This window comes from Ammospiza caudacuta, chromosome 24, assembly GCF_027887145.1.
Source record: "Ammospiza caudacuta isolate bAmmCau1 chromosome 24, bAmmCau1.pri, whole genome shotgun sequence".
Lineage (NCBI taxonomy): Eukaryota > Metazoa > Chordata > Aves > Passeriformes > Passerellidae > Ammospiza > Ammospiza caudacuta.
The window spans coordinates 8371973-8434606 of NC_080616.1; the positions used below are offsets into that span (position 1 = coordinate 8371973).

General features: G+C 53.3%; 1 protein-coding gene across 3 annotated transcripts; it reads left to right on the forward strand.

Moving 5' to 3' along the window:
* Nucleotides 1–22211: 22211 nt before the first annotated feature.
* Nucleotides 22212–43969, forward strand: CTTNBP2NL (CTTNBP2 N-terminal like). 3 transcript variants are annotated; one of them, XM_058819330.1, is made up of 5 exons: nt 22212–22242; nt 27268–27375; nt 36649–36879; nt 39143–39250; nt 39979–43969. In XM_058819330.1, the coding sequence occupies exons 2-5, from the start codon at nt 27277–27279 to the stop codon at nt 41425–41427; spliced, it is 1887 nt and encodes a 628-aa protein (XP_058675313.1). In that variant the 5' UTR covers nt 22212–22242; nt 27268–27276; the 3' UTR covers nt 41428–43969. The 3 variants fall into 3 exon arrangements, with proteins under 3 accessions (XP_058675313.1, XP_058675314.1, XP_058675315.1); XM_058819331.1 differs by lacking the exon at nt 22212–22242 and adding an exon at nt 22244–22350; XM_058819332.1 differs by lacking the exon at nt 22212–22242 and adding an exon at nt 23069–23167.
* The last annotated feature ends 18665 nt before the right edge of the window (nt 43970–62634 follow it).

Here is a 62634-nt window from a genome sequence, read left to right on the forward strand (position 1 = left end):
TTTGTGGCTCAGCTCTCTGTCCGAGCCAGCTGACTGTGATTGGCCATTAATTACAAACAACCCCATGATCCAATCCCAGATGCACCTGTTGCATTCCACAGCAGCAGATAACCATTGTTTGCATTTTGCTCCTGAGGCCTCTCAGCTTCTCAGGAGGAACAATCCTAAGGAAAGGATTTTCCATAAAACAGGAAAACCCCTCCTGCTCCCCTCGTGCCCCCAGGGCAGGGTTGGTGTGCCTGGGGTCAGGGGCTGAACACAGAAAGCAAAGCAGGACAAACACAGCTCTCTGTGCCTCCCCACAGCTGCCCTGGCACTGTGGGATGCTGATATTAAACTCATATTAAATTCAAACCAGCTCAGCAGCGTGCAGAGTGCTTGATGCAGCCATAACTCCTGATATTTATGTTGTGGCAGGAAAGCAGAGGACACAGCCAGGAGCTCCAGGGCCTCAAGAGCTGGATCCATAAGGAAAATGCTCTGCCTTGTTATAAAGCAGTGGACGTTGAGTCCAAAATTCCATTTCACCTGTCCAGTGTTGTTGCTGAATAATTTTATCCTTGGAAAATCAGTTTTTCTCTTCCACCTCACACTGGCTCCCAGTAGCATCATTTTAATGATAATTTATGTGTTGTTCTAGCAGTGGAGCAGTAACTGGAAAAAACCCAACCTGGGGATTTGTGTTAGGGGTGCCAGGGTTTGATAAAGCCCCTTTTGGCCTCTGCCATTATGCTGGGGTCTGTGCCCCTGCTGGCAGCTGTGTTTTACTGGTTTAGCACCCTTTGCCCCGGGCAGATGTTGATAAAACATTTTTGCAAGAGCCAGGCCCTCAGCTGGGATGCAAAGGGAGGACAGAGCTTGCATTGGATCTATTTATATTTTTGTTAATCGGATCTCACTTTATCTGAGCACTTTCTACCCAAAGCCAAAAGGAGTGTGCTCTAGCTGGGGCTGTCCCAGGCACTTTGGCTGCAGCAGAGAGACACCAGCAGGAAAAAAGGGGCTGCTCACACAAAATCCATTGCATGGGAAAGGAAGGAAACATTTCAAAGCACCAAACCCCCTGCACTGATGAAACTTGTTTTTCTATTTGCTTCTCTTTTGTTTTACCAAGGGAAATTTATGAGATGTCAGAGCTTGTTAATGTTGTTGATGCTGGAGTAGCAACAAGCACCCTGGGCTGAAAGGCTCCAAAAAAACATAAAAAATAACCAAGCAGAGGAGGTGTTTGCCCAAGGCCAAACTCGTTAGGTGCAATCCCTGCTCTGTGGGGCTGGGGATGCCCTGGGGGGGCAGGAGGGGCTGTGCCCAGGCAGTGATGGGCACAGGGGCTGTGCCCAGGCTGGGCTGGCACTGGAATGGCCCAGCAGAGCCAGAGGGAAGGTGCTTCTGTTCCCAGAGTGGAGATGGAAAGGAGAGCAAGAGGGAGAAACAGCACGAGCCAGGCTGGGAGCCTTGATGGGAGTTGTGTACATGATCAGAGTCGCTCTCAACACGAAAATATCGTCGTTAATTCTCCCAGTGTTCCAGCAGGGCAGCAGCAGGAGCTGCTCCTTGGGGCTGATTTTCCCCGTCTGATCCAGGCTGGGGATGCAGACCTGGGATGTCACAGCTGCCCTAACTCCCTGTGCTGGGAGGGCAGGGGGTGCTGAGGGTCTGGGGTACCCCAGGCTGTTCCAAACCATGGGACAGTGACAGCCCTGGGGATGGGACACCCCACTGCTCACAGGACAGGCTGGTGACACCCTGGCACCCCAAAATCAGGGCAGTAACACCCTGGCACCCCAAAGGGCAGGGCAGTGACACCCTGGCACCCCAAAGGGCAGGGCAGTGACACCCTGGCACCCAAAGTCAGGGCAGTGACACCCTGGCACCCCAAAGGGCAGGGCAGTGACACCCTGGCACCCCAAAGGGCAGGATGGTGACACCCTGGCACCCCAAAGGGCAGGATGGTGACACCCTGGCACCCAAAGTCAGGGCAGTGACACCCTGGCACCCCAAAGGGCAGGATGGTGACACCCTGGCACCCCAAAGGGCAGGGCAGTGACACCCTGGCACCCAAAGTCAGGGCAGTGACACCCTGGCACCCCAAAGGGCAGGGCAGTGACACCCTGGCACCCCAAAGGGCAGGATGGTGACACCCTGGCACCCCAAAGGGCAGGATGGTGACACCCTGGCACCCAAAGTCAGGGCAGTGACACCCTGGCACCCCAAAGGGCAGGATGGTGACACCCTGGCACCCCAAAGGGCAGGGCAGTGACACCCTGGCACCCAAAGTCAGGGCAGTGACACCCTGGCACCCCAAAGGGCAGGGCAGTGACACCCTGGCACCCCAAAGGGCAGGATGGTGACACCCTGGCACCCAAAGTCAGGGCAGTCACTGTCCCTTCCCTCCATGGGCTGGGGGTGTTTAACCCAGAGCGTGCTCCTGTAACTGCCCCAGGAGGGGAAGGTTTTCCTCAGAGCTGATGAGCAGTATTGATCTGAGGATAATTAAAAGCCTCACATTAAAGGAGCCCAGGCTGCATAATTAAAAGCCTTGCTCTAAGAAAGTCCAGCCTGCAGCAATGAGGATGAGCCAGGCTGCCTGGGGGAAAGCTGTGCAAGCAGCACCCGTGAGACACAAAATGTCAAATTTCTCCTTGCCATTAAATTACCTGATTAATTTAGCCTCTGTTTGGTGTGTGGCTGAGCCCCATTTCTGTGGATGCGTTCATTATTCACCAAGACTGACCTGAATATTTTAAGCAAACAGTTTTTGTCCTGTTCTTTGGTGCTGCTGGGCTCTCCAGGTCCCTGCACAAACCCAGAGCACAGGAGGAGAGGAGAGATGCTGCCTGCAGGCTGGGAATGTCTGCAGGACTTGATCACTCTCTTCTGCAGGGGTACAAGGACAGCACCTGAACTGTGTGTAATTAACTGCACAGTGGGCTGTTAATAGGCAAATGAAGAAACCAAAGAGGGGCTTGCAAGAGAATCAACTTTCTTTTCAGTGCCTTTCAGTTCTGGTGTTGCCGTGCTATGAGAGACTGTGTTAGGCACAGCAGCTATGGGGTGATGGGCTGCAGAAAACAGATATTTTCATATATTCACTGTCACATTATGGCCACAGCCCTTGAAAATGCAAAGTTATGGGTTTGGGGTATAGGCTTCATTCCAATCACTTATTTTTAAATGAAACTAAATATTGCAGCCAGCAAAGTCTTTTGCATAAAGTGTACAAAGTTTCTGTTCTATTTATTTAGCTGTGATTACTCAAAACATCATCATTCTTTAAGTGCATACATTTGTATATGTTTTGAGGGGGAAACGTGAATAAAGCTAATTGTTGTTGTGCTTCATTAAAGCATGTTTCCAGCTCTGGTTATTTATCAACAAAGCCTCCCTGAGTGTAAATCTCTGCATTTCCCTGCTGCAGGTTCCTGGGGAGCTGAACCAGCCCAGCCCTGGCTGTGGCACCAGTGCAGGTCAGTGTCCCTCCAGGGACGGCGTTGGCATTTAAATGCTTTGCACCTCTGTCTTTGAACAGAAATATTTTGTACATTTCTCTGGACAGAAGAGGCTCACGGGGTTATTTTGGGAACAGTTTTGCAGGCTGGTTTCAAATTCAGCAGCGCACTGAAGGGCTGCGAGCCATGACTTTGCCTCAAGCCTGAATTAAATGCATTTGTAGTTCACAAACACAGGCAAGTGCGTGTCCTGGTGTCACTCAGAAGTGACAGTGACACTTCTCCAGGGTCAGTGATGGGCCCAGGGTCCCATCCTCCCATAGGACAGCCAGGGACAAAGGCACTGCTCCTGTCACAACTCTGAAATTCTTCAGTGCATTGTTTACTGTGATATTTCAATGTTCTGCCCATGAAGGGTTGGTTCTTGGCCTCTGTTTTCAGTGAAATTCTCAGCACATTGTTCACTGTGATATTTCAATGTCCTGCCCAGGCAGTTTGGTCCCTGTCTCTGTTTTCAGTGAAATTCTCAGCACATTGTTTACTGTGATATTTCAATGTCCTGCCCATGAGGGGTTGTCTCCTGTCCTGTTTTCAGTGAAATTCTCAGCACATTGTTTACTGTGATATTTCAATGTCCTGCCCATGAAGGGTTGTCTCCTGTCCTGTTTTCAGTGAAATTCACAGCACATTGGTTACTGTGATATTTCCATGTCCTGCCCATGAAGGGTTGATTCCTACACTCCATTTTCAGTGAAATTCTCAGCACATTGTTCACTGTGATATTTCAATGTCCTGCCCATGCAGTTTGGTCCCTGTCTCTGTTTTCAGTGCCATTCTCAGCACATTGTTCACTGTGGTATTTCAATGTTCTGCCCATGAAGGGTTGTCTCCTGTCCTGTTTTCAGTGAAATTCTCAGCACATTGGTTACTGTGATATTTCCATGTCCTGCCCATGAAGGGTTGATTCCTACACTCCATTTTCAGTGAAATTCTCAGCACATTGTTCACTGTGGTATTTCAACGTCCTGCCCATGCAGTTTGGTCGCTGTCCCTGCTTTCCCTGGTTCCTGTGCTGCTGCTCCCCATGGCATTGGGGTCTGGAGCCCCCCAGGCTCTCCCCCTGTCCCCTGGGCAGATTTCCCGCCCTCGCCCTCTTCCATTGCCCAGCCTGTCCCAGCAGAAATGCAGAACATGCCAATGCCAGCTCCTCCATGCACGTCCTGCACACCTCTGTGGGCCCAGCCGACCATCGCAGCCTGAAATCCAAATTAATTAAACCTTGTTTACCATTCGGAATTAGTGAGCTAATGAATATCATACCTCCGAGGCATCCATCTTGGTCAGATATATTGTGTCTCACAGCTGTTGTTTTCATCTAGATTAGGTTTGCTCCAGGTTTTATGAAGAAGTCTGCAAAGTAATAAACCCTGCACTTATTTGACTCAAAAAAAAATTATAAAATTTTTATTAGCTTCCAAGGAATTAGGTTTTCTAGTTTTTGCCTGGCAATAAAAGTTGATTTGTTCTCTATCTGCCTGATCGAGTAGTTGGGTGCTGGCTATTACTTAAAGCTAATGACTTTTTAAAAGACATTAGGGTTGTCTCCTGTGAGCAAACAGACTGGCTTTGTGGAACTGCACACTGATTACTCTGTTATAAATGTGGTCACACCTCTGCTATTAAATTTTACCTGCATAAACAATCCCAATATGTAGAAATGCTGCTATACAGTTATTTATTCCCATTTTATTAAGGTAATTTTTTCAGCAATTGTGGCGCTTTCAAATCTGCCATGGCTTATTTAGTGCCAAGTGACAGAACATCCAGTGTGCCACGGGGAAGCATCACTTCCAGCCCTGTCTCTGTGGGCACCTGGATTTATTTACTGCTGAGGGTGATGACAGGGAGCAGACAGACAGGAGACAGCAGTCTGTCCTCCCAGATATCTTCACAGCCTCTCCCAGGGCAGGCTCTGCTGCCCAGCTTTTCTTTTTCTTTTTTCTTTTCTTTTCTTTTCTTTTCTTTTCTTTTCTTTTCTTTTCTTTTCTTTTCTTTTCTTTTCTTTTCTTTTCTTTTCTTTTCTTTTCTTTTCTTTTCTTTTCTTTTCTTTTCTTTTCTTTTCTTTTCTTTTCTTTTCTTTTCTTTTCTTTTCTTTTCTTTTTTCTTTTTTCTTGCTTTTCCTTTCCTGTGCTCCTGATGGGGCTCCAAGAGAGCTGGGAGGAACTTTTTGTGAGGGCTTGGAGTGACAGGACAGGGGGGAACGGCTTAAACTGAAAGGGAGAAGGTTTGGATCAGATATTAGGGAGAAATTCTTCCCTGTGAGAGCTCTGAGTCTGGCACAGGTGCCCAGTGAAACTGGGGCTGTCCTGGGTCCCTGGCAGTGCCCAAGGCCAGGCTGGGCAGGGCTGGGAGCACCTGGGGCACTGCACAGGGACAAGGCAGCCTCCTGCTGCAATCCTGACAGAGCCCCTGCTCAGGGCAATGCGCGTTTCAGGGGGCTCCCCTCATTGCCACGCTGCCTTAAAGAGCTGGCATGTTTATATCCTGAATGATATAAATGGTATGATCCATTTCAGGCAGGCTCTGGTGCGTGATCCAGCTGCACGCAGCTGTGTGGCACACAGACACTGCACTGAGGGTCCCTGGTGAGTGATCCAGCTGCACACAGCTGCCTGGCACACAGACACTGCACTGAGGGTCCCTGGTGAGTGATCCAGCTGCACACAGCTGCCTGGCACACAGACACTGCACTGAGGGTCCCTGAGCAGTCTCTGGTGCATGATCCAGCTGCACACAGCTGCCTGGCACACAGACACCCTGCACTGAGGGTCCCTGAGCAGGTCTCTGGCAGGTTCTGGTGGGTGATCCAGCTGCACACAGCTGCCTGGCACACAGACACCCTGCACTGAGTCTCCCCGAGCACATGAGGGCCAGCCCAGGCTGGAGCTGGCTCTGTTGCTTAGCACTCGTTGCCACGCTACAGAGCCAGGAGCTGCAGGGCACGGTCCCTCCTCCCCTGGGCTCTGGAGCCCTGGTATTGCCTGCGCTGGGGCAGACCAGCCGGTTTCAGCGTGCAGAGGAGCCAGAGTGAGAAATGCACACAGAAATTCAGTCCTGGTGCTTCCCAGAGCTGGCAGGGGCAGAAGGGGAGGCGGGAGAGGAGCGAGCTGTGTCAGGGATGTGCTTAACCATGGCTGCGACCTTGCTGCTGCTCCTCTTTGCCTTTGAGCTCCCCGTAAATCAGACACTTATCTCCGCTTATGGCTTATTTATGGCTCCATCTGACTGCAGGTGCCAGCCCCAGTGAGCGTCCCAGGGAACCAGGGGGCAGAGAACGGGAGCAGAACGGCCTTGCTGGGCACCTGCAGCTCCACACAAACGTTACCCAGCCATCTGCTCACACCAGCTGAACTGCTGTCCCTCCGTGCCTTAGAGCAGGCTGCACAGCCTGGCAGCATCACTGCTCAGAGCTGGGCAGGGCTGAGCTCCCTTTGTGCCCTGAGCAGGGTCCCTGAGTCACCCTGGGCAAGGCTGGGGTGGATCTGAGCCCCTGGGCTGGATCTGGGCTGGATCTGCAGCCTCTGGGATGGATCTGAGCCCCTGGGCTGGACCTGCATCCTCTGGGATGGATCTGCAGCCTCTGGGGTGGATCTGCATCCTCTGGGATGGATCTGCAGCCTCTGGGATGGATCTGCATCCTCTGGGATGGATCTGCAGCCCCTGGGATGGATCTGCAGCCTCTGGGGTGGATCTGCATCCTCTGGGGTGGATCTGCATCCTCTGGGGTGGATCTGCAGCCTCTGGGATGGATCTGCATCCTCTGGGATGGATCTGCAGCCTGTGGGCTGGGTCTGCAGCCTCTAACCCCAGATCCTTGGGGCTAGGGCAGGGGGATGAGCTGCTGCAGCCTGATCAAAGCTGATCCCATCCTGTCCCTGTCCCTGTCCCTGTCCCTGTCCCTGTCCCTGCCCTGGGTGCTCAGGGTCCGCCAGATGAGCGATTTATCCCACAGCCTGTGGGAAACCACAGGAAAACAAACTTTCATCTAAACACTAAAGCTTCACTTTTATGATCATTATGATCTTCAACTCCCTTACCTGTTCCTGCATTCATTTCCATCCAGCATAATGAGGGTCACATTTGCAGAGAGTGATTTAATTACAGGAACTTCTGCAAAGCAAGGAGTCTTTTTATCTTTAATCCAGACTGTTAGCAATTCCCCACATACTTATGTTCATTTTGAGAATCAATAAAGCACAAACATGTCTAATTACCCTAAAATATTTTGCAAAATCAGAAGTCAGATTAGATTTTGCTTAAGCATCAAATGGAAATTTTAATGTCCACCAGAATCGATATGTTACCCCCGGGTCCTAAGATTTTCCTTACATGCTTGATCATACATTATAATGAAGGTTTATAATAACATTAAAACCTTCTTGAATGCATTTTCTGTATAATTTACTTTTTTCCCCGCTTTCTATCGCACAGAGGTCCAAATATCATTACTCAGAAAAATAATGTACAGCTGCTTTTCTTGTCCTGTTCCCTGAATTTACTCGCTGATGAGCATCAGCCTGAAACATTTTGATGATTTAATTAAGGCCTTACTAAAAATACTCCAACCGCATTGTAATTCTTCCAAAAAGGGGGAGAGCTGCATGGCTGCCCTTTCTGTCCTGCACAGGGAGCAAAGCTGGGCAGGAATTACCTCCCTGCCCTTGGCAGTCCTGCCAGATGAGAGCAATTTCCAGCCAGCTCTGTGATTCTGCAGCCCCCTTTGCTCGGGCTCTCTGTCCGAGCCAGCTGACTGTGATTGGCCATTAATTAGAAACAACCACATGGCCCAATCCCAGATGCTCCTGTTGCATCCCACAGCAGCAGATAACCATTGTTTGCATTTTGCTCCTGAGGCCTCGCAGCTTCTCAGGAGGAACAATCCCAAGGAAAGGGTTTTGCACAGAAGATGTGTGTGACAGTGTCCCTGCCCGTGGCTTCGTGAGATGAGCTCCAAGGTCCCTTCCCAGCCGGCACTCGGTGTTTGGGGGTCCTGTCCCCTCCCCAGCCCTGAGCAAGGGGTGCCTCTGTCCCCGCTGTCCCCTCACAGGCAGGGGATGAGGGACACGCTGCCACCTCCGCACCTCGCTGCTTTAAATAAATCCCGCCTGGAATGCAGAATTGCAATTTCCCCCTTCTGTTTTTAAAAAGGGGCAGGATCAAGCTGTCTCAAGCTGTACCTGCAGAGCCTGGCCTGCCAAGCATGCAGCAGCAAGCTCTTATTCCTCCCAATTAAAAACCACACCAACGTTTGTAGAGCGCTGCCGTTGCCCGTAGCCATCCCTGGCTGTGCTTTGCGTGTGGATGGGAACCCAACAGCCCTGTGCAGACAGATGGAGAACGGCTTTCCTGCCTCATCTGCTGTGCCCAGGGATGTGGGAGCACTGAAGGCTTTGAGCCCCTTCTCAGAAACCCAGGCTGCTAAGGGAGAGCCTTTGCCTTGCTCTCCGTGGGTTTTCCAAGCCCTGAGAGCTCGGGAGATAACTCAGGGCTGGTCTGGTTTCTGCAGAGTGCGGGTCACCCTCATTTCCACATCCCTCCTTCCCCTTAATTGCTTCATTCTCTCCCAGCCCCTCGGCCTGTTAAACCCAGTGGTTCTGCTCTGCACATCACAGGCTGATCCCGCTCTTGAAAAGAGTCAGTTGAATTCTTTTTGCTGCTTTTGTATTGCAGATTTATGCAAAATTTATAAACAAAAAAGTCCCAAGCAGAAATCTCATTTTTTTTAATTCTAAAAATATTCAGAACAAGACTTGTGGAACATCAGAAATAATGATTCAATGATTCAATCCAGATAGATTTCAACAGCAAGGAAAAACAAAAGGACTTCTTGAGAATGGCAGACAGAGAAATGACTAGATTACATATAAAATAAGAGTGTGTTAGACTTCCTAACTTGTTAGACTTCCTGCCACAGATCTATGAAATGGGGTGGAAAGAGGCAGCGAGTGCAAACCAAAGCTCTCCTCTCAAATGAAGCCACCGGGAGGTGCCCATGGCTGTGCCCATGGCTGTGCCCACGGCTGTGCCCACGGCTGTGCCCACGTGCCCAGGGGCTGGAGGCAGGGCTGGGGAGCCAGGGTGACCCAGGAGCCCACCTGGGAGCACACCTGGGAGCACACAGGTGAGCCAGGAGAGGCAGTTCCATGGAACAGACACAGGTTCAGGTTTCTCCTCCCTGTTCCAGGTGTGATTCAGCCAAGGACACCTGGGGAAGTGCCCAGGCCAGGCTGGAGGGCTGGAGCACCGTGGGCAGTGCAGGTGTCCCTGGGCAGTGCAGGTGTCCCCGGGCAGGGCTGGAGCACCCTGGGCAGTGCAGGTGTCCCTGGGCTGTGCAGGTGTCCCCGGGCAGTGCAGGTGTCCCCGGGCAGGGCTGGAGCACCCTGGGCAGTGCAGGTGTCCCTGGGCTGTGCAGGTGTCCCTGGGCAGGGCTGGAGCACCATGGGCAGTGCAGGTGTCCCCGGGCAGTGCAGGTGTCCCTGGGCTGTGCAGGTGTCCCCGGGCAGTGCAGGTGTCCCTGGGCTGTGCAGGTGTCCCTGGGCAGTGCAGGTGTCCCCGGGCAGTGCAGGTGTCCCCGGGCAGGGCTGGAGCACCGTGGGCAGTGCAGGTGTCCCTGGGCAGTGCAGGTGTCCCTGCCATGGCCCTGGGTGGGCTCTGAGCTCCCAAACCCCTCTGGGGCTCCCTGATCCCCACCAGGACCCTGAGCAGAGCCGTGAACAGACCCCACTTGGATCCCACTGCTTTGGGGATTGCAGGATGTTCCCTTTATGGCAAATTTACACTTGGGGCAGTGCTGGACCCTCCTGGGGACTCAGCAGGTCCCTGATGGAGCTTTCAGAGGCCCCAGGCTCCATCGATTCCAGGCCCATCTCCACCTTCCAGGGCTGCAGCACGTTTGGAACCTGGCCTGAGCATCTCCAGCCTGAGCTTATCTTGGCAGAGTTTCACTGGAGATGTGGGGCCAAACCCTCGGCTGAGATAAATCACTGACACCAGTGGCACTGCGCTGATTTGCACCAGTCACGGAGCTTAAATTAAACTTTAATTGAAAACTGAAGCTGTCATTAATTTTCAATGGATGGCTCTTGCAAGAATGCAGCCAGATCTCCACCAGCTCAGTCCCCAACAAAGGAACAAAGCGATGCAGATTGGCACAGCCATGCCTTCACCTTTCCCTGCACAGCCCCTGTGATCCTTTCTCTCAGAGATCAGTTTCCATGCGCATCTCCTCAGTTACCCTCACCCCCTCCTGCACAGGAATTCACTTGCTGGGGCCTGGGCTGAATCCTGGATTCTATAGGGTTCCATCCTCCATTGAGTGTTGCCCTAGAAATGCAAGCAAAAGCAGGAATTTACAGGTTAAGGTGTGTGTGCACGTGTGTGTGTGCTCATCTGCAGGGCCACACACACAAACAGTGATGGATGCAGCAGGACATTGCTTTAAACAGGATAATAAATTAATTTTGACTTAGGCATGAAGATTATGGAATACCCTGAGCTGAGAGGGACCCACAAGGAGGATCCAGCCCAGCTCCTGGCCATGCACAGGACACATGAAAACGCTCCTGTGCCTGGGAGAGCCATCCAAGCCCCAAAGGAGCTCTGGGAGCTCTGTCCAAGCTCTATAGGAGCTCTGGCATTGCTGTCCAAGCCCCAAAGGAGCTCTGGGTGTTCTATCCAAGCCCTATAGGAGCTCTAGGACCTCTGTCCAAACCCTGCAGGAGCTCTGGGAGGCACAATCCAAGTCCTGCAGGAGCTCAAGGAGCCCTTCCAAGCCCCAGAGGAGCTCTGGGTGTCCTGTCCAAGCCCTGTGGAGCTCTGGCATTGCTGTCCAAGCCCTGTGGAGCTCTGGGTGTCCTGTCCAAGCCCTGTGGAGCTCTGGCACTGCTGTCCTAGCCCTGCAGCCCCGGGCATTGCCCTTGCTGAGAGCCTGCTCGTGCTGCAGCCGTGCCCAGCAGCCCAGCAGGGCGGGCAGCATGACTGATGGCAGCACTGATCTAATTTCCCGATCGGTTAATCCCAAATTAAAGCCCTCGTGGTGAGACCCAGCCCCGTGTGGAGCACGGTCTGAGGCAGAGCCCGGCTCCTGATGGATGGAGCGGGGGCCATCAGCAGGGAGCCCTCGTTGGGCAGCACCTCTGCTCCTGCAAATGAAGAAAAATCCTTTGGGCAGAGCTAATGGGGCATGGAGAGCTCAGCCACGGCTCCAGAGTGGGTGATTTCAGGGAGATTTGGCTCCGTGCTGCTGCAGGGCACAGGGACTGTGCTGGTGAGGCTCTGCAGTGACACAGGGACGGAGCTGAGCTGGGGTTTCAGGAGGGGAAGGGGTTTTTGCTCTGCAATAACACAGGGACGGAGCTGTGGGAAGGGGTTTCAGGAGGGGAAGGGGTTTTTGCTCTGCAATAACACAGGGACGGAGCTGTGGGAAGGGGTTTCAGGAGGGGAAGGGGTTTTTGCTCTGCAATAACACAGGGACGGAGCTGTGGGAAGGGGTTTTTGCTCTACAATAACACAGGGACAGAGCTGTGGGAAGGGGTTTTTGCTCTGCAATAACACAGGGACAGAGCTGTGGGAAGGGGTTTTTGCTCTGCAATAACACAGGGACGGAGCTGTGGGAAGGGGTTTTTGCTCTGCAATAACACAGGGACAGAGCTGTGGGAAGGGGTTTTTGCTCTACAATAACACAGGGACAGAGCTGTGGGAAGGGGTTTTTGCCCTCTAAGTCTGGGCAGCTTGTTGGTTATCCCTGCAGCTGGTTGGGAGCAGCAGTGGTGGGGATGGATTGTGCTGTGAGGCCAAGGGCATTGATTTCCAGCTTGAAATCAGTGCTAACTTGGAAAACACTTTCCTAATTTGGCAATTTTGGGCAAAACAGATGGAACAGCTGGGAGAAACAAAGAAAAGCGGCAAATAAAGCAAGCAGGGGTTCAGGTGGAGCATTTATCCTCCCCTCCTGCTCCAAGGGGTGTTTGGGGCTCTCAGGCCAGCCCTTGCAGGCACACCCAGCTTCCAAAAGAAGGAAAAAAGGACAAAACAGGGGAGGATGGAAGTGGAAGAAGAAGCTGTTGCTCTCTGTATGTTTGCAAGAGGAAAAGAGAACTGATTTTTCCAGCAGGTAGGGATAGGAGAAAAAAAAAATTCAAATTGATCAAAAAATTAAATATTCATAGGACATTATTCATCAAGATTCATCTTGCCAAGTGGGTGAAATGAGGCAAGGGAAGAAATTAGCTTGCTTGAGAGTGTCAAAGTGATTATGTGATTAAATTGCAATTTATAATTTCTCCTTCAAAATGTTGCTCCTTGATTTGTATTTCTGCCCCCTCTCTATTTTCCCAAGCCTCCCTTTACGTGTGTGTGACCAGAGAACGGCCAGGGCTGGTCTGGAAAGGCTCAGGCACCTCCTGCCCACCCTGTGCAGGGCCAGGGCATCCCCAGCCAGCATTTCCCACTGTTTATTTTCCTTTTCATGGCCATCCCCACAGATCCACAGCTTTATTTATTCATTCCTCTCTGCTCCTCAGCCTCTCAGGCTGCTGCACTGTATAATCCACCCCCTGCTGGATCTGTGAGCAGGTTTGGTGCAGAAAATCCCGTTTTGGTGCTCGTTTCTGTAATCCCCCAGCGCTGGGGATGCTGCAGCTCTCACTCACACAACCTTTGCTCAGCACATCCCAGCTGTGCCCAGCACAGCAGCCAAAGCAGGACACAAACCTGTTCTGATATTTCACCCTCATTTCACAGCTCTCACTGTTGTTCCTACCCCAGAAAGGGGAGCTGTTTCCTCCTGCTCCCAATGAGGATTCACTGGCATATGGAAAGAACAGCCACTATTAATTCCTGGCTTGTTTATGAACAGCACAAGGCTTGCACAGGTTAATTAGCTGAAGTAGGCTTTTCTTCAAGTGAACGAGCAGGCGCGGGGTTTATGGCTCTGCCACCCAGTTTATTTGTTCACTTTCTGTTTTATTTGGAAATGCGCTCGCACAAGGATAAATAAAATCAGCCGTGACGAGGATTCTGTCTGCAGCAAACACCTGAGCCCTGCCAGGGAGGAACCCACAGCACTCCTGGAGCTCTCAGAGCAGGAGATGGGCTCGTGTCCAGAGTGCGGCAGAGAGCGCTGGGGACAGGAAAATGGCTGGGGAAATGACAGTGTGGGGTGGTGTGCCCGTGCTCACAGGGTTCTTGGACGAGGGAAGAGACGAGGATCTGACTCCGTGTTTCAGAAGGTTTGATTTATTATTTTATGATATATATTATATTAAAACTATACTAAAAGAATAGAAGAAAAGATTTCATCAGAAGGCTGGCTAAGCTAAGAATAGAAAGGACTGATAACAAAGGTTTGTGGCTCGGCTCTCTGTCCGAGCCAGCTGACTGTGATTGGCCATTAATTAGAAACAACCACACGAGACCAATCCCAGATGCACCTGTTGCATTCCACAGCAGCAGATAACCATTGTTTGCATTTTGTTCCTGAGGTCTCTCAGCTTCTCAGGAGGAAAAACCCCAAGGAAAGGATTTTCCATAAAAGATGTCTGTGACAGGGTGGAGGACAGGAAAACTGGGGAAAACTCAGCCCAGTTAAACTGCTTTAAATTCCTTTAGCTGGTGGTTTCTGCTTCACTTGCAGGACATCACTATAATCGCTTGGCATTGGCGAGCCATTACTCAGGGCTTGTGGGCCGGGCAGGAGAGGCTGTGACTGTCTCACAAAGCTGATGAGCCACACTGATCAGAGGGATAAGGACTGGGCTGTGCACGGCCCAGGTTCTGTATTTGCCTGTTGTCGGGGCTGTGTTTGCAGCCCAAACTGGCAGTGAGTCATGGGCATGCCGAGTGTTTTCATGTCACTTGTCACAGAGCACAGTTCAGCATCTGCATCCCCTTCCCGAACAAAACCAGCAGCAGATAGAAAATGAACTTGGGCTGCTTTGGATGTCCCTCCATCGAAGGTGCAATGGGAGGCACAGCCAGGATGTCCCTGAGCTGATGGCAGAGGCAGCCTGGGAGTTGTGGCACAGTGTGGCCACTCTGGAATGCCAATGAGCCACTCTGATGTTGTGTTGATTAATTATTTGTGTAATGGGAGCCCTTTGCTGCCCCAGATGGGAACAGGGCACGGGGGGCTCTGAGGGGTCCCTGCCCAGGGCACCCCACAGTGCAGGTGGAGCCTGGGGGTTACACCTGGAGCAGCCCCGTGCGTTGCTCTTCACTGAATCCCAGTGTTTGATGGGGCTGAGGGGAGCAGCAGCATTGGGACCCTCAAGGGATGCAGACAAGATCCTCACCTGCTCCCCAGGGTCACGCTCAGAAATGCTGCTTGCACTAAACAGCGGGAATGAGGCAGTAGGAAATTAAATATGCTTATTAGAGCTAAAAATAGCAGCTCTGCTTTTTGGTGATGCATGAAAAAAAGCCCCTTGTACCAGAAAAATGCTTTGGGCCTCTGCCAGGCAACAGATGCGAGGAACCTCTCGCTGGTGCTGCTGCCCCCAGACCTGGGCTCCCATTTTCAGCAGCAGATCAATGCAGGCTCTTCTGCCCACCGAGGACAAGGCAGGCTGGGCTGCCCAGCGGGCAGGCAGGTGTGAGCAAGGCTGGGTTAAATATGAACTCCTGCCAGACAAAGGGTCATTCATCTCCATCACTCAGGCGCTGGGGATGGAGGATGCCCGGGGTCGGGAGGGTGGCACTGACAGGGTGGGTCCCTCGCTGGCCTGGCACTGCCAGCCTGGGAGAATTCCCTCTGCTGAGCAAGCCAGGAGCCAGAGGCTTCCCTGAGTCACGCTGATGATAGGGCCGTGGATCCATCCGTGGGCAGAGGTGAATTCATGATGCTGGACAAGAATCTGCTGTCTGAGAGCTCATTTTGCAAACTGGTATTAATTAACATTGGCAACGCCCTTGCCCTTGCACTGCCAGCTCTGCCATCCTGGTACTCGGGGTGGGGAAACTGAGGCAGGCAGGGAGGACACCTCCCTTCCGTGCCCTCCAAGGAGCCACAGAGCCCGTGACAGCCCAGGTGCGCTGCAATAACTCAGAGTGCGCTGCAATGATTCAGAGTGCACTGCAATAACTCAGAGTGCGCTGCAATAACTCAGAGTGCGCTGCAATAACTCAGAGTGCACTGCTCCTGGAGAGCAGGCTCACCCCGACTGCCACAGAGCTGCTCCTCTGCCAGCAGCTGCTTCCCTTGGCATGCAGCTGTGAGCCCTCCCTGTCTGAGCACAGGAGCTGCAGCAGTGCAGCAGCAGCAGTGCAGCATTAGCAGCAGCACAGGAGCAGCAGCAGCATTAGCAGCAGCAGCACAGCAGCAGCAGCACAGCAGCAGCAGCAGTGCAGCAGCACAGCTCCGTTCCGGGCTCAAGGTGCAATGCTGCACCCCTGTGGGAGCCTTGGACATCAAACCTGGACACTGCCTGGACACACTGAGCTACAACAGCCCCATTTCAGTGCCCCAGGCGCTAGAAGAAGGGGAGAAAAGGGAGTTCTGGATGTGCAACCTCTTTCTCGGGGCCCTGAAGTGATGCCGTTCCCCGAGGGATGGAGACAGCTGAGTTTCTCCAGCTTGCAGGGATCCTGGAATTGTACTGTGGGGATAACAAGCTGTTGACATTGCCACTTCTTGCAGGCAGGTTAATCCTCTGAACGTGAGGATTTCATCTGGAAGTAGGTATATTTGATCATACAAGGGGTGGAAAAATTAAACAGGAGCCCCATGAAAGTAGGAAATTATGTAAATCACCTTATACACGAGGCTGATGAGGCTGATGAAGTTTATGGTTGCTGTTTCACCTCCCATTGCCTGAATGCAAATTCTGAAGTAATCTACTAAATGTGAGCAAGCCTGACATGCATGACAGCATCAGGCCAGCTCCCCTGTGTGCTGTGGGGCTGAAGTGCCTCTCCCCACATGGGCACCTGGGTCCTTGCAGGAGCTCCTGAGGACATTGAACACCCCCACATCCCCAGCAGCCTCTCCTCTTGCTGAGTACACTGAATTTTGGGGACCCAAATCGAGCCTGGGCAATTCCTGTGCTCGTGGTTCGGTGTGGGGCCGCTAGGGCCGGTGCCAGCTCCACCCTGTGCCAGCTGGGCAGGGGCACGGAGGCTCTGGGCCACCCCTGTGCCCTGCCCAGCCCAGCCTGGTCACGCTGGGACAGCGCCAGGGCAAGCACCATCAGTGAATGTGTTTGGAGCATCACGACTGTGAGCAGCACAGAGCAAGCCGTGCTCACGAGCTGCCCCCAGCACTCTGCAGCGCTGTTTAATCGCGTATGAAATCACAGCAAGCTCAGAGCCACCTTACACAAGTTATCTGTAAGTGAAGTCCTGATGCAGACACGGCTCTTATTATTCCTCCTGACTTGCCTCATTGCCCATGGCCTTTAAAGTGCTGCTTTCACATCTTCCTCCTTCTTATCTTCCATTCCCCCTCTGCCAGCTCAGCAACAATCCAGGCAGGACCCAAGCCCTGGGTGGCTCCTGCTCCTCTCTCAGCTGTGTTTGATATCTGACATGTTCCTTGGGAAAACAGGACTTGCTCTGAGACTTCTGGGGTAACAGATTTTCCAGGAAAGGGACAGGAGGAGCTTGGTGCATTAAATAGCCAAGAAATGCCCCATGGTTGTGTTTTCTTTAATCTGCAGCATCTCTGCCTCCTGTGCCCAGTTCTGAGGAATTCCCATTGTGACAGCACTTCAGAGAAAACTACCTCAGGGCACACTCAGTTTTGTTTAGTAGGCACTGGTGAATGAACCCAGAATTTCTGGCCATGTTAGGATTTTCCTGGTTAGGAGGGTGGGTGCAGCAGGTGCTGAGGAGTGGAAGCTGCAGAGCCCTGTGGCCGTTTCCTCTCTGGCCCATTGATCCCCATTAGGAAAGCCCTGGGTGCCCCTGAGAGAAACCCTCACATTAATGTGGCACATTAACGAGCAGCAGGGCTGGCACACAAGCAACCAGCACGGGCCAAGGAATGCAGAAAATGCTGGAGGACTCTGTCATTGCTGGCACGCTCAGTGTGCAGAGGCTGGGGATGGACGCAGGGAGGGCCAGATCCCTGTGGGCAGAGCACACGGACAAAGGTGCAAGCTGGACAATGTGAGGGAGGACATGTCACAAAGGTTGGATAATGTGGATAATGGGAGTGAGCACACGGCACAAAGGTTGGATAATGTGGATAATGGGAGTGAGCACACGGCACAAAGGTGCAAGCTGGACAATGTGGATAACGGGAGTGAGGACAATGTGGAGAGCAAAGAGCTGAATCTGGGGAGGGCAGGGAAGTGCTTCACCCCCAAACACCCTGTGCCATCCTGTCAGGGCACAGAGCAGCTGCTACCAAGGGTGCAGAAATTAGAAATTACACTGCATAGGGTACAGAGGAAGACAGCAGAAAACTGCTTTACCTTCTATGGGGACTGCCTAAAAATGAGAAATACTGCCTGCTCCTGGAATTCAGTGTATTCAGGGAGAGCTCTGCACCTCTGGAGAGGAGGAGCAGACCTTGCAGCAACGGCCCTGGGCTCCTTGCCCTGTGCCTGACTCGCTGTGGGAGCACAGGGAAGTTCTGCACTCACATCATCCACATTATCCAGCTTGCACCTTTGTGCCGTGTCCTTACTCACATTATCCAGCTTGCACCTTTGTGCCGTGTCCTCACTCACATTGTCCACATTATCCAGCTTGCACCTTTGTGCCATGTCCTCACTCACATTATCCAGCTTGCACCTTTGTGCCATGTCCTCACTCACATTATCCAGCTTGCACCTTTGTGCCGTGTCCTCACTCACATTGTCCACATTATCCAGCTTGCACCTTTGTGCCATGTCCTCACTCACATTATCCAGCTTGCACCTTTGTGCCGTGTCCTCACTCACATTATCCAGCTTGCACCTTTGTGCCGTGTCCTCACTCACAAAAGGGGCTGGGCCAGTGCATCCCACCATGGCCATTTCCAAGCTTACCCACTCTGAGCTTCTGTGAATGCAGGCAGTGTCCTCAGGGGTTCTTATATCTAAATATAACACATAAATGTATATGATGTGCACCTATAAATATAAAGAGACAAATTTAATTTCCTCTCAGCAGGCATTTCCATTTATCAAAATATCAACAAAATTTCTTCTAGTTTTTTTCATTAAAATTATTATTTATTAGATTGAAGTTGCACCAAAGCAGTCATTTCAAAACAACAAAGAATCAGCTTCCCAAATGAGAACTCTCCCTCTTGTGTCATAAAAAACACTTTTCTGTATTATTTTTGGAGAAGTGATGGCTGTTAAATCTTACATAATGTAACACAAGCCCTCCTGAAGTGCTGAGGAAGCCAATTCAGACGGTGCTAGAGTGCCAAGGAATGGAAGGGAAACACTTAGCAATTGAAATCACAAATTGCCTGATTGGAAAAAGGGTTTTCCCAAGTCCTCGGAGTTGGAGCTGCTCCCTGGCTGCTCGCACACTCACCGCAGCACCCACAGAGGCACTGAGAGCAGAGGGGAGTGAGGAGCCGCAGCGTGGCTCTGGGGCTCAGAGTCACCGTCCCGAGGGGCTGGTGCCTGGGAGCAGCAGCAGGGTCACTGCGCTGTCCTGCAGCCACGGTATTTTATGGAAAATCCTTTCCTTGGGATTTTTCCTCCTGAGGAGCTGTGAGGCCTCAGGAACAAAATGCAGACAATGGTTATCTGCTGCTGTGCAATGCAACAGGTGCATCTGGGATTGGTCTCATGGGGTTGTTTGTAATTAATGGCCAATCACAGTCAGCTGGCCCGGACAGAGAGCTGAGCCACAAACCTTTGTTATCATTCTTTCTTTTTCTATTCTAAGCCAGCCTTCTGATGAAATCCTTTCTTCTATTCCTTTAGTATAGCTTTAATGTAATATATATCATAAAACAATAAATCAGCCTTCTGAAACATGGAGTCAACATTCTCCATGTCTCTTCCCTCATCCTGGGACCCCTGCAAACACCATCCCTCACTGACAATGCTGAGAGAATTCTGCCCTTTTCCTGCACACTCATTTTAGAAGACTGAGGGGGTTTTTTCTTATATACCATGTATTTGTATGAAATGCTTTATTCCCATTTCCCTTTGGTATAATGGGATTTTTCCTTTGGGTACCTCCCAAGGGAGGGCCTTTACTCAAGGGACAATGCTGATAGAATTCCACCCTTTTCCTGCACACTCATTTTAGAAAACTGAGAGATTTTTTTGGTTGTATACTATATATTTTTATGAAATGCTTTATTCCCATTTCCCTTTGGTATAACGGGATTTTTCTCAGTAAGCAACAAAACAAAAAAGGAATTTAGAGCAAGTTTCCAGCATTCACTAGTTTAAAAGCAAACAACATCCCAAGACTTAAAATCAAGAGTGCATTTTGAAAAGCAAGGCAAGGCAGTAACTTCTAGTTTAAAAAGCCCTACAAGCTTTATGAAGCTATTTTACGTGGTTCCAGAGTTTCAGGAAGGAAGGGGAAAACACTCAGTCAAACCCAGAATATATTTTTATAGCCGCAAATTTTCTAAAATGAGACTATAGATCTTGTGTTAATATGGGGAGCCTTCAGAAATACACACCCACATGCCAGCACAAACAACACACAGCTCCCGAGATGGATGTCATGCAATATTTAAAAAGAAAAAATGCATAATTCCCAGGGAGGCAGGGCTGGCTCTTTTCCCAGATGGATTCTCATTCCAACAGCATCAAGAACATGACAGATGTGCTTCTTCCTAATTGTTTGTGTTTGTGGTTTATCTCTCCTGCCTGTGATACTTCAGGAGGAATCTCTCTCTCACCACCTCGTTCCCTCTGGGAGGTTTTGGTGGTTGATGCTCCCCAGCAGGACAGGAGCCTGCTCAGTGCTGCTGAGGGTTCTACGCTGGTGCCTCCCTGGCTTCCCAAAGAGCTGAGAACTCCAGCTCTCATAGGACCTGCAGGACCTCCTGCTCCCATCCACAGGACCTGCAGCTCTGATCCCACAGGACCTGCAGGACCTCCTGCTCCCATCCACAGGACCTGCAGCCCCCGGAGCCGCTCGCCCTTCCCTGGCACTCGGGTCACAGTTCCATAACAGGCACAGGGATCCAGAACCTCCTGCACACACCTGTGCTTGTCCTCATGACAGAATGTCATTCAAGGGACCCCAAAGCTCATCTCCTTCCACCCCTGCCACGGGCAGGGACACTTCCCACTATCCCAGGTTGCTCCAAGCCCCGTCCAACCTGGCCTTGGACACTGCCAGGCTGGCACAGACCGTTGGCAGGGTCATCCACTCGCTGGTCATTCCTGCTGCAAACATCCCTGCCTTCCTCTGGGCAGGCTGTGCCAGCACCTCTACAGCATGTTAAAAATTGCAAAGTGACCAAACAGCCTGGAGAGAGATGCCTTCCAGACTTGGAAAGCCTCTCCTGTCCTGTGCAGATGATTTATTGCCGCCTCAATGCAGACCAGTGGGCACTGAATATCTTCTTTATCTTTTAATGTATTTTTTCTGTATGGACTCAGGTATTAAACTTTTTTACGCCTCTCAATAGCATTGATTTTAAAGGCAGCAGTTGTTTATTTGCCACCCCGAGACCACCTAGGAGGTTTAAGGCTCTCAATCCCTTCAGATGTTTGCTCTGGGTTCACCAGGTGTCCTCAGCAAGCCCCAGAACAGAGACGCTTTTGGTGCCAGATGTTCCCGGGTGAGCCTCGTGCATCCACGGCCTCTCCAGGCTCGGTTCATCTCCGGGCAATCAGCCCCGGCAAAGCCCTTCCTGCACAAAGCTCTCCTTTCTCCCGAGTTCCAGGAGCGGGGCTGGGCAGCACCGGGAATGTTCGCACCAGGATGACCCCATACACGGGAACGCACGGGAACACGTGGGAAAAACGCGCGGGAATAAACGCGCGGGAATAAACGCGCGGGAATTAACGCGCGGGAATAAACGCGCGGGAACGCACCCGCTCCCTTCTATCCCGAGCTGTGAGCGGTTTGGGGGGCGCTTTGTGAACTCGGGAAAACAGCTCCGAGCGGCGGGGCTGGGTCTGAGCGGGAGCTGCGGACGCGCGGGGGCACCGGAGCGCCGCCGGAGCGGCACCGGGAGCGCGGCAGCCCCGGCACCGGGACGGGAACGGAGCGCGCGGCCCCGGCACCGGCAACGGAGCGCTACCGGCACCGGAGCGCCGCCGGAACCGCACCGGGGAAGGGCAGCCCCGCCGACGACACGGCACCGGAGCGCGGGGCTGCGCCCGGGCTGCACGGCTGGGCGGGGCTGGGCACACCTGGGCACACCTGGGCTGGGCACGGCGGGGCTGCACATCCTGTCCGCCTGTCCCCGCCCGGTTCGCACAGCCCGTCCCGCCCGGCAGCGGCCCCGGCCCCGCCCCGGCCCCGCCCCGGCCCCGCCCCGGCCCGGCCCCGGCCCCGCCCCGGCCCCGCCCGACACAGCCACGGCCGGGGGCGGGGCCCGGGCGGTGCCGCGGCCCCGCCCCGCCGGAAGTGACGCGCCAATCACGGCCGCCCGCTCCTTCTGCCGCGAACAAAAGGGATTTTCACGCGCGGCCCCGCCCTCCGCGCCGCCTCATTGGTTGTGCCCGCCCCCGCCCCGCCCTCCCCGCGGCGGATTGGCCCTCGGACGCGGCTGCGGCGGCGCTGATTGGCGGGTGGGCCGTCGGTCACGGAGGGGCGGGGCGGCCGATGGGGAGCGGAGCGGCGGCGGCGACGGCGGCGCGGGGCCGGGCAGGTCGGTGCGGCGGGGCGGGCGCGGTCCCGCTCTCGGCTCGGTCCGGCTCGGTCCGGTCCGGCCCGGCCCGTCCTGGCGCGGCGCTGCCCCTGCGGGGGGCGGAGGCAGGTGCGGGGCGGCCCGGCCCGCGGGGGCTGAGAGGGGCGGCGGCGGCGGGGCCGAGCCCCGCTGCGGGCGGGGGCGGCTGCGGCCGGGACTGGGCGGCCGCAGGCGGCGGGGAAGGGGAGGCAGCGGGGGAACGGGAGAGCGGGGCGCGGGGGCCGGGGGGCGTCACCGGGATCCGGGCGTCGCTGCCCGGTCCGGCCGGGCCCGCGCACCGAGCGGCGATGGAGCCGGTTGTTGTTCCCCGCGCCCGCCCTCCTTCGCCGCGGGCTCCGCTGCGGCGCTTCCCTTTGTTCGCCGCGCTTGTACCGGGCCGGTGCAGCGCGGGAGCCACCGAGCCCGGCCCCTGCCACCCCCCCGTGCGGTCCCCGGGCGGTGCCGGTCCCGGACGGTGCCGGGTCCCCGGGCGGTGCCGCTCCCGGAGAATACAGCACCGGCCGTGCCGCCGGCGGTGTCCCGGGCTGACCCGCGCTGCCCACCCGTGCCCGTGCCGGTCCCGGGCTGACCCGCCGTTCTCACCGGGGCCGGTGCCGGTGCCGGTGCCGGTGCCGGTGCTGGTCCCGGCGGTGTCCCGGGCTGACCCGCGCTGCCCGCCGTGCCGGACCGGGGCCGGTCCCGCGCTGACCCGCCGTTCTCACCGGCGCCGGGAGCGGCAGGGCGGGCGCGGCTCCCCGGCCCGGGGTGAAGGTCAGCAGCCCGCGATGGTTTCGGTTCTGCACGGGGGCTTCAAGGACCCACACAAAATCCATGCTGGAATTTTGCTAATTTGCTTCCTTCTGAGAATTACTACAAAACCTAATGCGATGAGGATGGATTTTTGTGGGTAATGCCCTTTTTCCTTTTGGGCTGAGATACAAAGGTGAAGGAAATAGAAACAGTTCTCATTTTATCCTGGATCTCCACAGGAGTGATGCAATGCCAGGTAGCACTGTGGATACACAACTATTAGGTCTATGTTAGCATTTTTCATTACATGAACATATGTAATTATTGAAACGACTCAAACACCACTCGATACACACAGAAACAATTTTGGGAACTTGTCTGTCAGGACTTCTCCAACTGGTCATTGAGGTTCTGCCATTAATGTGATGACATGACTGCCCGTGCTGGCTTCTGGAAAATGCTGGTTCCTCTTCAGGAACACAGGAAAGACAATTAAGCTGATTCAGAATATTCGGCACTGTGGCATTGTTGCGTTGGTGTAGGTTTAGGAAATACCCTCTCTCAGAGGAGGAAGGAGCAACAAGCTTGGTTCTTCATGATGTTCTTTTTTAAAAGTGGAAGAGTTTTGAGCCAAGGGCTCGCAGAGGATCCCGAAGGTGCCTCGCCACGCCTCGGGCTGTGCTTGGGGTCTTGCCTGGGGCTCCCCTTGGGCTCCTGCCCCTGCCTCCAGCCCTGGCGGTCGGTGTATGAGGTTCCCCTGCCCTGGCACCATCCTCTGGGTGGGTTCTGCCCGTCTGTGTGTGTGTGTGAGAGCAGTGAACTGTGCCCTGGCACGGTTTCAGGATCACCCGCCGTGGCTGAGAGGGAGCTGCCAGCCTATCTGAGAGTCCCTCAAGTGGCACATGCCACAGATAACTCCCCCGCTCCGGTGGTGTGCAGACACTTAAACTGCTCTCCGTGATTATTTTCAGTGAAATACCGGGAAATAGCTTTCTTAGAAAGGTGTTATCTCCGTGGAGGGTGGGCATGGCTCTGCCAAGGGGGCTCCAGCGGTCCGAAGCTGAAAGCAAGCTCACCTTCAGGCAAGCAGAAAGTGATTATCTTTGTTTATGCTCTAAACTCTGCCTTATTGTCCAAAAATGGTGGTGTATCTCGGACTCGGGGAAAATATTTATGTAATGGGTCTAAACAACAAGGTCTTTGTGGTTTGTGATCTGTGTGAGTGCACTCAGTGTATTTCCCTGGATGTAAAGGGGTGCCGTGCCCTGGCAGTCGCTGGATCTTGTTTCTGATGCCTCTTGGTTAAGGGTTTGGAAACAGAGGGTCAGGTTCCCCAGCTGAAGTGCCCAGATCCCTTTGGTGGAATGAGACACTTGGCAAGGGGGAGAACTGTGTAATTTAATAGAGTTGGTGTGATCTTTTGATAAAACATGGGACAAGATAAGGCACAGGCGTGTGTAGCTTGAAAGAGCCTTGGAAAGGTCAGCTCAGGAGCCTGGAGGGCTGGGAAGGGATTTGGATTTGGATAGGGGAAAAGGAGCTCAAGTACATGCTTATTAGCTCTCTGATCCAGAGATGCTTCTTGTTTCTGTAAGACAGTAACAGCAAATGAATAGAGCTTTTTATCCCCCGAATTTCAGCTCCCGAGTGCAGAGTGGCCCTTGAAGGGAATGTTTGGGATTGTGGTCCTTTCAGCTTAACAGCCATCTGCCTGGGGTGCTCTGAAGGTTCCCTGAGGTCACTGGAGAGTACAGGTACATTTTGGGGGGTTTTTAGAGCAGTGCCTTTATTTGTTGCATCTGCTCCCAGTCTGTTCCCGCAGCAGTGTGAAGTGCAAACAAAGCAGGTGGAGATCTCCTGCAGCAGGCTGCACATGAGGAAGCTGAGGCTGTGCCACTGACATACCTGTAATGTCACCTCTTGTTGTTGGATAAATGATTGCTGTGCACGCTGGCTCCTGCTCTTTATTTCTCTTAGGTATTTTTACATGTATATTTTAGGACAGGGCTTGTTTATGTTGTTAAGCACATTACAGACTACAGAGGCGTGGTAAGAATAGCCTGGCTTATTCCTACAACACTGGCAAGTACGAGTCACAATGGGAGTAGTTAGAATATAGAGCAGAAATTATTGCTGCCCTGACTAATGGCTTTACAATACCAAACTGCAGCTGGTAGCTGTCCTTGCTGCAAGACTGAACTGTTTGGTAGCTCTTGGGGAGATGCAGCTGCACGTTTCCACATCATCTCTTTTTTAGGGAAAAGCATGGATGCAGTCATGGTGAAAGTCCATGTCCAACACTTACTGTCCTGGGGTGACAGAATTATATGATACACTTTGTTCTAAGATGTCCTTTTCCTTCAGGTTTATAATGTCCCAGTGCCACTGTCACCTGGTGAGTGCCTGGCAATAAAAGGTATTTCCCACTGGTATTGGTGCAGTTTTAGAACCCGTGAATTCAGTCTCAGCAAGGACTGAGATGGTTTTGAAATCAAGTCGTGCACCTCCTAAGAAATGTTTGGATATTCCACATCTACAGGCTGCCCAGGGACATGCTGCAGCTTTGACATGAGCACCAACACAAACATGGTAAATATCAAAGGCTAGAGCCAGGCTATGTCTTTTCTCACTCTGTGTGGCTACTTCTTGACGTTTTAGCATTTCTTTGCTGCTTCCGTCTTTCTGAGATGGAAGTTGTAAATCACACTCCTTGCGCGGGGTCTCAGCAGAGCCCCAAGCCGTGTCCAGAGGGAGGGAGATGGTCAGGCTGGCACCTGGGCATCTCTGCCGAGGTCCATGCGCTGACCAGAGGTGACCAGCGCTGCCCTGGCCCACAGAAATGGGGTTTTAGCCAGTACATTGGTCTCCTAAGTTGTGCCTTTATGGTGAGTTTTGATCAGGGTTTTTTGACCTGGTGACAAACACGAGCAGATTTCCCAAACGTTCCACTCGTGGGTTTTCCTCTTGCCTCTGTGACTGGCTCTGCAGCAGGGACGGGGCTGTGGTGTCCAGCTCAGTCGGGTTGGAGCAGGTCCCTGCCCTGGTGTTACCCTGAGCAGCCCCTGCCCAGGGAGGGGAGCCAGCAGAGCTGTGGGAAACGCTGCTGCCTGCTGGAATTTCGTGGGTGTGGGTGTGATGGGACGCTTCCCTGCCTAGCAGAGGGGCACAGAGTAATCTCTGATTCCTCTTGCTGTGTGATGACTGCAGAACTTTCTGTTCCCAGCCGCTGGAAAACTGCTCTGGCACAAACAAGACAGAACTTGCTTTTGTGTGTAACTCTCCAAGGCACAGTTATGCAAATCAGCTGTAAAGGAGCAGTGACTTCAGACAAGCTAGACTTCAGCTGAGTGTTTCAGCTGGATGGATTCTCCAGCAGGGCTAATTTAACCCCTTATCACTTGCCGCTGGAGTTTGATATCTCTGATTATTTTCTTCATGCGGCAGCATTTTCTGTTTGACACGGAGTGTGGTGAAAGATGGACATGACTTGGACTCAGAAAAGTGTATTTGATGGTTGTGCAAAGCACAAGACTGCATCAATGGGTATATTTTCATCAGAGACAAGGATTTAGTCTGAAATTATTTCTACTTTTAACAAAATAATGTAACAAAAAGGCTTATTATGGGACAGTGTTAAATGTATCAGCAAAGATGGAGGAGAATATGAAGCCTCTTTATGTGCGGTTCAGATGATGGCTCTCTTATGCAGGCAGTAAGATGATATTTAATAAATGATGCCGGTATTGAACAGTTTGAAAGAACAGTAATGAAGTGTGTATTTTCCGTGGCATTGATTTTTGTGGAGGGTTTGGGTCAGCTCCATCAGCATGGCTAATGGCATTCCCAGGAGCAGATCCAGCCCTGCTGAGCTCCTGTGGGTGGCCACGCTGGCCCTGGTTCATCTCAGCTCCTCACTGGTGTTTGCAGCTGTGGGAGGCAGATGTGTGACCACTGTGACTTCTCAATATCCTTGTTTTTCCCCTCCCCTGTTAACTTTGGCTGCTGTCCTGTGCTGTCAGCCCACACATTCTGCCATCGCCATATGGGAGTGCGTGTGTCCCTGTCCCCTGGGAGGAGGTGACAAATGCATCTTCTGCAACTGGTGCTGGGAGATGAGAGAAAATTACCCCCCCTCAGGGCAATCTGCAGCCCCGAGAGCTGGGAGCTGAGCTTAAATGAGATTACATGTCACAGCTTCAAATACTGATCTTAATGTCCAAAGAAATGCCTACTAAACTGGGTTTCGTTATTTTTCAGGTTTTCAGGATGAATCTGGAAAAACTCAGCAAACCAGAGCTACTGACGCTGTTTAGCATTCTCGAGGGAGAATTAGAAGCAAGAGATCTTGTCATAGAGGCTTTAAAGGTAGGTTTTAAGTATCAGGATAAGAAACAAACATGACAGCAGTACCACTGTGAGTTCTGCAGAGAGCTGTATCCAAGGTGAAGTTCATTACTGGTTCAGAATCCCACTGAATATCAGCAGGATTACATAGGAAATGCTGTAGGTAATTTTTGTCTCAGAAGCTGTCTGCAGGAAGCATTTTGGTATTGAAATACAGTGTTATGTGTGTTTTCATCCTTTCTGATAAAGAACCATGTGTTTCTGCTGTGCAAAAGGTCCACCACAATTCCTTTCTAGGTTTTTTCTCCTTTAGCAGGGAGGGCTGCTCAAAGCAGGAACTCTTCTCCCCAAGAGGGATCACAGATGAGTCTTCTAGTGACAATAACGTCACACTGAGTAAGAACCATCCCTGGCTTTGTGTTGGCTAAGCCTCCATAAGCTGGCACTGCTGAGAGCAGCAGCCCTGAGTGCTCAGCTCCTTACCCTTCCCTTTGCTGGCAGGAGCATCAGTGTAACCCTCCAGCGAGGCAGATGCCAGCTAAAACTGCTCCCAAAGGCACTTCCAGTCCCTGGCAGTGCAGCTGGGGCCGTGGGACAAGGCAGGGGCAGCTGCAGCTGTGATGTGAGCTCTGCTGGCCTGCACCAGGGAGTGTGGCTCTCTGCTCTGTGCTGATATTGAGCTGGACATTATTTCAGAGAATACATGGTGCATGTGCAGTTCTGCTGCTCCCTGAAGGATGCCTGCTTGGCACTCAGCCTCAGCAAAGTGAAGGAAACAGTGGCGTAAATGATGGCAGGAATTAGTTGTGCCAGGGTTGAGTCTTGAAAGTTTTTTCAAGCTGAGCTGTCACTGCTCACAATGTATGAAACTTGCAGTTATTTCAGAAGAGGAATGGCAGCTTGCAGGCCTGAGAGCTGCAGGGACCTGCTTTTCCAGCAGAAGCTTCTCCAGCTTGATTCCAAGCATCTTTCAGGGGAGTGGAGGCATATCCTTCTCCAGGACAGTTGGGATGCTTGTTTGTTGTTAGCTGCTTTTGCATTTAGATAATCCTTTTATTTTGGAGGAATATTGTTACCCTTTCAAAACTATTGGTCAGGTGGAAGGTTTGATTTCTGTTCCAATACTCGCTTGCAAGTCTCTGCTGTGTCCTGAGATCCATCTTTTCACTGTTGTGTGTTCAGAAAGTGTTACCCAAACAAGCCTCCCTTCAGTATTTCAGTGTGAGATGTGTACAGTGGAGCACAGAGAGCAATGGGAAGAAATGCAGCAGCTCCATTCCAGAGGCTCTTTATTGCCTACCTTCCAGTAGTGTAAAGCAATTATCCTTCCTGTTGAAATTTAACCTGCAGTTCCCTCTTGTGTGCGGAGATTAATGCACTAAGAATACCCTTTGACATAATTTGTCAAGTACTCATAGCTGAGAAGAAATTAAATGAAATTGTAACCTATGCTTGATAATTACGGAGTATAAAACACTGATCTAATGAAAGGTTAGGGCTGTTTTCCCCTTCCTCTGTCAGGGATGTGCTGCAGTGTTTCAGGGTTGTGGGGACAGCTGGGGCTGCTGGGAAAGGGCAATGGAAGCTTCAAATGCCTTGGTACCTGCTGAGGGTGATCTCAGGGAAGAGCTGCCAGCCCTGGGGTCTGCAGCACTGTGAGATGCCAGAGGTGCCAGCTGTGCTGTGCTGGAGGTGCCAGCTGTGCTCTCCTTGGTGCCAGCTGTGCTCTCCTTGGCTCCAGCTGTGCTGGAGGTGCCAGCTGTGCTGTGCTGGAGGTGCCAGCTGTGCTCTCCTTGCCTCCAGAGCTGTCCCCAGCTGTGCTGCTCCTTGGCTCCAGCTGTGCTGGAGGTGCCAGCTGTGCTGGGCTGTAGGTGCCAGCTGTGCTCTGCTTGGTGCCAGCTGTGCTCTGCTTGGTGCCAGCTGTGCTCTCCTTGGTGCCAGCTGTGCTCTCCTTGGCTCCAGCTGTGCTGTAGGTGCCAGCTGTGCTCTCCTTGCCTCCACAGCTGTCCCCAGTGGTGCTGCAGCCCGGGCTGGCCCTGCTGGCAGCAGCTCTGCAAGGAAAACTCTACATGTGAACTCTACATGTGAAACTGCTTCATCTGGGCAGAGGCTCAGCAGCAGAGCCCTGGCAGCTCTGCTTTCTCCATTTATTTGGAGTATACAGCCAGAGGAGCGCTGGCCTCGCGCTGTTTTTGTCGTTGTTTGCTGATAGTGGCTGTGGTAACAGCTTTACCGTGCCACCCTGGCCCAGAGGCTTTGGTGTGACTAATTAAAGGAAACCTTGCTGATCTGTTTGCTCACGTTTTGATGCACGGAAGTGCTGCCCTGAATAAAAACAACTTCTGAGTTAAAGATCTGCACTCCTGAGAGCAAATTTAGTTTGACTTGTACAAATTGGATAAATGGAGCAGCGGTTTGCAGCAGAGAGCGGGACCTGGGGCCGGGGCAGCTGCTGCTCCTCACACTGGACCTGTCTGACGTGGTCCCACCGCTCTCAGGTCCCCAGGGCCATGGACAGGCCCCTGTCCTGCCCTGGCAGCTGCATTGCTTTGGAACAGCAATAGTTCTGTGTCAAATGTGGGTATATTTTGGGAGCAGGTGGAGTTCAATCCTCTGAACTTTCCTAGGGGGTTGCATAACCCTGGGCCACAGCAGTGATTTTTCTCCAGCAGTTGTGTTAAACACATAGATGTCAGCGGCTGCAAATCAGGATTTTATCTGCCTGTTTGCTTCCCTCACAGTGACAAAAACACATTTCCCTTCATGGGCTAGTTTTACTTCTGCTTCAGATTTCAGTGATTCTCAGCTCTGGTTGTTTGAGCCCAGTCCTGTGGTACGGTATAGGAAAGGACAGGCACTTGCAGAGGAAGAGTACCTTAGTTTGTAAACATGTCATCTGGTTGTAGCACAGTCTGCAATAATTGATATTCCTGCACGCTTAGAGACAAGCATTTTGCATCTGGCATTTAGCAGAGAGAATCCATGCGTGCAGATGACACAGCTTAAAATAGTTTTCCTCTCCCTGATGGTATCAGGCACTTGTTGGCTGGCACTGGCCCCGTTGCTGTGTGTCAGAATGGAGCTGCTGAGCAGACACTGCTTGTTGAGCTCACTCCTTTTTTCCCCTCTCCCCAAATCCTGCCCCTTTCCTCCTTGCTGTCTGACAAACTGACTGTATTCACAATATTCTTTCCCAGTGCTTCAGTTTGCTTCCTCTGTTTTAAAAGTTCTTTGGGAAAAAAAAAAACAAAACTTTTTTTTTTTTTTGCCTGAAAGTAGCTTCCTGTCCACTACATAAATTTCAATGTTCTCCTTGGAACAGATTTTAAGCCTGACTTCTTATTGTGCTCCTTTTCCTGTAGTTATAATTGTGTTTATATCATCCAGAAAACCCAGATGCTGTCAGAGAGTTGCATAATCCTGAGTTGGGCTCCCAGTCCTCCTTGCAGTGCAGGAAGGGTTGCAGGAGCCACAGGTTTGCCTTCTGAAATAGCACACCACGCCTGGGAACAATTCAATATTTAAATGGATCCCTATCGCTGTGTTAGAGCACTCTGTTCCCTCCCCCCTGCTTTCCATACATTAGAACTGAGGTTCTGTTTACTTTCAGAAAGCAGGAAGCAGCTTCCTGGCTTGTTCCTTTATGTTAATAAGGCCTCAGGCAATTTACGCTGGAATAGAAACTATTTTGTGTTAATGACTGGGAGCTGGTATTCATCTCTTTGCTCCTGAGTGCAGTGATGCACTATAAAGCAGTATTAATGAAAAACTAGGTGTTGTTTGTTAGTGGATTTAGAAACTAGATTTACAGCGCAGTTTGAAAAACTTAATCCTGCCTCTTGTTTAAATAAAAAGAAAAGTTCAGTAATACAAAACCTTCCTGCTGTTAAATCTTTCACAGATGGGGCAAATTGGGCTTGTGCATCACTTAGAGAGCAGCTTCCATGGAGCAGAGTTCCCTTGGGTGCTGTTTATGGAATGCAGGCATTCCTTACAGCCTTTATTGCAAGCCTGGGGAGGTTTTTGTTTGTCTCTTGCTGGAAGCAGCTCAGTTTGCCAGTCTTAAAAAGCTGATTCTGCTCACCTCCAGAGTGCCAGCGTGTGCTGGGCAGGAGCAGAGAGCTGTGGCAGTGGTTCCCTGCTGGAAGGGCTCCTGCTCTGGGTTCCAGCAGTCTGGGGTGCTGTTCCCTGGTTTGGGGTGCTGTTCCCTGGGTTTGGGGTGCTGTTCCCGGGTTTGGGGTGCTGTTCCCTGGTTTGGGGTGCTGTTCCCTGGTTTGGGGTGCCCACAGCCCATCCTGAGCACAGGGCACCCCTGCAGCACCACCCCAGGGCGCTGGGGCAGGCACAGCCAGCCTGGCACCAAGCTCCCAGCAAAGGAAGCTGCAGCTCTGTGCTGCTGGACATTTCCTGAGGAAGCTTATTCTGTTTTTCAAAGCTGATAACAGCACAGATAACAGGTCTTACTTGGGCAGATGTGGATGGCTCTCGTTTATCAGGTCTGCTCACTCGAGGTAATGATGGCAATTAGGGCAGATGCTGCATTTGGGCAATTCACTGGTGTCTCTGTGCCTGCATTGCTGCATTTGGGCAATTCACTGGTGTCTCTGTGCCTGCCATTGCTGCATTGCATTGCATTCACTGGTGTCTCTGTGCCTGGCATTGCTGCATTGCATTGCATTGCACTCACTGGTGGCTCATCCTGCCATTGCTGCATTGCATTGCATTGCATTCACTGGTGTCTCTGTGCCTGCCATTGCTGCATTGCATTGCATTGCACTCACTGGTGGCTCATCCTGGCATTGCTGCATTGCATTGCATTGCATTCACTGGTGGCTCTGTGCCTGCATTGCTGCATTGCATTGCATTGCACTCACTGGTGGCTCATCCTGGCATTGCTGCCAGTCCCACTCCAGCATTTTGGCATTTACTTTTGGGCAAACCAGAGGTCCCCAGCCCCATTTCCCTCCTCTCTCAGGGCTTGCTGTGACCTCAGCCTGCCTTTATTCCCGACTTCTGTCTCTGGGGAGAGAAGCTAATAAGGAAGTTCAAGGCTGTGAGGAGCTATTTAAAGCTTATTCCACTCTCTGCTGCATGAAGGAGGAACTTCTGTGCAAATTATCACTGGAGAACTGCAAACTCAGTAGCTGGAGTTAATTAAGAGTGTGTTTGTTGTGTACCAAGGGTTAAAACCTGAACTCTGAAATTACAGGGAGGAGAAATGCTCTACTTGATGTCCAAAAAAACACTTGAAACAGGTCCTGGAAATTCCCTGTTTGATGTTCCAGTAAAACAAGTTGTAAAGATTACTGAACAGAGAGAGAATATTCTGTCACATAAACAAGGAATCAGTAGAAAGAAATATTTTATTTTTTAAAAAATACAGAAATAGGTTGTGGGAAACATCCCAAAACAGCCTCGAAATCCCAAGAGGAAACAGTAGCTTTTTCCTAACAAAGCAAAGCCTTTGCTTTGCCTGCCTGCACAGGAAACATCTTTTCAGTTGGGTCAGATGTTACTTCTGCCCCATAAAATCAGAATTATCTCTTCCCAGACAGACTAGCAGTGGTCCTTTGCCCAAACTGGAGCTCAAAGCCAGCCAGTTTCACATGGAACCCCCTCTGCTTATGGTAATTTTTCCAGTCTCCTGGAAGTTTATTTTTAAGGGTAGTTCACATGTAGAGTTCCTTCTGTTTTCTAAAAGCGCCCCAAGCTTATACGTTATCTTTGTTTCCTGTTGGGAGAGGTCAATTTGATAATCTTGAAAATTGCTGAATAATCCATTTAATTGTTTCTGGAATTTGAGTATTTTGTTGGGAAGTCCACAGTTCTGCATGTTGGAGATGATAGAGATGGAGGTACTAAATCAGAAGATGTAATTGCACAGAATTGCATCTTCTTTCACAGCCCCATTGCTGATGCTGGAGGTATTTGTGTCATCTCTGGTGTTCAGATTAAGTTTTCCACTCCTTAACTAACACTGCCTTTTGTAACCTTATTTCCTTTTTGTTTAACCTTGATTTTCTGTGGATTTGTGTTTTCTGTGCTGAGATCTGAGATCTAGGTTGATTTTTTTCACTTTGGGCTCACTAACAGAGTGTTCCTCCATCAAGTTCCTTCTGTTCTGAAAGCTGAACTGCTCTTTAAGGTGGAGTCCAGCTCAGACAGGCCACGATCAGAAGGGTTGAGGATTTTGATGTGAGCTCCAGTGGCAGCAGCTGGGCTGCAGAGCTGTCTCAGGGAGGGGCACAATCCTCTGTGACGTTTCCACACCTGCATAAGGTAACCCTGGGGACTGTGGCACTGTAAATGCATTTTCCACGAGGTGGCCCAGGGGCTGCTCTGCAGGACAGAGGTGTCCAGGCTGGAAAATCCCAGTTTGCATTCCCAGCGCCAGAGCACTGGGTTTGTTTGTGCAAACGGGGTGTGCTCGGTGGAGGGTGACCTGGTTAAGACTTTCTCCAGTCTAGACAACTTTAATTAAATGTTTATGCTCTGCTGGCTACTGAAGAAGAATAGCTGGACTTGAGAAAGCCCTTAATGTTATGATAGTCTCATCTGTTTGTCATGCTAGTTCAGGAAAATACTTAATTGCTCAGAGTAGCAAGGAAGAACTTCTTGTTCTTTCCCAAACAGGAAATAAACCACCCCACTGAATTCGGAGCGGGTGGTTTATTCAGAGTTCAGAGCCTGTGAGGAGCAGAGGAAAATGTGGCTTTGGTTACACCTTCAGCACTGCAAAAATCACCTTGATCTCAGATTTTGGAGCTCTTATTTGGTAGAATAAGACTGCCCTGCACAAAGGCAGGGTTTGTGTGCGCAGCTGAAGCACTGGTGCCCTTCTGAAGGGTCCCTGCCGTGTTCCTGGGTGGAATGGCAGCACTGGGATGGGGTGGCATTAAACGCATCTGTCAAAGCAGTGAGGCCAGCTGGATGGAGATCCCAGTTCATATTTACAGACTTATTAATGCTTGAGTCACTTAGAAACTCCCTCCACACTTATATGGAGCTTTCACTGAGTCACTTTTATAAACACTTCAGAAAAACAGAAGATTCCCTGTTCCTAAAAAAAACCCCAAACCTGTAGTTTTTCCTGTGATTCATTAAACCAGGGCTGCCCCATTATCCAGGGCTGCTCTCCCATTTCCAGGGCTGCTCTTTTCCTTCCTCTCCTTTTTATTATTGTGCAAAGTTAGAACAATATCTGAAGCTGTGATCAAAGTGCCCACAGCTCCTGACGGATATTGCTGATAGAGAGGGAGGGGTGTCTGTGAGGGTGAGCTGTTCCTCTGTGTGTGTTTACTGCAGGGTTAAAATCCAGCTCCAAACTGGACTCACAGGGTGAATGTCTATAATCTGGTCATGGAGAAGATATTTTGGGTTGGGTTTTTTATGCCTCTTGTCAAGGTAATGCAAACACTTTTCCTTTTAAGAGCAAAAATGAATTTTTTTAGTTTATTTCGTGTTAATCACATGGCTGCATTTCAGAATGCAGGTGGGACCAGCAAATCTCACCAGCTCTTTGAGTGAAGCCAAGTTGTGTTATTTAACTCTCAGTGTTATTTAACTCTCAGTGTGGCTGTGCCAGCTGCTGTGGGGATGCTCCATGATTCTGGGACTCCTGCTCGAGGGAAGCATTTGTGGTTTTGATGCTGGGCCATGGCAAAAGAGCCATTCCAAGAGGCACTGGCTTCTGAGCTGTCTTTCATTTGAGTCAGGCCCATCTTTCCTGTCTGAATGCCGTCCCTGTGCAGCCCCATCAGCAGTGGGTGATTTCTGACGTTTGCCGCTGCTGTTCATGAGGGTTTCATGCGAGGCTGGCACGGCTGGCACTCAGAGCTCTGTTCAGCTGGATGCCATGCCCAGCTGCAGCAGAGCCTGGGGCTCGTTCAGCGCCCTGCACCAGCTCCAGAGCTGCTGTGCTTGCCTGGCCGTGGGAGATGTGCTGGCTGTGCTCTGCAGCCGGGAGCAGAAGGTGGAGCACACCTGGGGAGGTGCAGACAGCGTTGGTTTGGAGCAGGTGCCCCAGGGAAAACGTGTGTGCTGTGGCAGGAAAGGGCATGGAGGGTCAGAGCCCTTGAGCAGGTCACTCATGCTAAGGTCTGTTCTGCATTAAACACACTTCAATCAGGTCCTGGGGCTCCCTGCTGCATTTCAGTGGCGCAGAGGGAACCCCATCTTCCTCACTGGGGACACACCAGTGCAGAACAGAGGAGCCGTGTGCAGCCTGCAGGAAAGAGAAGCTGTGGCCTGTCCTGGTAGCAGTGCTCACAGAGAATCAGAGGACCCCGGCTGCAGTCTCATATCCAGGTGTTGTTTCTGGCAGGTGCCTCAGCCCTGCTGGGCGTGGCTGGTGCTGTCAGTGACACACCACTGTGGGGAATGGAGCTCTGTCACAGCTTTTCACAAATGCTCAGGGTTCAGCCCAGAACCACTTCACTGGAAATCAGTGATTAGATTTCTCTGAGCCAGGGTGCCTCTGAAGGCTCTTTTGAATCTACATCTGGTTTTCTGTGTCTTTTGTTGCATAAATATTTGGTTTCTTATCATGGTGGTGAACACACAGATAATACTTTCATATCTGAGATTTTGCTTCATTTTTAGACCTTTGCAGTCATCATTGAATAGAATAAGCCTATGGGTATCCTGACAAACAGATTTCCATGGAATGGCTGATTCATGGAATGATTGGGGTTGGAAGAGAGCTCTGAGCTCTTCGAGTCCAGCCATTAAGCACTGCAAATGCAGAGCCTGGGATGTGTGAGTTGTCTTAATTCCTACAAGCACCAAAGGAAACCTCATCGTTCCTGTCTTGAGAAACTAAACTCTGTTTAGTCTGGATGGGAGCATTAGAGATTTTATTAACAATTCACAGACTGATGGCTCTTGCGAGAGTGAAACTTTAATTGCTCAACATGAAATTCTTTGATGGTGACACAGCCAAGGAAAGCACACAACTGCTTCTTTCACTGATGCGACAATAAATGATTAAATCTTTTGTTGAGCAAGAGTTGGTACTTACCTTCTTTCCTTTCACAGCTGTGGAATGCAAGCCGTGGCCCTGGCAGGTAGCTGTGGTATGAGGATGTTTGTAGACTGGATATATTTGTGGAGGTGATGTGTTTTTAAGCAAGATTTGTCTTTATTGCCTTTATTTGTAGCAGATAACAGGATATGAATCAGACTGTGTTAAATTCTCTTTAAATGGAAAACTGGGGAAAAGGAATATTAACTACAAAGCCCTGTTTCTTTAGCTATTTGAGTATATTAAAATGCAAATTTGTTTTTGTGTTGCAGGCCCAGCACAGGGACACATTCATCGAGGAACGCTATGGGAAATACAACATCAGTGATCCACTGATGGCTCTGCAGAGAGACTTTGAGGCGCTGAAAGAGGGGAACCATGGTGAAAAGCAGCCAGTATGCTCCAATCCTTTGTCTATTTTGAAAGTGGTGATGAAACACTGCAAGAATATGCAGGAGAGAATGTTATCCCAACTGGCTGCTGCAGAAAGCAGGCACAGAAAGGTAGGTGTTGCCTCAATTAGGATGTGCAGAGGTTACAGCTGCATTTTAATAACAAGTTAACTTCAGCAAAAACACCTGAGTTCCTGAGGCTTGGTAACTGGAAGGACTTTGCACCTTTGTTTAAACTTCTCACTCCAGAGGATGCAGCTGGTGAGCTAATTAGTTGTAATTCCAGAATTTGAAATGCTTTTGTTGGGACACACCAAAGAGGATCCAGCTTACAGCTGGGTGGTGTAATGCTTCCCAAAATGCAGGAAAGGCTTTCTGGAAGTTGGAATTCTCAGCAGAGCTGTCACTGTTCTGCCTGGGACTTGTTCTCTGTGGTTATTGAAGAGCTGCTGCCAGGGGAAGGCACTCCCTGTGCTTCCCTAAGGAATATGGACTGACCAAAAGTATTTTTCTTGCCATTTGGCCTCTTTAATGAAGCACCTGTTATTCTTCACACATACCTTTAATGTATATTGACACCAATAAAGTGTTTGGTCATGTGTCAGACCATGCTACCACAAAAATTGATGTCACTAGAAGTAAAAACAAGGCTGGGTTTCACTTTTCAACCAAATATCCAACTAAGTCATAGAGTAAAATCAGATATTGTATCACCTTTTCCTCTTCCTGTCTTCTTCAAGTATACAAGGATGTATACTTGATAATATTTAAGCATTATTTGGAAGCTTAAATTTCAGGAAGACTGAGGAGCTGCTAAATTCATGGTGAGCGTGTGTTGGGAGAGCTTAGTTCTGGTGATGGGATAAGCAGAGCCTCTTGGGAAGTTTGTATTCTGGCTTTTTTGTTAATAGCATTTCAATTATTCATGTAAATCAGTGTTAAAGCTGAAGGAGCTCCTTCACTGGGCCCTCATGGGAAGCAGTTTCACTTCAAGAGCTCATCTTGTTCTTAAGTGGAAGAGCAAATTAATGTTCTTTAAAATAAACTTTGCACTGGAGCCCTCAGATCGCTGTGAGGCAGGGGGAGCGGCCAGTTGGGAATTGCTGCAGAGCCACACAGGGCCTGTCCTGCTCTGGAGCCCTGGGTCTGCTCTTGCTGCACCTCTGCTCCTGCTGGCCCTGGAGCGATGGCCCTGCCAGGAAATTCTGACTTGCAGGGGACAGGAGGCACAAACTGGAACACAGGAATTTCCAGCCGAATACGAGGAAAAACTGACTGACTTTGAGGGTGACAGAACCCTGGAACGGGCTGTGGAGGGCTTGCGGATTCTCCTTCCCTGCCAGCGTTCAGAACCCTCCTGGGCTGATCTGTGCAACCCTGTCCAGGGCAAGGGGGTGCACTGGGTGATGCCCAGAGATCCTTCCAGCCCTTCTGGAATGAGGGCACCATTCATGGCATGAACCTGCCAAGGATATTGCACAGACTGGGGGAAAAGCATGCAATTTAGACATTTAATAGTAAAATACGTCCAGTGTGAGGTTTCCATAACATCTTTCCCAAACTGACTCAGTTTGACCAGATAATAACAGACATTGGACTTGTCCAAAAGCTGCTTCTCTGTGACTTGAGTTGAGCTCAGGTGTCTGGAGCTGCAGTGGTGGCTGTCCCATGGAGCTGCTGTGGTGGCTCTTCTGTGTCACTGGAGCTCCTGTGTCCCTCTGGAGCTGCCCAGGTGTCTGTCCTGTGTCACTCTGGAGCTGCCCAGGTGTCTGTCCTGTGTCACTGGAGCTCCCGTGTCCCTCTGGAGCTGCCCAGGTGTCTGTCCTGTGTCACTCTGGCTCTCCTGTGTCCCTCTGGAGCTGCCCAGGTGTCTGTCCTGTGTCACTCTGGCTCTCCTGTGTCCCTCTGGAGCTGCCCAGGTGTCTGTCCTGTGTCACTCTGGCTCTCCCGTGTCCCTCTGGAGCTGCCCAGGTGTCTGTCCTGCGTCACTCTGGCTCTCCCGTGTCCCTCTGGAGCTGCCCAGGTGTCTGTCCTGTGTCACTGGAGCTCCTGTGTCCCTCTGGAGCTGCCCAGGTGTCTGTCCTGTGTCACTCTGGCTCTCCCGTGTCCCTTTGGAGCTGCCCAGGTGTCTGTCCTGCGTCACTCTGGCTCTCCCGTGTCCCTCTGGAGCTGCCCAGGTGTCTGTCCTGTGTCACTCTGGCTCTCCCGTGTCCCTCTGGAGCTGCCCAGGTGTCTGTCCTGTGTCACTCTGGCTCTCCCGTGTCCCTCTGGAGCTGCCCAGGTGTCTGTCCCCTGTGCCCCCGGAGCTGTGCACAGCTCTGCTCCCTGCCTGCCTGCTGGGGCCCTGTCCCTGACGGCTGCTGTGTTTGGGCAGGTGATCCTGGACCTGGAGGAGGAGCGGCAGCGGCACGCGCAGGACACGGCCGAGGGGGACGATGTCACCTACATGCTGGAGAAGGAGCGGGAGCGGCTCACCCAGCAGGTACCAGCACAGGGCAGGCTGGGCTGGAGAGCAGCGGGAGCTCCCTCTGCGAGGCGCTCCAAGCTGTTATCACCCTGACATGGAAAACAGCCCTGCCCCACTGCTCGGCGTGCTTTGGTAGCTGAGCAGTGCTGGAAGGTATTAATAGGCAATCAAATGCTTTGAAACCTTACTTCAGCCTGAAATCCGAGGAGTTGGGAAGAATAGGATTGCATTTACAGTTGATAGCTCCCTGCAGTACTCAAAATGCAGAATAAGTTATGGAAGATCTCCTGGGGGTGTTGTTCAGAGATGCTAATAAATATTTAAGCCACTGTTTTCTGTTACTCAAGCCTGTACCCTTTGTTAAGCATACATAACACATCAGCATTTTAAAGCCTAAATGCCTTTAAAAGGCAAACTGACAAAGTGGTAAATGAGGTGGAAGGAAGCTTTGCTTGTTCTGTCAGTGCATGGCAGACTGGGTGTGTGTCTCACTAAAGGCCAGTCGAATTTCACACAGGATAAAACTACTAGGAAGTAATAATTGTTACTGTCTGCAGGCTGAGTTGTGCCAGACTATTTTGCTGATTTCTGGTGCAATAACCTCTTTCTTATCCATTGTCATTTTTTCCTGTGTAATTTCTCCAAGATGCACAGTAAACCTGCTCCCTTTTGGGGTGTTTCTCTTCATTTGCTTTCAGGAGGTTTTATGGTACCCTTAAAATCTCTTTTGTTCTTACCTTCAGGTGGAGTTTGAAAAGTCCCAAGTGAAGAAGTTTGAGAAAGAGCAGAAGAAGCTGTCGAGCCAGTTGGAGGAGGAAAGGGCACGCCACAAGCAACTGTCTTCCATGCTTGTTGTGGAGTGCAAGAAAGCCACTGCCAAAGCAGCTGAAGAGGGCCAGAAGACAGCAGAGCTGAGCTTGAAATTGGAAAAGGAGAAGAGTAAGGTGAGTAAACTGGAAGAGGAGCTGGCAGCCAAGAGGAAGCGGGGCTTGCAGATGGAAGCACAAGTAGAAAAGCAGCTCTCAGAGTTTGACATTGAAAGAGAGCAGCTGAAGGCTAAGCTGAACAGAGAAGAAAACCGTACAAAAGCACTCAAAGAAGAGGTGGAATGTCTGAAGAAAGCCCTGAAGGAGCTGGAGGCTTCCTGCCAGGAGCACAGTCCCCCCAAGGCCGTGCATCCCAGCCCCTCGGTGACGTCCAGGGGGGTCACAACTGACAGTCCCCCAGTGAAGTCAGTGTCCTGCCAGACCGAGGGCCTGCAGGCAGAGCGAGCAGCCCCTGCCAGCGCCAGCAGAGCTGCCCACGCCGTGTTTGCCAGCCCCTCTGCCCCCGCTCACTCCTATGCAAAGTCCAACGGGCATTGTGACACGGACGGGCAGGTGGCTGGGGACACGAATGCTGCAGAGAGCCCAGCTCACAGGGAGAAGCCTGCCGCAGCCCCAGAGGGTGCCGTGGAGAATGGGAGCTCCCCTGCAAGAACAGAGTCCCCGGTGCACCAGCTGCCCTCTGCTGGGGCGTCCCTGTCCCCCAGCAGCACAGCTGCCTCCTCCCTCACCCCGTCTCCCTGCTCCTCCCCAGTGCTGGCCAAGCGCCTGGGGGGAGCCTCTGCCGGCAGCCCTGGCTACCAGTCCTCCTACCAGGTGGGCATCAACCAGCGCTTCCACGCGGCCAGGCACAAGTTCCAGTCCCAGGCCGAGCAGGAGCAGCAGCCAGGGGGCCTGCAGAGCCCCCCGTCCCGGGACCTGTCCCCCACCCTGGCCGACAACTCGGCTGCCAAGCAGCTGGCGCGCAACACGGTGACGCAGGTGCTGTCCAGGTTCACCAGCCAGCAGGGCCCCATCAAGCCCGTGTCCCCCAACAGCTCGCCCTTCGGCACGGACTATCGCAGCCTGGCCGGCGCCGGCAGCCCCAGGGCCGAGGCCGGGCACTGCCCCAGCCCCGCCAAGGTCTCCAGCCCGCTCAGCCCCTCGTCTCCGGGGGTCAAGTCTCCCACCATTCCCAGGGCCGAGAGGGGGAACCCTCCGCCCATCCCTCCCAAGAAGCCCGGCCTGGCTCAGTCGCCGGCTGCCGCTGCTCCCCTCGGCAAAGGCTCCTCCCTGGGTGCCCCCGGGGACGTGGCCAGCAGCTGCTCCGGCAGCACCGTCGTGTCAAATGGCAAGGACCTGGAGATCCTCCTGCCAAGCAGCAGCTAGTCTGCAGAAAACGGGAATGTGACATTCCACAGCTTAGCTTACCCTGCAGCTAAGACATTGTTTTTCCACTCCATGTTATTTATTTCCATAGTAGCAGATTCTGTCTGTATAAAGCATTTAGTATATTTTTTTTTTCCTTTTTTAATAGGTAGGAAAATATTTTTGTTTATGAAGAAACCTTAACTACAGCTATACAGTAGCCTCCAAATATCTCATGGCAGGAGTCAAATCATTAGAGATAACAACCATAATCATGTGGTGGGACCTATCAAGCTCTAATGGGACTGAAATGCTACTTTTAAATTATGCAGAAATAATTTTTGCAGACTTTTTTATTCCAGATGAACATTTTATAAAAGTGCCTGAACTAAGCCTGCAATATGAATGTGATTCTCGGGAAAAGGTGAGGAGGGGAACATCTAGCTGCAGAAACAAATTCTTCTGAGTCCTGAATGTTGAAACCAACACTGGTTTTCCTTTTAATTCTTTCCATTTGCTAAGGTAAGTTAGCAAATGTGCTACAGATTCTGCCAGGTGAGCACCAATCTGGTGCAGCCAGCCAGGCTGTGTCCTTCAGGACACAGCTCCAGCTATTTGAGGAAGCACACAGGAATTTCTTGGGATAAAATTTAGTTGTGATATCATCCAGATTACTTCTCTGTCCATATAGCTCTTTGTGCTTTCCTGCCAAGATGCCTGTGTGCTTACATGGCTCAACTCTGGTTTCTGGTGTATCACCTGGAATTTTCAAGCTCTTCAAGCATTCTACTGTTGTGTGTAGAACTTCTGAGAAAAGGATCTTTCTGTTACTTGGCAAAGATCTCACTATTACTTGAAAAAGTAACTCATCCATCCAGTACAGGTTTTTTGCAACACCTGTAAATGGGATCTTCAACTTTAAACAAAAGCAATAATTTTGTTCCCCATCTGTGTCAGTTAAGTCTGACTGACCTGGATTTTACCCACTAGCTGTGGCTAGCTTTCCTTGGCTGCAAATATGGAACCAAATCATTGCTGCTGTGGAATTAAATATGTGGATATGTGTGTCACACACATACATGCTAAACACACAGTGTGTTAGGAAAGTATTTATCTCTTCTTGACCTTCTGCCTTATATGAAGAAGACATGGCAATTCACTGAGATTTAAAAAAAACCCTCAGTGAGGAATTGCCTAAGTTTGAGGCAGATCTTGTGTGTGGAGAAGTATTTGGACCCAGGAGAAGCAGGTGGTTCCTGTGCAGAAGTGTTTGCTGCAAGAGAACCAACCGGCCCAGCACAGTGGTTTTCTGAGTCATTGTGCTGAGAAGCCCAGGACAAACAGCACAGATCAGTGGCACAGGCTGAGAGCACAACCCCGAGTTAATGATCTCGGTGTTGGACGTGAGCTGATCCTAAATTTAGGAACTGGACTGGCTGCTCGGTGCCATCCAGCGTGGAGCCCTTCCCTGGGCAGCAGCGTGGTGTTTGCGCAGCTCCCGGTGCCAGAGACACGTTATCCTTGGGGAATTCTCACTGTTCCATTAGGCAGGGTCCCTCTGTGCGGGGAGGATGCCTGTGCCATCGAGGGGCAGAGCTGCCCGTGCTGAGAGGTTCCCATGCAAGGAGGATCCTCTGGGCTCTGGGCCTTTTGTGCTGTGCCATGCAGGGGCAGAGATGCCCATTGCAGTGAGGTTCCTCTGGGCTCTGAGCCTCTCTCTGCTCGGGGGTGGCTGCTGCTGGAGTGACCCCACGCAGCCAGGGCAGGGCTTTAGAGGCTTGCACAGACCTTTTGGGCAGTGGTATTACGGGCTGTTGTTCCTAATCCCATGGAACAGTCTGTGCATTAACAGCAGGGACACAGAGGCAGCCAGAGCTGAATGGGCAGGGGCTCTTTTGGAAGCACATTTATTACTTTATTAACTAAGTGTCCACAGCGGATTTTTTAGCTCTTGCTGAGAGTAAAAAAGGATGGGCAGGTGGATTTTGGCCCATGTATCCCTTCTGATTGAAAAGTGAGGCTTTTGTATACACTGCTTTAATGAGTTTCTTTACTTTTACATTATTCTGACTGGTATTATCCCCCTTCTTTATTGATAGCTCTAGAGAGAGAGATACTATGATGAAGTCTAATAGGAAATGCACTGAGTACTGTTTCTTCTAAAATATAATATGGGAAGGGGTATGCAAAAGAATGTATTTTTGCTAGTAGACTAACTTCTGAAAGAAACTAAGCACAAGGGATTGAAATGGATCCAACTAATTCAGTAAGATATTTAGAGGTAGTATTTAACTGTTGATGTAGATTCTGTGTGAAAGCAACTAAATATTTCTTCTCTAACTCACATGTGTCCTAAGCAGACATTGTTGCAGAGTTTGTCACTGGCTAATGGAGTATAATGAAGTGCAAAACATATAACACTAGTATTAATTCATTAACACTTGTAAATTTGTAAAGCCAAATGTACCAAGCTAAAGTCTTTAATCATTTTTATAGCTGATGGCATTAAACATGTTAAACATTCATATTATCAATAAAGGATTTTATTTTTAAGATGTGCAAATTGCTTAAGGAAATGTTTGCAGTTGGGGCTGCCCGGCAGGAAACAGTCCTGCTGTTGGTGACTGGGCATCTGTGCCCACCTGGGACCTGGAGAAAAGGGAGAATTTCTTGTGAGCACAGTGGGTCCTGAGCAGCGTTGGCTGCTGCAGCCAGAGCACATTGCTCCTCCGTGTCCGCACACCTGGGAGCTGCGAGGTGCCCTGCGGCAGCTTCAGGTGGCAGAGCACACTGTGGGTGCTCCAGACAGCTCTGGCTTTTGGTACTTGTAAGTAAAGGCAGTTTTCCAGGAGTACCTGTGCCACAGTGTCAGGATTCTGAATGGATGAGATTTATAATAATGAGTGCTTTGGGGCTGGGGGAAGGAGAGGCCCCAGTCCCTGCTGATGTCCAGGCAGGATGCATCTCAGGGGAACTCCCTCTGCAGCCGAGGGGCAGCTCGGGTGTGCCACAGGACAGAGCTGGGAGCAGAGCCCGGCTGCAGGAGAAGCTGCTTGGCCTGGATGCAGCAGGTCCATGCACGGAGCCCTCAGCCCGTGCCCCGGGGGCTGGGGCTGCTCCCGGTGCCTCCCTGCCCTCCGCAGGGCCCAGCCCGCCGCTCCCGAGCCGCCCTAATGTACCTCAGCGGTGACCTGGTTCCCTTATCTGTGCCTGCTCAGCTGAACGGCTCTGGCAGCGGCTGGGGAGGAGCTCCCGGTTCGTCTCTGCAGGCTGGATGCCATCCCAGGCCGTGCCAGTGCCGGGACCGGCCCAAAGCCACCGAACGGGCGCGGCTCCCCGTGCGGGACAGGCGGGGGTGAGGAGCCCTGCCCGGGCAGCAACGGGAGCTGCTGTGCTCGGCCGCCGCCCGATGGCTTTTGCAGCAGCAGCGGTCTCAGGTCCCTGCCCGAGCGGGGAATGCTGGCAGACCCTGGGGGGCACCTCCGAGCGGCTCCCCGTGCCCCGCCGCGCTGCGAGCCGGGCACGGGCATTGTCCTGACCCGGTTCCAGTCCTGATCCTTCTCCTGCTGCCGGCTCCTGGGGCTCCAGGCATTCCCTCAGCCCTAAAACGCATCCGTGCGGTCCGGCTTCCCGCGTGCGGGGCGAGTAGAGGAGCCCAGGTGTTTGTGGGGGTACAGAGAGGGGTGCCAGAGTCTCTGCAGGGCACGGAGGGAGCCCAGGGGTTTGTGCGGGTAACACGGGGGTCTGGGGCTTTGCCACCCTCTGCACACGGGCTGCGGGCCCTGCCGGCTGTGGGGCTGGGAGCGTTGTTCCGAGCCACCCCCCGTGCCCACCCTGCCTCCAGCGCTCCCGGGCCGGGCAGGAGAGCTCCGGGCAGCCTGGGAGAAGGACGGGGAGCTCAGGACAGGGCAGGGGAGCCCAGGACAGGGCAGGGATGCTCAGGGGCCGGGCAGGGATGCTCAGGGGCCGGGCAGGGATGCCCATTGCAGCCTGGGAAGGGCTCGACCCGTGCCCCGTGCGCGGCGCAGCGGGGCCGCTGGAGGGCGGCCGGCGCCCGGGAACGGGAAGGGGAACGAGAAGGGGAACGGACCGGCGCCGCTCCCCGCCCGCCGCCCCCGCCCGGACCCGGCCCAGGCCGCTCTGGGCAGCGGCAGCAGCGCAGCCGGGACGAGACGCGGGGCCCCGCGGCTGGGCTCCCGCACCGAGGGGCGGATCCGTCACAGCGCATCCCTGCAGGATAGCCCCATCGCAGGGCATCCCCGGCAAGCGTGGCTGCCCCCAAGAGCTGGGACCCACATTTCCGTCAGGAAAAGCCCCTTTGCCTTGGCGTGCCCTCAGCCCGAGCGCCAGCTCCGGCCCGCGGTGCCGGCGGACGCGGTTTGTTTGCACAGCGCGGCCCTGGCTCTCCCCTCCGCCGGGCAAGGAGGGCTTCAAGCGCTGAGTGTTGCTGTGAAGAGTTTTCAGGTGCAGGTTTAGCACAAGCAAACAAGCCGAGAGGCTGCTCTGCTCACCCCGCTTCCCTGCCCGCTAATTCCGCCTCGGCCATCGCCGCCGATAACCCCGGGGCACCGCCCGGCGCCGCGCTCGGCCCGGGACAGCCACCCTGGCCTCCAGCAGCAGGTTAAACCACCTGGGAAAATCTCTTTCAGGGCTATCATCATCTCTTTCGGGGTGAAGATAGTGAAGGAAGCGCACAGAGGGCTAGGTTTGGAGGTTGAAACAACACGTGCTTCGGCTGCAGCTCCCTGCTTCCAGTTTGTGCATGCTCCTGGCATGTTTTTCTGGGCACAAACTGGCCTGTTGCCCACGTGCCATGGGCAGAGACCCCTCCAGAGCCCCTGTGCCGCCCAGCAGTGCCCAGAGCTCCTGGCTTGTCCCTGCAGCCAGGTGCCAGAAATGGGAAGTTGGTGCCGGATGGCTGTGAGCAGGTACAGCTGCAAACCCCAATAAACTACCAATAAACCCTGGTGACTGCAGGGTGAAGAGCGGGGTCTCCAGGGTGTCCTGCAGGAACAGCTGCCCACAGCCAGGTTTTGGCCCAGGCACAGCACTCGGGGTGTTTAATGCAAGGTCACACAAATGGCGACAAAGTAGACCCAGACAGCGATATGGCCGTGAGGGAGCAGGGGGCAGGGTTACAGTTAGGATTAGGATCAGGGTTAGGGTTAGTGCCACTCTCTGCCCCCAGCCCACGGCCACTTGCTGGGATCCCCGTGGTGTGCAGCCTGCCCAGACCACGCTGGGGCAGCCCGTCCTTCCCGGGCACAGACAGGGGGACAGCGGCTCTGCCACAGCTGCCTCTCGTCCGCAGGAGCCTCACGGGCTGATCACCCTCGGCTGGGTGATTAATCTTTTGTCACAGAGGAACCGCGAGAAGCAGCGATTAATTAATAAAGCCCTGGCTGGGGCAGGAGCTCGGCTCTGCCGTCCCTGCTCGGGATGTGCCGCGGCCGGGCACGGGCGCAGCGCAGATGTTCCCCGGGGAACCAGGGTCAGCACTGTTTGACGAGGAGGAATCACCAGCGGGAGGATGTTTGTTTTTGTAGCAGCTGGATGTGTCTCGGGGAGGGATGGGAACGTCTCCTGTCACTCGTGGGCCGGGAGGAGGCTGGCAGGGCAGGGATAAAGCTCCTGACAAGTTTGGACTAGCAGGCGAGTTGATTAGCTGAGAGATGAAAATTCACAGCTCGGCTCTTGCAGGGCCGTGAGCTGCCGGAGAGATGTTTATGGGAGGGGAGAGCCCCCCGTGCCCGCTGCCCCCGGCGCTGCTGAGCCGGCCGTGCCCGAGGGTCCGGGCAGTGCCAGGCTGGGCAGGGCACCTCGGGGCAGCAGCGGGACCCAGGGCAAGGACAGCCAGGGATGGGCACAGACACGCACATACAGGGATGGGCACAGACACGAACAGCCATGGACGGGCACAGCCACACACAGCCAGGGATGGGCACAGCCATGCACACCATGGATGGGCACAGCTACACACAGCCAGGGATGGGCACAGCCACACACAGCCAGGGATGGGCACAGCCATGCACACCATGGATGGGCACAACCACACACAGCCATGGACGGGCACAGCCACACACAGCCATGGATGGGCACAGACACGAACAGCCATGGACGGGCACAGCCACGCACACTCATGGGTGGGCACAACCACACACAGCCATGGACGGGCACAGCCACACACAGCCATGGGTGGGCACAACCACACACAGCCGTGGATGGGCACAGACACGCACACTCATGGGTGGGCACACCCACACTCATCCATGGATCCGCAGCGCTGGAAGCCGGGGCTGTGCTGGGACAGGCAGGGACAGGGGACAGGAGGGGACCTGGGGCAGCCTTGAGGGTGCCCCGACTCCTCCACAGGCCACCGTGGCCACCTGCACACCTCCACAGTGACCTGGACATGCCCCATGTCCCACCCTGGCCATGGGCACTGGGCTCTGGACCCCAGGCACTGCCCCAGGCATTAATTTGAGGGGAGGGTGACAAAGAAACCCGGCCTGGCAAGTGCAGGCAGTGTCAGCTGAGAGCCCGGGCTGGGCCGTGTCTGATGGGACCGATTACCCGATGATAGACAGAGATAAATGTGTACAGCTGGAGGCAGAATAAATCGATGCTGTATGTTGTATAATTGTCTTGAAAATAAGGTAATGCCGGGCTCTTGGAATGCTTTGATCTTATCAGAAAGACAAGGAATACACTAATGGCTTTAATTAGACTTTGGGGATGAAATGAATTCGGCCTCCTGGGTGAGCTGTTTTCTGGAATTGACCACTGGTGGGGATAGAAAGGCTTTAATCAGATTTAGGCTCTTTAATACCCACAATAGTGTGTGTCTGCATGTGTGATACAGACCTGCTGCCCAGGGTGTTTTGGTGGGGGCTCTGAGGGCTACACGTGCTTCTCTTCCATTGAGAGCTGTTTTCAGTGCTCTTTTCCAGCTGAGTTTGAGCTCAGCAGAAGCTACTAGTTTTATTTATTGACTTCTAAGTTGAAAACAACTTGTCAAAAAGCGGTGGAAAGCTGGGAATCATTTGGTTTCCCAACAGCAGGATCATGGCAGCTGCTCCGGCAGCAAAGCAGCAGGCTGGTTGTGTATTTAATTGTTAATCATTGCACATGCTGGCTACAGTGGAAGCAGGGGAAAGCTTCTTGTCTCTGCAGGAACAGATCTGAGTGCTGCCCCTGTGAGCACTGGAATGAGCAGCGTTCAGTGCTCAGAGGGTGAGCAAGGTCTGACTCAGCCGTGACTCAGCGGTGAAGCTGAACCTCGTCCCCCAGCCCCTGTAGGGAGGGTGGGGATGTCCCAGCTCTCAGGGGGCTCCTCCGCCTCTGCTCCCCCTGCCTGTGCCAGGCCGTGTCCCCGAGTGTCCCCTGGGCAGCCTCACTCAGCCTCCCTGAGGGCCTGAGGCTTTGGCCGGGGTTTTCAGAGCCTGCACCTGACGTTCCCTGGGTTATTTCCAGCAGAGCTGGAGCGCTTGCCTGGCAGCAGCAGCCCAGATGCTGACGCTGAACGAGCTGCACTTATTCCTCCTGGGCTGTGTTTATCCCTTCCCTGCTGTAACTACAGACTTGGATTATTTTGGTCGGCTGACATTATCTGCTGTGCTTCCCTTATGTTAATTTGCTGGGCTTAGATGAGCTCCTGAAAAGGATTCAATAACACGAGCTGCTGCCAATGAAAGCACAACCTTGCTCAGCAGTCCCTGCGCAGCCAAACCCCGGCACGCCGAGCCCGCAGGCGTGCTGTCACCTCCCGGGAGCAGCTGAGGTTCCTGTGAGCACGGGCAGGAGCACAGCGAGGTCAGGGCTGCCCCCAGGCACAGGGGCTGGGTCCCGGCCCTGCCGAGCCCTGAGCCCCCAGGAGCAGCCCGGGGGTGATGGAGGCTGGGAATGCCCAGCTCAGCCCCGTGCAGAGGGCACCAATATTGGGTGATGGAGGCTGGGAATGCCCAGCTCAGCCCTGTGCAGAGGGCACCAAGAGACAGGGACAGCCCAGCTCAGCCCCGTGCACAGGGCACCAATATTGGGTGATGGAGGCTGGGAATGCCCAGCTCAGCCCTGTGCAGAGGGCACCAAGAGACAGGGACAGCCCAGCTCAGCCCCGTGCACAGGGCACCAATATTGGGTGATGGAGACAGGACTCAGGGCACCAATATTGGGTGATGGAGACAGGGAATGCCCAGCTCAGCCTCATACACAGGGCACCAATATTGGGTGATGGAGGCAGAGAATGCCCAGCTCAGCCCCATGCACAGGGCACCAATATTGGGTGATGGAGACAGGACTCAGGGCACCAATATTTGGTGATGGAGGCTGGGAATGCCCAGCTCATCCCCGTGCAGAGGGCACCAATATTTGGTGATGGAGACAGGGAATGCCCAGCTCAGCCTCGTGCAGAGGGCACCAATATTGGGTGATGGAGGCAGGACTCAGGGCACCAATATTTGGTGATGGAGACAGGACTCAGGGCACCAATATTTGGTGATGGAGACAGGGAATGCCCAGCTCAGCCTCATGCACAGGGCACCAATATTTGGTGATTCTTGCCCAAACGGCAGGGCCGTGGCAGTGGCCCCCAAACTGGGGAGCAAGGATGAGGCCCCTCCTTTCCCAGACCCCAGGGATGCCCATTCCATATCCCTCATCCCAGAGGGGTGACCACTCACCAGCATGGTGTGGGACCCACCTGGTGCCAGGGGAAGCCCCTCGTGGTGCCACCCCAGCAGCAGCACTCTGGTGGGAGAGGAGGAGGCAGGAACAAGGGAGGAAGGGCACGAGGCGCCAGGGACAGGCAGCACCAGGGGCTGTCCCCCCACAGCACCCCAGGGTGTGAGGTCCCCGTGTGTGTGGGAAAGCTCCTCGCCTCGGCACAAACACACACACGCTTAGTAACATAATCTCTTAAAAGCAAAATCCCAGAAATTCCTTTTTCTTCGTGGAAAATGTTGCCTGGGGGAGAAGCTCATAATGAAGGATGAAAGCTTAATCCTTGAAGCAGAGCAGGACTGGGGGGGAAGAGTATAAACATGACAGTTGTTGCTCAGTGAGTCGGAAAAAAAAGGTGAAGGGATGAAAGTTGTGTTGGGGCAGAGGGCGAGGGCTGTGGGGATGGGCCGTGGGAGCCCAGCAGCGCTTCCTCCCCGCCCGGGCCGTATCCATCATCCCAGGGCTGGCCCTGGCCAATGCACAGGTGATCCTGGCAGTTTCAGCAACACAAAAATGCTCTGTGCTCTCTGAGGGAGGTGGGAGCGTAAATGATGCTCTGTGCTCGTGTAACGCACTGCTGGGGACAGCCCTGGCTTACCAGGTGTCAGCATTAGCAGCACTGGGAAGGAGCTTCAATCAACGTCAGGCACTGAGCATTATGAAACAAAGCACCAGAGGGTGTCAGATTGGTTTTTCCACATTTTCTGAGCTGTCAGCACAGCACTGTGACCATGCTCAGAGGAAATGCACTGCAGGAAGCAGCTTTGCAGCCCTCCCTGCCATCCCTCAGTAACCACTGCTCTGACCTGCCTTCTGCAAAGGCACAGAAAACCTGCTTAAATCAAAGTTAAACCCTCTGCAGTGCTGCCTGATTGAGGCTGAGCAGGAGAGGCAGGAGGAGAACAGAGCCAGGGACAAGGACATGGGGGTCATGCACCAGTGGCCGCGTTCATGGCTTTGGGCTGATGGTTTGGGGCAGAAATGGGAATTTTCCATAGTGAATCTTGGCAGGTCCCAGCAAGCCAGGCCAGATCAGAGCCATTGCTTGTCCCAGGAGGTCCCCAAGACAAAAATCTGTGAAAGGGCTTTTCCTTGCACGGCATCCCCAGTCTGAGAGGGAAAAACAAACAAAAACAAGTTCCACTTCTATATTTTTAATTGGCAGTGGAGCAGCAGAGGTGGGGTTACACTCTCCAGAGCCCAACCTGCTCTGTCTTTGCTCACTGCACAGCAACGCTGTTTATGGACTCAGATTCCAACCTTCTCCTCTCTCGAGGCTGTGAAGATGTATTTCCTCTTGTGCCATTTCTCCTTCTGGCAAGCAGGCTCCCAGGTGGGTCTGGAAAATGTCAAAGTGGGAAATAAAGTTGTTTGCTGAAAAAAAAAAAAAAAAGAGAGAGAGAGAGAGAGAGAGAGAAGCAAATGGGAAAGACAGAAAGGAACAAGCCCAGAGATGCAGGGCAAGGTCTGCTGGGAGGAGGGTGAGGACTCAGGCATGGGTCAGGATAGAATTCCCACTCTGTGCCACCTCTGCCGTGTGCCAGCTCTGGGCACCACAGCTCCATCAGCATGGCTGAAGGCTCTGAACTGCTCATCCCTGGTGCAGGCTGAAAACACAGGGCAAGGCAAAAAGAAATAAAAATAACCCAGAGCTGACCTCTCTGCAAAAGGACAGCAAGCAGCAGGCAGGCACCTGCTCTGGTGATGGGGTGCCCTGCACCACTTCTGCCTGGGGACCCTCACCCTGCCCAGGCAGGGGCAGCCCCAGGCATGGAGGTGACAGGTGACACCCACAGTGTGCCAGGCTGCTGGGGCAGGGCACACAGGGGACAGGGGACACTCCAGAGCATGGCCAGGCTGCTGGGGCAGGGCACACAGGGGACACCCACAGTGTGCCAGGCTGCTGGGGCAGGGCACACAGGGGACAGATGACACCCACAGTGTGCCAGGCTGCTGGGGCACGGCACACAGGGGACACCCACAGTGTGCCAGGCTGCTGGGGCAGGGCACACAGGGGACAGGGGACACTCCAGAGCATGGCCAGGCTGCTGGGCAGTGCCACCTCCACCTGCTGAGCTCCTGGCCAGGAAAGCTCAGCCTGCACCTGGTTCTGCTCATGGTTCTGCTCTGAGCCGGGGCAGAGCGGGCCAGGCCCGCCGGGCTGGGCACAGATGCTGCAGATTAGGGAATCAGAGCAAAGCTGGGAGGTTTCTGCTGAAGACATTTTTCCATTCGAGAGGCCATGGGGTGGAGCGGGCGAGCGGGGGGGCAGCGCCTGCAGCAACAACAAAAGGCAGAGCAAGGGGGAGGGGAGCACAGGGAGAGATTTTTGATTCATACTCAAAAATTACCCAAACTTTATTGCCAGAATGTCTACATTTTTATGTGCTTAAGCACAGTGAGTTATGGAAATCTTAGAACAATGGAATGATCTCCTTCATTGCCCTCAACGCGTTCAAAGTCACCACCCCTCCTCACCAAAAGGAATCTCTTCTTCTGTTTTACTGACTTACAAAAATGCATCTGCTATCAACACCCTCCACGTGCATCTCATAAATACCAGGGTGGGACACGGGGCTATTGCTGGGTGTTTTTTATAAACCCATCTCTGCCCCAACCCTTCCTCAGGAAAGTTTTTATGGCATTTGGTTGATTTGGCAAATTCTCCGCTATAACCTGCCTGAACAAGAGGGGCTGCGAATTCCTTGATTCGGGTCCAAGCTCGGAGCTTTGTGATTCCCCTGCTCTTGTCTTTGCTCTGTGGGAGTCCCTTATCTGCCAGTCACGTACTGATCTTATAAATCCTCTGCCTGTCCATGTGAGAGCATTGCAGGGTGTGCCTTACACGCTCCATCTGCCAGGTGAGGAGCAGCAGCGCCAGCAATCCGGCTCCAGCACGTGCTTTGCAGCCCTGAACATGCAGAATGAAGGAGGTTTGGGTGGGTTTTAGCTCTGTGGAGAAGGCATGGAACAGAGCCATTCATTCCTGGGAGCACCAGCAGCAGGGATCCATGGATGCCCTCCTAGCGCATCCATCAGGAGCCGTGGGTGCCCTCCCAGCCCGTCCATCCTGGGCACCGCCCCGAGCAGGGATGCTCTCCTGCAAGGACAAGTCCTTTCCACAGCAGCTGCGCCTGCAGGGAGCTGTACCAGAGCGTGCGTGCAGCCAGGGCCAGCCGAGAGCGCACGCCAGGGTGGTTTCCTTCGCTGCAGAGATAATTCCTCCCCACCCGCCCCGAGCTGCGTCCTCCCGGGCTGCACGGCCGGCCACACAGCCTGGGCTCTGATTTACCGCCTGCCAGCTGACGGAGCTGCAGGCAGAGAAAGTGCTGAGCTGGGAGAAAACGAGCGCCAGGCCGGGAGGATTCGGGAGCCGGGCTCGCCCCACCTTGGCTGAGCCGTGCCTGTGGCTGAGCAGGGAGCAGGGAGCAGCTCCTCAGCGCCAGGGGAATGGAAACGGATGGGAAACCCCGATGTCCGCACAAACCCTCCTGATTGCCCTCATTTCCCAGGCTCGTCCCGGCCATCCTGCCCTCGCTGGGGAGAGGGAGGCTGAGCGAGCCACTGGAAAACGTCTCCAGCCCCATAAACCCACACCATTGTTTATAATATTCCTAAGTGCCATTGCGTGATGATAGCTGCGCTCTGACAGAGAAAATTTACTTTTTTCCTTATTTTTTAAATAAAGTTTGGAAGCTGTAAGTCCCCCAGAAGATGCTTTGGCCATTATCCTGGGTTTGTTTGTTTTCCTGCTTGCCCTAAGTGACACAGGGAGGGCCATGTCCTGCTGCTGATGTTCTGGCACTGTCACAGCACCCACAGAACCCACAGCACGGTGCTGTGCTCATCCTGAACCAGACAGTCTGAATCCCTGCTGGTACCAGGCTGGCAGCCAAAATCCCAGCACAGAGGCTTCTACCTCCTTCCTTCCTTCCTTCCTTCCTTCCTTCCTTCCTTCCTTCCTTCCTTCCTTCCTTCCTTCCTTCCTTCCTTCCTTCCTTCCTTCCTTCCTTCCTTCCTTCCTTCCTTCCTTCCTTCCTTCCTTCCTTCCTTCCTTCCTTCCTTCCTTCCTTCCTTCCTTCCTTCCTTCCTTCCTTCCTTCCTTCCTTCCTTCCTTCCTTCCTTCCTTCCTTCCTTCCTTCCTTCCTTCCTTCCTTCCTTCCTTCCTTCCCTTGGATTTGAGGGATGAAAATTAAAAGCTGTTGATGTGCTGGATGAAATTTATCAGTGCCCATGTCACATCCCGGGGGATGGAGCCATTACTTTGTCATTGCTGTTTGTGTGCAAACACTCCTCCATAGGAGTCAGGCACTTTGCTGGGGGCACTGCAACTTCCTCCAGCCTCCAGTTTGCTTATATTGTGCTAAAACCAAACAAACAATCCCTGAAAGGCAGCAAGGGCTGCAGGAATCTTCTAAATAAAATTTTAGCAGGGATTTATCAGGGCTTCAGTGCGGACACAGCTGGGATTCTGTGAAGACACTGAACCCACTGATGGGCACCCAAGGCTCTGGGTGGCAGCAGATGTGGCTGTGTCCATGGTCAGGGATGGGGCTGACACCTCACTGACCTGTCCTTCCATCCCCTGAGGCGTGACAAATGACAGAGTTATGGAATCACAGAACATGCTGAGCTGGAAGGAGCCCACAAGGGCATCAAATCCTGTCCCTGCACAGCACAACCCCAGAACAGGAAACAAGGGATAGGACATCTCTAAACACACTGAAGGTGGTTTAGGGAAAGAGGTTATGAAATGCAATTAAAGGCTTTATAAAGCATCCTGATCACACTCCTTGGTCACACTATGATTTTGATAATAAATAAGAAAATGAGCTGGAGAACTGAAGGGAAGGGAATGGCCAGGAGGGCAGTGGGTCGGTGTAGAATCAGTGTGGACATAAAAGTGAGTTTGTAACAGCAACCAAGCCATGACTGATGCACAGTCAAGCACCTCAAAACTTGGACAAAGTAATTGCAAAACCCATAAACAATGAATGCAGTGCAAGCATCATGAGTCTGACACTCAGCTTCTCCTCGCTGAGCTGCTGGTCCAACGGCTCACCAGCCAGAGGTCAAGATTCCCCGTTCCTCTGTTCGATATGCATCGTTCTGGTTTTTCCATGCTGTTGGACACGAGAAGGAAGGAACTCCCTGTGAATGAGGCGGCAGGGCGAGACTCTGATTCCCTCCCTGCTCCTCCCTGAGCCGGGCCCGGCGGCTGCCAGGCACCCGCACCCAGCCCGGCAGGAAAAGAGCACAGAGAGGGAAAACGCTGCAGTCTGGGCTGGGTAAACAGCCTCTGGAAAGGGCCTGAATGAGCGTCCTCAGCCAAGAGCTGCCCGGGCTCTGTCGCTATCCCCGTGCCCAGAGCCCCCAGCCCCTCGTGGCTCCGCACGCATGGGCCGACTTGGCAGGCATCTCTCCATCCATTACCAGTGAATGCAATGGAACTGGCTGACAATGGGCTCGGAGGCTGCCAAAATCCAACATGAGGGCTGCAGATGTCCCTGGGACCGGCAAACCCTGCTGGAAGATCCCTGTGGAATGAAAGGTTACCCTCAATTTGCTTCAGATGCTGCTCGCACCGTCCCGCAGCCATCGCCGGAGGAGGGGCCTCCATCGGAGAGAAAAGATAAATCCAGCTCTGCCTCCAGACTGTTATTGTCTCCTCTGGTTCAAATTAAGGGACTCGAGTCATTTTTTATGTGTTGCCATTTGTCTTTTACCTGGGGGCATTGCAGAAAGGAAAAAAGAAAAGGTGAATCTAGCACGAGAGCAGGGAAGGAGCAGAGTCTTTAGCAGACAATTAGCTGAGCTGACATCGGGGTCTCCCTCAAACATCAAACTGGAGATTAAATGCAGGCAGACACAGATAATGCCTTGCAGTGGGTCCAGTGATAAATCAGCACAGTGGCCGTGGCTGCACAGCAGCATCCAGAGCTGATCCTCGGGATGATAGAGAGGATCCGGCGCTGATCCCAGGGGGGGCACAGAGGGACCCAGCCCTGATCCCAGGGATGCTCCTGTGAGTGCATCAGGACAGCTGAGCTCCCCACAGAGCCCCATGGTGCCACAGCCCTGGGAATGCCCTGGCACAGGGAGAAAAAGCATTACCTTGCCATGAATTTTCCATGCAAAACCCAAAATAACTGCTTCAGTGGAAATATGGAATGAAATTTAGACCTATGATCTGTGCAACTTTTATCAGAACACAAGCAGCTCTATCCCAAAGCAGGCTCAATGTGTTTGGTGATTTAATTCAAAAAAATATTTATTTTCTTTTTGTCAAAAGTAGATCCATCTCATGTTCCCACTGAAAGAAAATGTAAGTTTTTAGAAAACAACAGTTTGATGAAAATCTGTTACTCCTGCCCTGTTTGGAGCACTCAGGGAGAGCTCCGTCCCACACCCAGCACTCGACCTAGCTAACCACAAACCACACGCCTGCCTTGGGTCAGGCTCCTTTTTTCCAGCACTCTGATTATTTTTTCTCCTGGGGATAGGGCTGGGAAGGACTCAGCCTTCAGCTCAAGACAAATCCTGCCCTTTCAGTAAAGTGTAATAAACTTCTTCCCCTGACACATAGGAAAATGTTTTAAGGCAAGACTTTATAGAGAGCATCAATCACCTTGGAGGTGATGGAATTGCTGCAGAATTATAAGCAAGTCTGAAGTGTCTACAGAGGACTCTAAACACTGTCTTCTATTTATTCTCTGTGTCCTTTGTAAATGTAAACTTCTGTGGAGTTCAGAGGCCCTTCCGTCTCCACGGCCTGTCAATCCAGCACCTTTCACCACCGCTAAAATCACAATTAAAAAAAAAGGGGGATTACAAAAACAAACACAGAGCTCGCGCGCGCGAGTGATGGCTGCGGACTGTTGTGGGAGCAGCGCTGGGATCCTGCCCTGGGCCGCATCTCCACAGCCCTGGTGCAGGAACAGGAGCCCTGAGCCTCCTCCTGCCATCCCTGCAGGAACAGGAGCCCTGGGCCCACACCTCCACAGCCCTGGTGCAGGAACAGGAGCCCTGGGCCTCCTCCTGCCATCCCTGCAGGAACAGGAGCCCTGAGCCCACACCTCCACAGCCCTGGTGCAGGAACAGGAGCCCTGGGCCTCCTCCTGCCAGCCCCCCTGGGGCAGTGGCACCTGTGACGGTGGGCAGGGGGCAAGGAATGAGCAGGAGTGAGGATGGAGCCTGGGGGCTCTCCGTGAGCCCATCCCTCCTCTCAGAGCAGCAGGAGAGGCAGGGCAAGGCCAGGATGAAATCCCAGAGAAGGCAGGGACGGAGACCCAGCTGGATGCAGGGAGTTTTCCCCTGGCTGAGCACGGGCAGGTTGTTATCTCCCCCAGACTCAGGCAGCCTGGGAGGGTCACGGTGCCCTCCTGCATAAACAGCCACCAGGGCTCATGCAGAGCACAGGGCACTGACAGCAGGATGGAGCTGGGTGTGGGAGAGCCATCCCAGCTGGGATGCTGCGCAGGGGAGCAAGTGGGAAGTGACTTTTTCTTCCACAGAATGAAATAAGAGATAAAAGCTCCATAAAGTTAGAAGATAATCTATATTAAAAACTTCTCTTTGACAAAATAGCTGGGAAAATTACTTTATACATTGAAATATTCCACAGCTGCTCTAGGGGGAAAATAGTCTCATTTGAAAAACACCTTTAATGAGAGGCTTCCTCTGACCCTGCAGCATCTCCCGCAGGTGCGGGTCCCCCCTGGCACGGTGGCCCCGTGGACCGATACCACCCGGTACCCAGCCGTGCCAGCCGGGCCGGTACCATCCTGTACCCAGCCGGGCCAGTGCCAGCCGGTACCCAGCCGGGCCGGTGCCAGCCGGTACCCAGCCGGGCCCGTAGCCAGCAGGTAGCGCTGCGGCTCCGTCCCTGGCCCCGCCGCGCCCCCGGAGCGCCCCGCGGGGTCCGTGTGTCCGTCCCGGCCCCTCAGGACCCCGGGCCGGCGGTGCCAGCGCTGCCCCCGCTGTCCCCGGGATGCCGGGCCGCGCCGTCCGCGCCGTCCGGGGCCCGAGCCGGGGTGCCCGGAGCGGGGCCGGTCCCTCGGGGCTCCCGTGGGCACGGAGCGCTGCCGCTGCCGCTGCCGCTGCTGCGAGCCCTGCGCGGGCAGCGAGCGGAGCACGGCCCCGTTCGCTGCAGGTCTTGTTCCTGGCGTGCTCCGGAGCGCCGAGACATTCCAGCGGCGTTCCGCTGCCTCCTGGCTGCCCTGCAAACAGCTGATCCCTGTAGCATCGCACCCGCAGCCTTTCCCAGCGCTGACCTGCAGCATCCCTGCCTCCCCAGCCCACCCCGTGGCCCCTCGCCCTGCCTTCTCCTGGTTTGTTTGCACTGAAGAGTCGCTGTAGCAGAAGTGCAATTCCAGCAAAAGCTGGCAGGGAATCCAGGGGCCAAGTCCGGAGCAAATTCTGATAATGCTGTGTTTACATCAGGAATTTCTTTGGCAGATTAATCACATGAATGAAGGAGCAGATGGGAACTGGCTGCAGACACTGCGAGGGAATTCCAGCCAGGGCCAGGCTGGCAGCCCGGCCCTGGAAGCGGGACCAGCTCTGCAGGAAGCAGGGCCGGGGTCAAACAGGGATCAGGGTTGGGGAAAGCAGCACCCAGAGGGGAGCTCTCCTCCAGGAGCCACTCGAAGGCAGCCAGGGCAGCAGCTCGGCCCCTTCACACGCCAGCCTGTCCTTCCCAGGCTCGTGGCATCCAGGAAATGCTGGGCATCAAGGGCATCGCTTCAGGAACGGCCTCATGTCCTGCTGCCAGCCTCACCATCACCACCTGCTGCTTCTGCCGGCTCCAGACTCAGGTTGCACTCGAGTTTAAAAGTACACAAGGTCAGAATTCCCCAGGGAGCAGGTGACCGGCCTGGGCACAGCCGCCTGTCAGTCAGTGCAGGACAGACACAGCCACCACCACGGCTGCCTTTTATTTCCCAGCAGCTCGGATGCCAAACTTCTCCCAGACTGGGGAGTTATTCCCAGAGTCAGGCACTCAGGGACGTGCCATGTGCCTGCTGAAACCGCCATTTGCACCAGCCCTGCTGAAACAGCCATTTGCTGTGCCTGCCTTGCCAGGTGCTTTCCCGAGGAGTGACAGGCTGCCAGGTCTGGTACAGGGCAGTACGGATGTGCTGGGAGCAAGACCACGGAGCAGAGTGTGGGGGCCTTCACTGGCCACAGAAGGCTGTTTGTGAGAAGCAATGGGCTTCCTACAAGCTGCTCCTCCATTCAGAATTGTGTGATCACCTTACAGTGCCTGTGTTTCCCCAGGGAGCTCCAAGGCCAGGCACCCAGGTGGGCAGCACCGTGGGCAGATGTGGCAATGAGCAACCAGGAGCACGGGTGCTCAGGGAGGATGTGATCTACGTGTGCTTCATGTGGGTTTAACTGCACCCCAGGATCTCCTAATCCCTCTTGCAATAAAGCTGCACACAGATTTACTAACCATGGTTTGTGTGAGCCAACGGGCTGTTTTAATGACACAGCAGCTTGCTGAGGAAACACCACTACTCCTGCTCCTGGATCCTCCCAAAATGCTCCAAGAGATGGCTCCAAGTGAAGGGCACCAATTAGATCACAACAGTCCCTTGCAGAGTAACAGATTCAGGTTAGCCAGGGTAGACTGGAGAGGTTTTGGTCTCCATAAATCTTTCCAGTGTGGCTGAGTGCTGCCCGCAGAGCTCACCAGCCCTGGAGCTGCCAATGCACACGGTGCCCGTATTGCTGCCAAGCTCTGGGCTGCACCAACAGGCCACAGCAGGGCCCTGGCTCCCCAGCAGGAGGGACTCTGCTCAGGTGTGTCCTGGCCCTGCTCCCTGCTCAGCTCCTGGGAGCCAGGCCTTGGAGCCAACAAGGCTTCCTGCTCGGGGGCCAAAGGAGCTGCTCTGCCCTGGCTGCAGAGGGGAACATATGGGACCCTTCAGCTGGGAGCACATAAAGCTCGGCGCTGTGTTAGTCATCAGCTGCCTCGTGCTCCTTGCTCTGCTGGGGACACGACTCCCGCGGCAGCGCCGACAACTGCTTGTGTTTCCGTCAGCTCCAATAAACAGCCGTGCTCAGTGCCACGAGGGGAGAGGGCGCCTGGCAGCTCCAGCCAGAAATAACAAGTTTTGAGCGCGAGATCCTGGCCAGCCCGATGGCTCCATCTCTCATTGCAGGTTTGCCAAGCAGCGCCGTGGGGAAGCAGGGTCTGAGGGCCAGGATGCCCCACAGTGAATAAAGCTCTGTCCCCCTTCCTGCGGCATGGCTGCATCGCCTGCTGCATGGCTGCATCGCCCACTGCATGGGTGCATTGCCCGCTGCATGGCCACACATGCTCCAGCTCCGGGGAATCACGCTCATTAACATTCCCACAGTGACATCTCTAAAATACTTCAGGGATGAATTGGTTGCTGGCTGATTTGCAAAGCATTCAGGCAAAGTTATCGGGAGGAAGGTTGGTGGGGAGCCAGGAGCGGGACCCCGGGGGAGGCTGCGTGCTCGTGGCTCACTTGGATGCTCATGCCATGCCCTGGGAGCCCAGCCTGGGCCCCACAGGCTGACAGCCTCACACAGCAGCCAGTAAACGTGGTGTAACTCACCCTCATAAAGGGCCCTGGCGCTGCTGGACAAACAGGACCATGCTGAATGCACACAGTGACCTGGCAGGCCCTGGAGGCATCTCAGCATCTTCACAGCGATCACAGCATCTCCCTGTGACTGCCAGTGGCACCAGAGGCACTGAGCCCAGTGCCCGCTGCCATCCCATTGCCTGCCCACAGCCTGGTCACACACAGGTGTTGGTGGGCAGGATCCCAACAGCCAAGGGGGAATTGGCCATCAAAAAAAGCCGGGTGAGAAAGCAAAAACCCCTCACCGTGTTCTGCATAGCCACAACTCCACACACCCTGTAGAGACCAAAGCAGTGGCCAACGGCACCCATCAGTCTCCTCCAGCCCACCCTGTCTGGAGGGGATGTGGAGCTCTGGGCTATCACAGGGCTGGAAAGCTGTGGCTGGAAAACCTAAGATAGGAAGAGAAATGTCGCCCCAAATTTATTGTATTTACTTTCTCCAGTGTTTTCAGAATTTTTTAGTCTTCAATAGTTTATATTATACACATTTATCAGCTTTCCCTTCAGGCTTTTAACCCCAGATTCACTGTCTCAGGTTATAGTGGAAAGTGATGAAATGGGCATTCCTGGAGCATCTGCTCAACAGGAGGGTTGTGGCCAAATTTAATAAAATGGCAAAAATGAACCCAGTGCAAGGCTGCTGCACAGTGAGACCTTCAGTACCCCTGGCACTGGGGACTTCCCGTGGATCTCCACACCCTCACAGCTGCCAGAAGAACCCACCCATTTTATTACCAGCTCTATCCACGTATTCTTATTCATCAGCACTGGACTTATTTTTTCTTTTTTCAGTGGAGATGTAGGCAAACCCACATGTTATCAAAAAATATTTGCAACTTAAATGGCCTTTTCTGTAGCAATCCTATTTTTAAAGAGCATTTTCAACCCTGCAAGAAGCCAAGGCAGGCAGCAGTGACACCAACCCCACCAGGCTATGTCCTGCCTGCAATACCCAGCCACGGCAGGAAGGCAATAGTCCTGGAAATAAGGGGAAATCACACAAACGAAGGGAGGACGTGAGCAAAAATGGCATTTAAATCCTGGCAAATGTATAGATAATGAGTAAATGAACTCGCTGGCTGTGATCTATTGAGCAGCAGAGCCCCAGGAGCGGACAAAGGGATCAAAGGGGGATTTGCCCGCGCTCTGGCCGGGGTGCCCGCCGTGCCCGGGGGCCCAGGCTGCTCGGCAGGGCTCAAAGGAGCCCACACAGCCTCGCACAGTTCGGGTTTGGGGCTCGCTGGGAGGGGCTGGCAGCCGTGCCCGGCCGGGATAATGCCGCTCCCGCTGGCAGGATTAGCCATATCGCGGCACGGCTGAATCAGACGCTCAGCCCTTAACGGGATTGCGCTCCCGGGAGCTCCAATGAAAATACAGACACCCTGCCCACGGCAGCCCCCCTGCCCCAGCGGGAGCCCCCAGGGCTGGGCAAAGCCGGGACAAGGCGTGGGGCTCGGCACTCGTGGGGCTGAGCACTCGTGGGGCTGAGAGCCCGTGGGGCTCAGCACTCGTGGGGCTGAGCACTCGTGGGGCTGAGCACTCGTGGGGCTGAGCATTCGTGGGGCTGAGAGCCCGTGGGGCTGAGCGTTCATGGGGCTGAGAGCCCGTGGGGCTGAGCTCTCGTGGGGCTGAGCACTCGTGGGGCTGAGAGCCCGTGGGGCTGAGCTCTCGTGGGGCTGAGCGTTCATGGGGCTGAGTTCTCACGTGGGGCTGAGTGCTCGTGGGGCTGAGCTGTCATGGGGCCAGGCTCTCATGGGGCTGAGAGTTCGTGGGGCTGAGCACTCGTGGGGCTGGGCTCTCATGGGGCTGAGAGTTTGTGGGGCTGAGCACTCGTGGGGCCGGGCTCTCATGGGGCTGAGTGCTCGTGGGTCCATAGGGAACAGGCTCAG

Coding starts and splice junctions, on each gene's coding strand:
- CTTNBP2NL (XM_058819330.1), top strand. CDS start 27,277: ATGAATCTGGAAAAACTCAGCAAACCAGAGCTACTGACGCTGTTTAGC. Junction 36,880..39,142: donor CAGAAAGCAGGCACAGAAAG/GTAGGTGTTGCC, acceptor GTGTTTGGGCAG/GTGATCCTGGACCTGGAGGA. Junction 39,251..39,978: donor GGGAGCGGCTCACCCAGCAG/GTACCAGCACAG, acceptor TCTTACCTTCAG/GTGGAGTTTGAAAAGTCCCA.